The sequence below is a fragment of the Saimiri boliviensis genome, chromosome 7 (assembly GCF_048565385.1).
Source record: "Saimiri boliviensis isolate mSaiBol1 chromosome 7, mSaiBol1.pri, whole genome shotgun sequence".
Classification (NCBI taxonomy): domain Eukaryota; kingdom Metazoa; phylum Chordata; class Mammalia; order Primates; family Cebidae; genus Saimiri; species Saimiri boliviensis.
Genome location: NC_133455.1, coordinates 61950075 through 62022163, shown reverse-complemented (window position 1 = coordinate 62022163; position 72089 = coordinate 61950075). Strand labels below are relative to the sequence as shown.

Sequence of the window (72089 nt, the reverse complement as noted above, 5' to 3'; positions counted from 1 at the left end):
TAGTCCAGCATGGGCAAGCAGGAAGCAATTTTTCTTTGCTGAGATTCAGAGACAGTGCTGTTCTCTGTCTCCTTTCACATGCTTTGTCTGGTTTCTGCTAAGGAAACAATTTGGTGAAGCTGTTCCCTGAAACTCAGAAGGATCAACCTTGACAAGGGGGTGCAAGCTATGGTTAATAACTGGCTTTATGGAAGGCAAAGAAGCTCTGATGTGTAGTGTTGGCTGATTTCCAGGTTTTGAATACTTCCAGCATGGCTAAATTGAAAGCTTACCAATAACATGACATCAACTGGCTTGACAAATTCTTGTAACTTTGACTGTTGATTCTTATGAGCCCTGTCAGCCAGCTCCAGCAGATCTTGTGACCTCCGCTGATCACCTCACCACTGCTTTCCTCCCTGGAGTTCTCTTGGCAATGTCTGTGCTATGTGGGGGCACTATAATTGGTTATTGAGTCACCAAGGAGGTGGGTGTGACTTAAACTTCTGTGAGGTGTATATCTCAGAACATAGGTTATTCAGAAACAACATATTCTGAACAGAAACCTGAGAGATTTAACACAGAGGAAAGCTGACACATGTGGGGAGAGACAGTGCTGTGAACAAAGAAGTCTGAGCGATAGGAAAAGATCTGGTACATGCAGTTTTTTATTGGCGAATGCCACGGACCCTACAAATTTATCCATCTTATTCTTGTCTCCCTGATGCTGGTTCTTTTCTGAATGTGGCCAAGGGAGTGAGCCGTGAGGATATTACAACGGAGAGCACCCAGGCTGGGAGGAGGGTAAATGCAAGGGTCCTGAGCAATTGCTTCTTACCTCACCCTCTCCTCTGTGCTTCCTGTGAGCCCTGATCTTTCAACTCTGGCTTTGGTTTGGGGAAGTATTAGGTTGATCACACAGTGATTAGACAGCCCTAGAGGCTAGAATTCTCTTATGTGTCTTCACATCTCCACATCTTCACATGCTACTTATAATGTGTAATAAACAGGACAAAACTCCTTCACGATTAGCGTAACTCCCTTACCATGTCTCCTTGGAGTGTACTTTCTACCAATTTGTTTAGGGATTCTGAAAAAGAATCTTGTCTCCATGAAGCCAGCATTTCCAGTGTCCCACGGGAAATGCAGCCCACATTCTCCTCCTCTTCATTCTTATGTGTTTTCCTCTTCACATATGCTGGAGAGAGGGTTAAACGTTAAAACAGAGAAGTGCAGAATGGATTTTTAAACAAGTGTTGCCAGCCTGGTGCACAGAGCTTAGAAAAGAACTGACTGGCTAGGCGTAGTCATGCCTGCAGTCCCAGCTACTTGGGAGACCGAGGCAAGAGAATTACTTAAATCTGGGAAGCTAAGGTTATAGTGAGCTGACATCTAACCACTGCGTTCCAGGCTGGGTGACAGAGGGAGACTCTGTCTCAAAACATAAAATAATAAAATAAAATGAAGAAGAGGGCTGACTGATTTTCCATGATCAGATCAAGCCAGAGGAGGGAATGAGGAAAAAGAGATGGATTATAGTTCCTCTGATTTCATCAGTGTGTGAAAATTAAAGAAAATTAACCTTGGTCACTGAAAACCTTCTGAAGAGTGCTCATTTAATCTTCTTTTCTTTCTTCTTCAAATAAATTGCCAGTCTCACACTCATTCCTCTCTCTTCCCCCTTTCTCTCTCTTCCGTCAATTCACTTTTTTCTTTCCCTGTCCATGACTTAATATAGAGCCAGGTAGTCCTGAATCTGCATGACGTAAAGTCAATTTCAGGCTGTTTTCCCAAGGCGATCTGGGTGGTGCAGGGCCAGCCATATTAAGAATCTGTTTTGGTCAGGAGGCTGAGGCGGAAGAATCGCTTGAACCCGGGAGGCGGGAGGTTGCAGTGAGCCAAGATCACGCCTCTGCACTCCAGCCTGGGTGACAGAGCACAACTCCGTTTCAATAAAAAAAAAAAATCTATTTTGGACAGAAAACACATTGACTCATAAGGTGTTATTTTTGCATTCCTTGTTTTTCTGGTGTAACTATACTCCAGAAACATATTTGGATTGAAGCTTAGGCATGACGCATAAAAGCCCACATTGTTCTGAACACAGTATAATTTTAAGTTAGACCACCGGTCACGCTAACAGGCAAGGAAACATTCCACTATGAGTTCCCATTCTTTCTCAGTTTGAGTGGAAAGCAAACTTCGGATTGGCCTTTGGTTTGTATGCTCGGTTATTTTGCTCGGAAAGCTGGAAATCTTTGCTAGGTGAGAGAGGTAAGCACTTGGATAAAACTGGCAAACCGAACTAAATAAAAGACTTATTTTTTGAGGCCAATTTCCAATTATTGGCTTCCTCGATGACCCCTGAATAAGGGTCCATACAGAGCCAAGAAATTCTTTTCTTCTTTACCTTTCCGAGTGTGTGTGTGTGTGTGTGTGCGCGCGCGTGCACACGTGTACATTTGTGATGTTGATACCACAGAGTGAGGGATAAAGAATGCCTATAGGCCTATAGTTTCATCAAAGGGTTATCTTACATTTGCCATGGTTCAATGTAAATATTGTATTACATCAACTCTAAGACACATATATTTTTCACATTTAACATCTGCAGTATCAGGATGAGCCTCACACTCTAACATGCTAGAGTTTAACGGCAGTGATTTTTTGTTTTTTTGGTGATACACAAAATTAATGGTGTATATGACAATCAGTGGTGTCCCAAATTCAATGACAGGCACTATCTGACTTGGGTAGTTTCTACGTGCCTGCAGCTGGAAAGGCAGAGCGTAACTGCCAAAGTCTTCACAAGTCAAACGTCAAGGTATTGCTCTCTGAAAGCCCATCTGTGCCACCTCTAGTATTACTGTCTAAATGTTCTTCAGTGTGACCACATATTATATAGCTAATATTTTTTTGTATTTTTACTATAGCCAGGCAATATTCTAAGCACTTTACACATCTATCTTCACAAACCTGTGAAGTCAGTGTTATTATCCACTTCCAGTCTGGGTCCAGTCAGGAGACAGAAGCCATATTAGTTATTTAAACAGAGAATATTGAATAGAAAGAATTATTAACTAGGCATAAAGTTGATGACTAGGTCATAAAAGGGTGAAAAGAATTATTTAAACAGAGAACATTGAATCGAAAGAATTACTAACCTTGTGGTATCACAGAGATAACAACTATACTAAGCAGCTTCCGTCTGTAGGCCTAGGGGAACAAAAAGAAGCCGGAGTTACTAAAACTTAGAGATGTGGAGGAGGCGGAGCTCCGAAGGCGCAGCTGCAGGTGTAGCTCCAGAGCTCCGCTGCGCACCATGGGTGTCTCTGAGGGGGCATAGGGAAGCTGGCGCTGCAGGCGTTGGAAAAACTGCGAATAGGGCTCTGTTGCTGCTGTAGAAAGAATTGCTGCTGCTGCGGTGAAGAAGCTTTTCAGAAATGATGCTCTCAGGAACAGGAAGGGGAGAAACAGATGGGGAGAAACAAGTCCCTTCTTCTTAGCCCCTCCAGTCTCCCTCTACTCCCTTCTATTAGCTGGGCTATGGCAAAGCCAAAGTGTGGTCTATATAGTTTCAGCCCCGGCATCATAAACCAGAGTATAAAAAGGTGATTTGGAGATAAGAGAAAATGAACTAAATACCTAGAACACATCCTTATTTTTTACATATGAAGAAATTAAGACACAAAACCAGTAAAAGCAGTGAGTACATTACCCAGTCTCATGTGGACCTGAGGATAAAAAGCCAAGGTCTGAACCCAGGTCTGCCTGATTCCATATTTTATACACTTAATGACTACACAGACTTCTTTCCTACCTGTTGTCTTTCACGTGTTTCTTTATTTCTCGTTTTCATTGATTCACCCAACAGCTGTTTCTTGACTGTCTATGTCAGGTCCTGTGCTTGCTCTGGGGAGAAGAGCAGCAAACAAAATGGACATTCTGTCCTCATGGAACTGAAAATCCATTTCTATCTATTTCTGTTCGTATTCTATTTTATTGTGGCCCACTCCTCTCTCCTTTGAATGTTTTTCCCTTTTTGTCAGTGTATCTCATCTGAAATTATGCATTTCTGTCTTTTTCAGTTGTTTCATGTCTGCCCTTCTCTTCCTTGCTATCCTGGTTTTTATAGCTCTGAATCTGGTCTTGGTCCTTTTCTCTTCTCATGTTACCTCCTTTTTCCTTCTTCGTAATTCTATCCTTATTAATTGGCCAAAATGTGAACCCACGTCTACCTTCTGTTTGTGGGTTTGTATTTTTTGGGTGGGGGACAAGTTTTGCAAGCTCTGTTCTTAAAATCTTATAAGCGAATGAGTGAAACTACCTTAAAACGCAGACAAACGCTCTGTGTAAGACAGACAAATGAAACCTAACTCAGTAGCCTTTTGCTTATTGACCTTTCACTTTCTTAGGTGGCTAGCTTCTCCAAAAGAATCAATCATTGAAAGACTAAAGCAATCAATGGAAGGAAACGTATCACTTATAATTGTTCTTACAAACAGAATTTCTGACACACCGGTCATGATCAGCAAATTATATTCTGTTGAAAGAATGACAGCGTGTGTAGTGGTTAAGGCTGGGGATCCAGACCACCTTGAATTGGAACTCCAGATCTTCCATTTTCCAGCTGTGTAGTATCATGCAAGTTGCTCAGTCCCTCTATGCCTTGGTTTTCCTCATCTGCCAAGTGGGAACAATAATATTGGCACCTACCTTACTGGTTTGGAGGAAGTATTAAGTGAATTAATATATAAAGAAATTCAGAGGAATATCTTGTTTACAATAGTTATAACCAACTTACTGTTATTTATAACACAAATTATATAATGGCAATAATGGTTTTCAATCTTCACAGTCCTTTCATTCTGTTTCCTTAGCCTCTAGATTACTGGTCTCTGGACTTTTTGAGTCATGAGCTCTCCTTTCTGTGGATCTGCTCACATAAGTGCTGAGGAAACATACAATGTAAAATAACTACTGAGTTTGTCAGTTCTTCCCGGTTCTATGTAATGGAAAACCAGCTCAATTCAGCTTAACCAAAATGGGCTATGTAATTGGGAAGTCCAAGTGTAGAACTGGCAGCCATGAGTAGCTCCAGAGCCTCATCAGGAAGCTGAGCCCTATGTCAGTCTCTCTCTTTGGTTTTTAGTCCATTGTCTTCATCTCTTCCTACTGCCGTTAAGCCTTCTTCTGGTGGTGATCGTGGTGTCCTCTGGCAAACTGTGATTTTCACCTTTACAGCTACCTAGGGAGTCACACTTATAAGCACTCCTCTTACTGAGAGTCTGTGAGTGTCTCAAGCTGAGGCCTCTCCCAGGGAAGTCTCTGTCCTCCTGCATAACTCTCTATCCTTGGAAACTGGGGTGGCCTTGGTCTCTTCTGTTTATTTGGAATGTTAATTTCAGCATCACCAGGGCCACAAGAGCAACTCGATTGTCCCCTTCACCATTTTTTTCAGGTGAGCTTGGGTGCCATGATATGTATAAGACTCTTGGTGGCCAGTTTTGGTAATCCAGGATTCCCAGGATAAGCCTGCATATTATGCCCATGACCCAAGGACACAGCACTGATACTGCACCTGCCTAATGACGGATTGCATTTTGAAGAGGCTTTCATGTGATAGCACTAGTCAGGAAGGAAGTGTAGGAAGGTAAGAAGCTACTAGGCATTGGGCATTCTTTGCTAATTCAAATTTTAGTGTCAGAAACATCGTATCTCATTTCTGCCCATTTCTTCTCTTTCCTTATATCTGCCATCCTGCTTTTTCTTTTTCCAGGTAAGCAGACACTGGACCTCTAATGAACATATTTTTCAAAAATCCAGTCTAATCTCTGAACCTCTTTAGTCACTGAGTTAAGCGACATAAACAATTCAATTCCCTAAATTTTAAAAACTGTACAGACTTGTGGTGTCCTTAAATTGTGTCAGTTGTTTATATAGAAAGTAGTTATTAACAGGCAAGGATTAGGACATAAGTATCTAGTCACACAGTTCTTAGTTCTCAAAAACATCCAGAGAAGTTAATGAACAGGTCCGACAGTGTTTCTAATTCTAAGGAGCTGCTTGGAGGGGTGTCTCCCTGTCTCCATGTTAGGATCTCCTCTTCTCTTTTCTTATTAGGGTCTTCCTTGACACAGTCTGTTCTCAGGGGCTGAGCAGGTCCCTCAGCCACTGAACATGGGTGCTCTGGCAAAGGAGAGGCTGTGGATTTGCTGGGAAGGATAGAGGTGAGTTCCTCAGAGTGGGGCCAAGCACTGAGACACCAGGAAGAGCCTAACGAGCTTGTCAGCCCCCTAGATCCTTAGTGGGGCTTTGAGAACTAAGGGGAGAGATAGTGAATGAAGGAGCAGAGGCGGCTGCAAAGCAGCAGCGCCTGGTGTTTGACAGGCTGGAAGCCTTGGACGCCAGAGGCAGGGAGTTCTGTTCAGGATCCTAGCCAAAGGAATTAGGAACTGGGTGGCCAGGGCGGCTGTTTCTGAGCTCTGAAAAGTTAAGCATGGCCAAGGATTCGTGGTGTGCTGCTCTGGAAATCCAGTCAGAGGCTCCCATCGACAGCCTCTGGGAAGCTGTTTGGATAAACTGCTGTGGGTCATGCATTGGTTTTCCACATCTGCTCCCCTAGTGACGTCCCAGTGTTAATTTCTGGTGAAGGAGGAAGAAGACCACCTGTGCCCAGAATATCACCCTTCAGAAGGTGGGCAGGTGGGAGCAAGCGGTGTGGGAAGAGGGCCGAGGAGTCTAGGGCCCTGCGTTCTACCTTACCTCCGCCTCGCAGCCTGTGTGGAGCGTGTTGCCAGTGGCTCTGCGGCAGAGGAGGGAACCAGAGGCAGGAGGAGCCCCGCCCTCTTCACTCTTCACTTCTCCGGAGGTCTTGAAGATGCCCGAGGAAAGTCATATTTTATTTCTGACAAAAATTTGGTTGAGGGCCAGGAAAGAAATTCATTTTATTTTTGGTGGGATCTTTTAGGAAGGGAGGAATACAAAATGTTCTAACTCATCTGCTTTAAAATTTAAAGCAGGGACTATTAAAGCAAAATGTTGAGCAAAACCAATAATCAGTGAAAAACTCATGTAGCAGTTTCTCATCTTTTGAACTCTGGACAGGGATGACATGCCCCAGAAAACAAATTTTAATGTCCCATAACCTTTTTCTTTTTACACTTAAAAACATTATGTAGTTTACTGCCTTCTCAACCAGATTATATGGAGTACAATCTAATCTTCTTTTGGTGAATCAGCATTGTATGTATACATCAATTATGGTAAATATCTTCAGATTCTTATGCTTTTTCTAATTTTCTTTCTGTCATCTCTGCTAGGCTTTCTCTTATTGCTACTATATATGTTCTCTTCTAGAAGCAGACTGCATTCTCTCCTTTTTTGTTCTAACTGGTTTGTTCATACCATAGACAGGAAAATAGATGAGCTTATTAGAATTCTAGAAGAAAGGGTGAACCAGATGGCTACTGGAGCCCTCAAACCCTGCCTTTTAGATATAGGCACAGAGGCACATCAGCACATATGGACTATTTTTTTTTTTTTCTAAAAACGGGGTTTAGATTAATACATTAAATATTTTTGAACCTCCCTCTATATGCCAGGAACTTGGCTAGATGCTGGCAAACAAATGGAAATAATTCCAGTATCTTTCCTTGAAACATAGACAGTTCATGGGGCATGATGGTTTGTAATAATCAGATGCCACATCATGGTCCTTGAAAGGAAGTGCTACTGACTACTAAAGAGGGCCTTAGACAGATCAGAGCGTTAGGAGGGCCTCAAGGAAGAGTCCTCCTTCAGATGGAGTCCCAAGAGATTACATTTAGACTTAAATCTCAAAGTAAATTAAGATCTGTCAAACAAATACCATAAAGCCATTAAAATGTTGGCTAAAAAAAGAATTGTGCAAAAAAATTACCCACAATATGAATCCATTCATGTAAATTCTAAAAACACACCAGCAATACTATATATATATGTTTTGGAGCATATAAATGAAGCAAAGGTATTGATAAATGGGAAGGAGACAAAGCAACTTTAGGAGAATGATGACCTCTGGGAAGGAAGCAGGGGAATAGAATTAGGGAGAAGCAACCAAGGGCCTACCACTCTGCCTGTAATCTTGATCTCCTTATTAAGAACAGAAATGGCTGGGCACAGTGGCTCACACCTGTAATCCCAGCACTTTGGGAGGCCAAGGCAGGTGGATCACTTAAGGCCAGGAGTTTCAGACCAGCCTGGCAAACATGGCAAAACCCCACCTCTTCTAAAATTACAAAAATTAACCAGGAATGGTGGTGCAGACCTGTAATCCTAGCTACTTGGGAGGCTGAGGCGGGAGAATTGCTTGAACCTGGGATACGGAGGTTACAGGGAGCTGAGATGGTGCCACCGTACTCCAGCCTGGGCGATAAAGCCAGTATCTGTGTCAAAAATAAAATAACAGAAATAAAGTAGATGTGCCATGCCAAAATGTTTATTCACTGGATTCAGGTGGTGTAAATAGAGTATTGTTATCTATACCTTTCGAAAATATTTTCTAGTATATATTCATTTTCCAATAAACAGAAAACTGAGAGGAAAAAAAACCTTCAAGGCTTTTCTATTGAAATATAAAACGGTTCTCTTTCTAATACCAGGGACCTGGAACCTGTCCGCATATTTTACTCAGCTGACCTATTGCTGTGATGCGGGAAGCATTGTTATTTACATGCATCTGCTTTGCCATGGGCTTATTTATGCCTAGATCTCCTCTTCTCTCCCATTGAATGTAAACCCTTCAAAAGCAGGCAGCAGAACCATTGCACGCACACTGAACTGGCTGGTTTAAGATTCCCTTTGTGCCCCTAGAATTAGCAGTTTCTTGCTTGCAATTGGAATTTGGTAAAGATATTTTGGGTGAGTGAGTTTAAGCTGACTTTCCTTGAGCTCCACTATTGCAGGCTCCAGGATGAGAGCTGCCCTCAGGGAGCTCACATGCTAGAAGGAAGACAAACAACACCTATGCGACTGGACAAAACAGTGACCTAGTGTGATGGGTACACAGCTCAGGTGATTAATTCTGACCACGGTGGCTGGGAAGGGCACACTGTGGTTAAGTTTCCCACCTATTGGTGTCCTTCTTTGCAGTAAGAGATTGCTTGTCCCAAGGACTTGGTTAGAATATGAATCTCTTGACACTTGAAATAGATCACCTAAGAGAGAACACTGGAATTTAACAGGAAAGTTACAGGAAACACGTAAGGCAAGGAGGGAGAGGGAAGTGAGGCTGGCTGCTAGGCTGGAACTGGCTGGGAGCCTGGAGAGGTGCCCTCATGTGGAGAAAGGGTAGTGAGAGACCCCCCGCTGCCCCTGAGAAGTCCACATTGCGACTACTCCTACAATCCTAGCCACTGGAGAGCCCCTCAACCCTTGTAATATAGGGAACTTCACAGAGTCTGTGTGACTGCATTGCTTTGGAGGAGCTCACGGTGGGTCTCACACACCCCATGAGTCCTAAGAAGCTACAGAACGGCACCATTTTGCGACCCTCGTTCCCACCAGACTGCATACTGCCCTTGGGCCCAAGAGCCTCTGCATCCCTGGAGCCCCACTGACAATCTCTTCCTGGAGCTGCTTCCACTTCTAGCTGCTGCTGCCAGGGCTGAAGCAGGAACCATTGGTAGCAACCCTACTGCCCCCAGCCATGAGGGGCTGTGCGTTTTCACATGCCTTTAGGACAGTCTCCTCTACCTGCAGCCACTGTCACTGCTGGCTGCTGCTGCTGGACTGAAACATGAACCACTGGCAAGCGATCCTGCTGCCCCCAGCAGTGAGACCACTGTGCGTTTGCAAATACCCCCAAACAGGCTCCTGTGTTGGCAGCCACCTCGGGATGAGGTGCACACTCCCCAGCTGTCTGCCTGTGGCCACTGCTACTGAAAGCAATCCTGCTCTCCTAAGCAGGAGAGCCACAGCATAGCTACTGCTACTCCCATCTGAGCATTACACTGGGGGTCGAGGGATTGTCCTGCCCTGCCTACCACAGGAAACACTCACATGCACTATGGGGGCCCTGAAGACAGGTTTGCCTAGCCTAGTTCTCTCTGCCCCCTCATGCCCAAGCATGCCATCCAAGGGCCTGAGGATTGCCCTACCCCATCCACCACCATAGGCACCTAAGCACTTCTCCCAGAAGCCTGAGGATGGCCCACCCAACCGGCTGCTACCATCACGGCTGGCACCCACCTACAGATACCATCTGTGGGTCTGGGGACTGGCCCACTCAACTTGTCACAACCACCATCAACACCAGTGTGAACCATTTAGGAGTCAGAAGTTGTCCTACAGCTGCTATTGCCATCACCCATGCCATACCCATATCCCCAAAACCCAAGGGCACAGCCACCCTCCTGCCTACTGCTGACAATGCTGGCACACAAGAAAGCCACCTCGGAGGCCCATGAATCAGGCCATCTGGACATGATAATACAGGTTCCAACATATACCACCCTGGGGCCCAAGGGTGAGTATTTGGCCAGTCACTGTCTACCACTGGGGCCTGAGGACTGGCCTACCTGGCATCTCTATATCCAGGAAAACTTCACCACAGCCTCCACTAACAACTGCACTCTAATCCACTGGGAAAAACTACAGACATTATCAACACTATTTACAGCTGAAGAAATAATATGGAGACTACACTACCATGCACACCCAGAATCAAAGCCCAAGTGCCCTATTCAACCAACACCACAGAAACATCTTCTGGAATAAGTCCTCATTGTTTAAAACAAATCCAAAAAATTGGAAGAAGGAACTGTCACACCAGATATACAGATACCAATGTAAAGACACAAGAAACATGAAAAGGCAGGGAAATATGACACTCCAAAGGAACACAATAATTCTCCTGCAAAATAACTCAATGAAAAAGAAGTTTATGATTCCCAGAAAAAGAATTCAAAAGAATCATATTAAAGAAGCTCAGTGAGATACACAAGAACACAGATAAATAATACAAGTAAATTAGAGGAATAATTCAGAATATGAATGAGAAATTTATCGAAGAGATAGGTATCATAAAAGCTAAACAGAAATCCTGAAACTCAAAAATTCATTGAATGAAATTTTAAAAATCTAAAAGCTTCAACAATAGATCCAGCAGAAGAAACAATTTAGAACTTGAAGATGGGTCTTTGTAAATTACCCATTAGATCAAAAATTTTAAAAAGAATTAAAAAGAATGAAGAAAGCCTCTGTGACATGTGGAACACCATAAAGCAACCAAATATTTAAATATTCAGTGTCCAGGAAGGCAAGGGGAAAGCCAAAGGAATAGAAAAACTATTTAACAAAATAATAGCTGAAAACTTCTCCACTCTTGTAAGAGGTTTAGACATCCAGATATCGGAAGCTCAAAGATTCCCAAATAGATACGATTTGAGAAGGTCTTCTCTGTGGCACCTGCTGTAGTTTAGCTTGTTTGACTCCTCCAAATTTTATGTTGAAATTTGATCCCCAATGTTGGAGGTAGGCCTTTGGGAGGTGTTTGAGTCATAAGGCTGGATTCTTCATAAATGGCTTTGTACCATGCTCATGGTAAAAATTGAGTTCTCATTTTATTTTTTCCTATGAGAGCTGGTCTATTAAAAGTCTGGTACCTCCTCCCCTCTTTCTCTTGCCTCTTCTCTCATCAACTGATATCTGCACATGCCAACTTTAGTGGAAGCAGCCTGAAACCATCATCAGAAGCAGTTCCTGGAACCATGTTTTTTGTTCAGCCTGCAGAACCATGAGCCAAATAAATATCTTTGCTTTATAAATCATCACTAAGCCTCAGGTATTCCTTTGTAGCAACATACAAATGGACATAGACAGCACACTATAATCAAACTGTCAAAAGTCAAAGAGTATTCTAAAAATAGCAAGAGGCCAGGCGTGGTGGCTCACACTTGTAATCCCACACTTTGGGAGGCTGAGGCGGGTGGATCACTTGAGGTCAGGAGTTCAAGACCAGACTGGCCACCATGGTGAAACCCCGTCTCTACTAAAAATATAAAAATTAGCCGGGTGCAGTGGCTTGTGCCTAAAATCCCAGCTACTCAGGACGCTGAGGCAGAAGAATCATTTGAACCTGGGAGGTGGAGGTTGTAGTGAGTACTGAGCCAAGATCATGCCACTGCACTCTAGCCTGGGTGACACAGTAAGACTCCATCTCAAAAAAAAAAAAAAAAAAAAAAAACAAGAGAAAAGTGTCTAGTCATTTATAAGAGAATCTCCATCAGACTAGCAACAGATTTCTCAGCAGAAACATTATAAGCCAAAAGGGAATGGGAAAATATATTCAAAGTGCTGAAAGAAAAAGAAAAACTCCTTCATTCTATAACCGTGATACCAAAACCAGACAAAGATGCAAGCAAATCATAAAACTTCAGGCCAATATCTCTGATGAACCTAGAAAAATCCATAACTAAATTCTAGTAAACCAAGTCCGAGAGTACATTTGAAAGATAACACAATACTATCAAGTGATTTATCTTAGGGATACAAAGATTTATCAACATAGGCAAATCAGTAAGTGTGACATATCACAACAACAAAATGAAGGAAAAAAATCATGATTATTTCAATACATGCAGAAGAAACATTTAATAAAATTCAACATTTCAGGCCGGGTGCGGTGGCTCAAGCTTGTAACAGCACTTTGGGAGGCCGAGGCGGGTGGATCACAAGGTTGAGAGATCGAGACCATCTTGGTCAACATGGTGAAACCCCATCTCTACTAAAAATACAAAAAATTAGCTGGGCATGGTGGCACGTGCCTGTAATCCCAGCTACTCAGGAGGCTGAGGCAGGAGAATTGCCTGAACCCAGGAGGCGGAGGTTGCGGTGAGCTGAGATCGTGCCATTGCACTCCAGCCTGGGTAACGAGAGTGAAAACTCCATCTCAAAAAAAATAAAATAAAATAAAATTCAACATTTCTTCATGATAAAAATTCTCAACAAACTAGCCATAGAAGAAATATATCTCCACAAATAAAGGCCATATATGACAAACACAGAGCTAACATACCGAATGGTGAAAAGCTGAAAGCCTTTCTTCTAAATACTGAAACAAGATAAGGATGCCCACTTTCACTACTTCCATTCAACATAATACTGGAAATTCCAGCCAGAGCAATTATGCAAAAGATAGAAGTCAAAAGCATCCAAATTGGAAAAGAGGAAGTCAAATTGTTCCTCTTTTCAGATCAATTGATCTTAAATCTTAAGAAACCTAAACACTCTACCAAAAAACTCTTGGATCTGATAAATATACTCAATAAAGTTTCAAAATAAAAAATCAACATACAAAAATCAGTAGCATTTATATACACAAATAATGAATTAACTGAGAATTAAGTCAAGAAGGCAATCTCAGCTGGGCATATTGGCTCACACCTGCAATCCCAGCTAGTAAGAAAGTTGAGGCGGCAGGATTGCTTGAGGCCAGGAGTTCAAGATCAGCCTGAGCAACATAGTAAGACCCTCATGTATTTAAAAAAAAAAAAAATTGGAAAAACTAAAAATAAATTAAAATTTTAAAAGAATGCAATCATATTTACAATAGCTATAAAAAACTAACTGGGAATATATTTAACCAAGGAGGTGAAAGATGTCTACAAAACACCAATGAAAAACATTGAAGAGGATGCAAACAAATGAAAAACCATCCCAAGCTCACTGATAAGAAAATAATATTGTTTGATGACCGTACTACCCAAAGCAATACACAGATTCAATGCAATCTCTATCAAAATAACTATCGTTTTTAATAGAAAAAACAATCCTAAAATGTATATGGAACCAAATAAAAGCTTGAATGGCCAAAGCAATTCTTGGCAAAAAGAACAAAATTGGAGGCATCACATTAGCTGTCTTCAAAATACATTAAAAGGCTATCATAATGAAAACAACATGGCATTGGTATAAAACCAAAGCAGCTGGCATTAGTATAAAAACAAATATATAGACCAATGAAACAAAATAGAGAACACAGAAATAAATCCACATATACAGCCAACTGATTTTTGACAGAGGTGCCAAGAATACACTTTGGGGAAAAGACACCCTCTTCAACAAATGGTGCTGGGAAAATGGGATATCCATATGCAGAAAAATAAAAATGGACCCATATCTCTCACCATATACAAAAACCAACTCAAGATAGATTAAGAGTTAAATTTAAGACCCAAAACTAAAAATACCAGACAAAAACATAGGAGAAACACTTCAGGACATTGGTCTAGGCAAAGATTTTATGACTAAGACTTCAAAAGCCCCAGCAAGAGAAACAAAGGTAGATGAAATGAACTATATTAAACTAAAAGGCTTCTGCACAGCAAAGGAAACAACCAGTAGAGTGAAGAGGCAACCTGTTGAATGGGAGGAAATATTTGCAAACTATTCATGTGACAGACTAATATCCAGAAAACAGAAACTCAAGCAAATTGCTACTTAAAAACCAAACAATCCCATTAAAAAGTGGGCAAAGGACATGCATAGACATTTATCAAAAGAAGACATACAAATAGCCAGTAGGCATATGGAAAAAATAATAAAGATGTGGAATCAACCTAAGTGTCCATCAATGGAGAAAAGGATAAAGAAAAAATGTGTGTGTGTGTGTGTGTGTGTGTGTGTGTGTGTGTGTGTGTGTGTACACACAGTGAAATACTGTTTGGAATGAAAAAGAATGAAATCCTGTCATTTGCTGTAATATGGATGGAACTGGAGGTCATTATGTTAAGTGAAACAAGCCAGGCACAGAAAGACAAATATTGCATGTTCTCATTCATATGTGGAGGCTAAACAAGTTGATCTCATTAAGGCAGAGAGTAGAATGACAGGTATCAGTGTCTGAGAAGCGTCAAGTAGGGAAATGAAGAGAGATTGCTTAATGGGTAGAAATATATGGGAGAGAAGAAATGAGCTCCAATGTTTGGTAGCAGAGTCAGGTGACTATAACTAACAGCAATGTATCATATATTTCAAAATAGTAAGGAGGATTTGAAATGCTCTCAACACACAGAAATAATAAATACTTGAGTGATGGATACCCTAAATATCCTGACTTGATCATTAAACATTCTATGCATGTAACAAAAAATATATGTACCCATAAATGTACAAATATTATGTATCAATAAAAAATAAAATATGAATCCCTTACCTAGAGAGAATAACTCATCAGCAGGTTAGGAGGATCCTTCCTGGGGCTCCCCACAAAAACTCTCTGTGTTGCTCTCCTGCCACTTAGACCATTTCATGGTCTTTATCTGTTTGTGTATCTGCTTATCTAGTGCATGGAGAGTGGTGGGGTCCTTTCTTATTCATCTTCATGTATGCTATTTTCAGCACACAGGTGGTACTTATAACATTAATTGAATAGAATCAAGCTGAAAGTGACCTGGCAACTCCTGTTCTCTGTCTGCTACACTCTAGCCTGCTGTTTGTTCTGTTTATTTTGTTCTTACATAGTCAATATTTGAAAGCATTCTCCTTATAAAAATTCAAGCAAAAATATAAAGAGTAAAAGGCACAAGTTCGGGTGTGTTTCTCCCTTTCCGCCCGATAATCCCACTCCCCTGCCACAAGTTATCAGTTAAGTTTGTTTTCTGTCAGAGGTTCTCTTTGCATTTACAAATATATATGTGTATATACGAATTTATATATGTGTGTGTTTATAAGTATACACACACGAAGAAATATGTCATTTTGTTTTTGCTTTTGTGTCATTCTGCATTTTGCTTTTATCACAATGTTTGGACATTCCATGTCAGTGCATATAACCTATTAATGTTTTTAACTGTTAAAGCAGTTCATAGAAACTAGGTAGGAAACTGAGATTGGTTTAAATTTTTTAAAAGAAACATATTAAAGGATATTAGCCAGTTTGCAGAATCTGTGGCAAGGCAGAGCTAGAGCCAGAAGCCACCACACAGCCAGGAACAACAGCCAACCCCAATATGGAAACAGGAAACCTTCCATTGTCCTCCCTGCAGGGTGAGTGATGTGGGAATGGCTCACTTCTTCAGTGCCTTACTGCTCAAAACCCAAGAGAACTTGGGCTCTAACCCTAAGGTAGCATCTAGGGGTGAATGTTTACAGCTCCTAAAGCCCCTGTGGGCGTGTGTGTTACAGTGTGTTATTTTAGTTTTGCGTCTGTTGGCGACTTGTGTTAATGAGCTCGGTTAGACACACCATCTTATCACAAGGACAGAGGGCTATCTCAATCTCGGGGCTCTTGCCTTGGTGTTCTGGAAAAATTGGATCACAATTTTTCCAGAACAAGTGGGCTTGAGAATAAGTGCAAGTTGTATTGAATGGTGGAAGTAGCTCTCAGCAGATGGATGGGGAGTCAGAAAGGGTATGGAGTGGGAAGGTGGCTTTCCCCTGGAGTCAGGCTGCTCAGCCGCTGGACTCTCCTCTGACCACCACGGCCCAACTCCCATTGGTGTTCACATTGTCCTTCCAGTTGATGGCCTGCTGGTGCCTGTTGGTGTGCTCTTCCACTCCTCTGTTCCTCTTGACCTCCAGCTGCCTGTGCATTCTTCTGCCGGTGTGTTCCTATTGATGTACTGCTGCTTACACGTGTGCCTGCTAGGGTCTCGGGGTTTTTATATGCACAGGATGGGGGTGCGGTGGGCCAGGGTGGTTTGGGAAAATGCAACACTTGGGCATGAAAACGGGAGTGCCTGTCCTCACCTAAGTCTGTGGGCACAGGCCCAAGGGTGGAGTCCTTGCCAGGAACCTTGCCTTTCACTACCCAGCACTTCTCTACCCCAGTCCTATATCAGTTAGTGTATGTGTGTTTGGGGTGGGATTAGGGAGGTGGGAGGGATTTCTGTAGCAAAGGCCCACTGTCACTACTTTCCAGTCCCAGTGGTGCTGAATTCCCAGAGCTTCTCCACTGTCACACTGAAGAATGCAGATGTCTCTGCCCCACATTTGCTAGAAAATTGTTTTCCTCCCTGCAGTCTTCTCCTCTGGCTTTACTCTTGCCATCATGGTCACTTTCCACCGTCAAGGGACCAAAACAAGAAAGTGGGCTTTGGGAGAATCTCAAATCAAAGGTCACCAAAATAAGTCATGGAAATGTAGTGGCATATAGTAGCAATAACCAGTTAACCCCTTAAATAGAAGAGATCCCTTCACAATGGCAACAAAAACTGTGAAATAAATAGGAACAGATCACTCAATTAGAATTCTAGATTCCGGTGTTCAGGTTCCATATGGTGGCAAAGAGGGGCTAGAGTCAGTGGAGTTTGTCTTCCCTTGTTGTTGTACCAGGGAAGGTGAAATGCAATTCCATTCAGTATCTCTCACAGGCACTAAAGTTTACTGACAGAATCGTAATTAAAATGACAGGTGTGCTCTTGAATTAATTAAGTGTTCACTTTTCTAGAAGATATATTACAACACAGAGCTTATTTTACTAACTACTCATACTGAATATCCCTCTACTAATCTCCGCTCCACTGGAACACACATACACACCCCAACATACACACACAAATTGCTCTTCCAATGTGACAGTATGAATAACAGCTCAGTTTTAAGAAACATTTTTCAATGATTTCACATTGGCATATTACATTTACAACAATTTTCTGAATCCAAACTTGCATGCTCTAAGTCAAAAACATTGAGGAGTTTTTCTTGGTTTCTCTGGCTTTCCTCTCCCACCACCTTGAGTTCAGTAATTGGGTGAGGATGTTTTGTTTTGAGTGTATTTTGCTATGATATACATGCTGTTAAGTCATGTTCACTTAAAAAACACCTGCTGCAATCTAGCGTAGACCTTTGGCAAGTACTTGGAATCTCCTAGTCTCTTGGAGACTAAGAAAATGTGAAAAGAAATTGGGAGGGAATGGGGAGAATAAGAGAGTTGAGTGAGTTAATATATGAGACAACATTTTTGGGGAAGAGTAAACTAAGCTCTCCAAATACATATTAATTCTCTTTAAGCTGAGCTCCTGGAGGTCTGGAAAACTGTTTTGTTGTTACTGTATCCAGTGGTCTCTTCATTGCTAGCCCAGCACCTGGTACAGAGGCACATCTGAATACTGTCACAGCAGCAAATGATATTTATCACAAACTGTTGTATGTGGCACTGGGCTAGGTATATGCACGATCTCACTTTAATCCTAAAATTCCTTTTTGTGTAGGTGTTATTGTAATGTGTATTTTATAGATGAAGAAAATGATGGCTTATTTATTAAATTAAAATTCCAAACACACAGAAACACAAAACAAACTCTTCCAAAGAGAATCTCTCTCTTTACTGGTGCTTGAAATTGCACAATTAGAGAGTGCTTGATTCGACATGAAACTTCGTTGCTTCTTAAAATGCAAAAACTTTGGGAAGGGAATGGCACGGCTGTGTCTCCTGAGTGCAAGCGGCCTTACCAGATCTTGTGAACGCCAGCTTTGATAAGAGGGAGGACAGAGACTGTACGAGACTAAAGAGTCCCTCGGAGTGGGGAAGAGAGTTTGCCTCAGGAAATTTTGACGTTGATAAAGAAGTGGATTCTTCTTAAAGCTCCTTGATCAAATAACCAGAAACACTAGCAGAAATAAGATGAAAGAATTGGAAGGGGCCCAGAAAGTGGGCTGGGCTGGGCAGAGAGGCGAGCTGTTGAGATGCCCTGTGGGAGAGAGATAAAATGCAGAAGAGACAACAAGAAAGAGACACAGACAGCTGCCGTGCAAGCCAACAGACTCATCGCGCGCCCCTAGTTACACATCCATCTCTGAGCCACGGACATCAGAGGCCTCATTCCCTCAGCTTGTTAGATACCTAGGCACTTGGTTCCAGCTCACAGGAAAAATTTCCCTTTCCTCTGATTCCTGCTACCTTCCTACTCTCTGTCACATAGCCAGCCTGAAAACAGGTTTGAGGTGGTAGGCCAAGTTCCATATAGGAGTTTATTTACTCACATGCTAGGCCACCCTCAGGCAACTGATCTCCCTAATGAGAGAAGCACACAGTTAAAACAAGTTCCTGCATGAGTAACAGTGAGGAGGAGCGCACCTTGTTGAGCACATTACCTGTGAGGCTAGTCTGGTGGGAGGGGTTCCTCTCTGGCCAAAGCTTCCCGAGGAAAAGGCCTACAAATCCTATTACGGTTACATATTTAATCCGAAGGCTACACTGTCAGGTCTCAAAGAAGAGAATACTCATCATATATCAATACTTTAAACTGAGAAAGCGACATCTCGGGTATTTGTTTTTTAAAAAAGAAAACCTAGAAGTTTCTTGCAAAGAATACGATTACGTTGTCCCTGTTTTGATGTTAAAATTGTTCATTTGTTCCATGTAAATAATTAAAATGTGCCACACTATTAAAAATCTTGTTTTGGCATTTTCTCACTTCTTATACACACAGCCTCTTTGAGAAGCCCAACACATACTTTGGCTGACTTCACTTTCCATTTTAAAATTAAGGAAACAAAGGCGCTGGCGATGTGTCTGTTTACGATTCTTAGCACGTTATGTTTGCTATCACTTCTTTTTTCAAGTTCAACAATTATTTTAATGTTTTTCCTTTCCTATAGCTGTTCCAGGCCATTTCCACATCCCACTTGGGCTAGCCGTGTTCTCACTCAATAACTAGAGTGTATACATTTCACTAACTTTTATAATGTTCCCCAAACCTTTTTGGGGTTTAGAGCTTTTCAGGGGCCTTTGGCCTGTCTCGCTCTAAGTCCTTACTCCATAGACAATCTGGATTTCTGATTTTCTCTCTCCTTGCCTCGTTTCTTAAAGCTCCACTGGCATTCCTTCTCTAGAGCCTAGAGCCTGGGTATAGATGAGAAAGTTATTGAACTTTTGATTTGTTTTGCCAATTGAATAACCTTACAATGCTCAAAAGTAGAAGTTTTGTCCAATACTTAGAAGCCATTATATCACTCTTCGGGAGGAACAACCTGAATAAGTTGATAGATAGCAGCTGTTGCTAAATTGAGTGTGAAAATACACAGCCCCTCTGGAAGGCAGTTTAGGAACCCTGCAGGAAAAATGGTAGAGCTATGGAAAAGAAGGAATTGAGAGTTGGAACCTCAGACTGTCTCCAGAGCGAGTGCTTCAGGTGAGAGAGCCTCAAAGCTGCAAGACTTTACATCTCACAGAGATCTGTGGGACTATAAAAAAAAGGTAAATATGTGGATTCAAATTAGCTGCTCAGAATATAGTTGGGCTAGGTGACAGAGAAAAATGGACTGGATGAGCCCTCAGTGGGAGAAGATAAATAAAATATTTGTAGATCTTGAAAGAAGAGATGTTAAAAGTTAAATGAGAAGTAAACCAACACGTGGTAGTTCTCTCTGCTTTCCTAATTTTAAAATGAACAGTGAAGTTAGCCAAAGTCTATGGGGCATCTCAGAGAGGCTCTCTGAATAGAAAAGTGAAACAATGCTAAAACAAGATTTCAAAAAGTATAGTTTACTGTATTTTCTACATTTAAAAAATGCAAACCTAAACAGCATGACTGCCTTCAAAAAAGATTAAGGAGGAAATAGTCTCATAACATTAAATCCAAAATGTCAGGGTATAATCAAAATAATTCATTATACAAATAACCAAAAAAATCTCAACTTGAATTAGAAAAGACAATCAAAAAATGCCAACAAGAAAGTACAGAGAGATTGGAATTATCTGACATGATTTTAAAGAAATTATTTTTTAAATGCTTTAACAAGCAATTGTGAATATACCTGAAATGCATTAAAAGATAGAAAGTCTCAGAAAAGAAACAGAAGATGCAAAGAATAAAATGGAGACTTTAGAACTGAAAAAATACAGTTAAAAAAAACTCTCACTGGATGAACTCAATAGCAGAATGAATAGAACATAGAAAAAAAAAATCAGAGAACTTGAACTTAGAAAGATAGAAATCACCCAATCTAAACAATGGAAAGGAAATTGAATGCGAAAAAAAAAAAAAAATGAACAGAGCTGTAGTGACCTTGAACACAGTAATGACAGGTTTAACATTCATACAATAGGATTTTTGGAAAGAGAGGAGAAAGAGTCTGGGGAAGAAAAAGCACACAAATAACGGCTAAAAACTCCCCAGATTTGGTGAAAGACATAAAACTATAGATTTAAGAAGGTAAGTGAACCTTCTTAAACCTCAAAATTTCATGCCTAGACACACTGTGATCACATTTGAGGCAACTGATCACATTTGAGACCAAAACCACAACAACCATCACCAACCAAACAGAAAAACCACCTTGAAAGTAGCTGGAGAGAAGTGAAGCACTGCTTGCGGAAAAGCAGGGATTCAAATGACAGTACGTTTCTTGTCAGAAACCACGAAGGCCAGAAAGAAATGATACACATTTTCAAGTACTAAAAGAAATTACTGTTAACCCAGAATCTTCTACCAAGTGAAAATATCCTTCGGGAAAATACAGAGGAAATCAAATGACATTCCCAGATGAAGGAAAACTAAGAGATTTTTGTTCTCAGTAGACCTACCCTAAATTTTTTAAAAAAGTTTTTCAAATGTAACGGAGATAAAGAAAATTAGAACATCAAGAATGAAGAAACAGCAATGTGAAGAATAAACATGTCGGTAAATATAACAGCCTTGAAACAAAACTTTAACATTACCTGATGTGGTTCTCAGTGTATATGAAAGAATATTTAAAATAATTATAAAGGGGCAAGAGTAAAGAGACCTAAGTAGAGGCAATGTTTCTACACTTTCCTCAAACTGGCAAAATGTTGACACCAAAAGACTGTGATAAGTTACATATGTATAATGTAATACCTAGAGCAACCTTTAAAATCTCTATATAAAAAGATACACTCAAAAACTCCACAGATAAAATAGGATTCGAAAAAAACTTCTAGTAGCCTGCAGCGAGATAAGAAACATAAAACAGAGCAATAAAGAACAGGGAACAAACAAAAAACAATAAAATGACATACTTAAGCCCTAACCAATTAATATTTACATTAAATATAATTATTTGGCCTACATATAGGAATTAAAATACAATGATTGGCAGATAAAATGGACAAAAACCAACCGAACAAAAACTGTGACCCAACTGTATGCTATTTATAAGAAATTCACTTCAAGTATAATGATACAGATAGATTGAAAGTAAATGAATGGGAAGGATATACTGTGCAAATATTAATCTAGACAAAGCAAGAAGGGCTATGTTAGTTCAGATTAAGTAAACTTTAGAGAAAAGAAAATTAGCAGTGACAAAGAGAGACATAATAATAAAAGGGTCAATCCATCAAGAATACATAGCAAGCCTACATATATATGCAACAAGCAACAGAGCTTCAAAACACATTAAGGAGAAACTAATCAATCTGAAAGGAGAAATAGGTAAATCCACAATTATAGTTGAAGATACCACACCCCTTCCTCAACAATTGATACAACTACTATACAGAAATTCAGCAAAGACACAGAAGAACTTAACAACATCATCAACAAAGAAGACTTAATTGTCTAATTGGCACCTACAGAACACTCCACTGAACAACAATAGAATAGGTATTGCTTTCAAGGACTCATGAAACACTCACCAAGATAGGCCATACCTTAGGCCATAAAACAAATGTTAACAAATATAATAGAACTGAATCATACAAGATGTGTTCTTAAATGGAATCAAACTTTACAAACTAAATCAATAATGGAAAGATAAGCAGATTTCCAAAGGTGGAAATAAAACAACATACTTGTAAATAATTCATGAGTCAAAGGGTAAGTCTCAAGGGAACAAAAAAAAATACACAGAATTGGATGAAAACGAAAATACAATATATCACAATTTGTGGAACACATCTAAAGCAGTAATGAAAAAGAAACTCACATCCTCAAATGACTACATTAGAAAAGAGGAAAGGTTTCACACCAATAATCTATGACCTCATCCTAAGAAACTAGGAGAAAAAATTTACCCAAAGCAAGCAGAAAGAAAGAAATAATAAAAATAAGAACATAAAGCAATGAAACAGAAAACAGAAAAATAATAATAACGAAACAAAGCTTGTTCTTTGAAAAGATAAAATGGACAAAGATCTAGTTAAACTGACAAAGAAAAAAGGAGAAAAAAATACTATGTGGAATAAAAGTACAATGATATAGCCAAATTTATGCTAACAAGACATTTAATGTCTTAATCATTTACAGTATCAAGAAAGAATGAAAACAACTAAGTACTCAATTTCAAAAGTTATAAAAGTCAAAAATATTATAATTGATTAATAAGTAGAATATATATTCTATCATAGGCTTCGCCACTCTCTATTGTATTATAGCCAGCCAGATCCATCCATTCATGTTATCAGCCTCATCACTGTAGGAATTTTATTATTTTTTTCAAAAGGTAGTTATTTAATTAAATTCTTATGACATTTAGAACACCAATTTGTGAGGATAAATTCCATTTGTCAGGGCAAACACAGACCACAGGTAGCCCAGGAGCTGAGGAATAGCTTTGATTTTTGATAAAATTTGTTAGTCCACAGCTTGCAAGTGTTAAAAGAACTGTTAACCCAGAACTGTTAACCCAGCGTAACCAGATTATGCTGCTCTGTAATCTCCTATTTCTCTTTCTGTATTGAAGATCTCACCTTCCTGGTGTCTGGGCTTCTGCAGCTGCTGCTTCTTGAAGTAAGCATCAGTAAAATGTTTTGGGATTTCTACATTGCTGATACCAGTTTTGGTTGAGGTGGCAATAACAAATTTCTGGTGTGTTCTGCATAGAGGAACTGGGTTGACGACCACAGGTCTAGTCATAAGTAAGCCACTAACCAGCTGTTTCAGGAAAACCACTCTCTTGCCCTGTGGCGTCCAGAGAGGATGATCAGAATGGTCCCCATCAGGGGCAATGCTGGTTCACAGTTTTCTCACATGCTGACTGAAGGGTTTTCTGCTGTGGCTCAACAGCTTTCGAGGCACATCTTCAGCAGGATAATACCGAGGCATTTTGCGAAGTTTAACCACCCGAGTACCGCCGTTCTTGTCACCACCAACTGGTTTTTTAACAGTTGCCAGAACCTTCTCCTTTTTCTTTTCAACCTTGGATTTAGCGGCTGAGTAATTCCTCTTGTACACGGCCTTCCTGGAATACATGGTAGATCAGGAATACCTGCCAATTCCTCTGACAAACACTGGATTGAGGCTGCAATGGGGCTTTCCTTTCTCGGGCTTTTAGCCTTGGGGTTACCCTTTCTCACCTTGCCACCAGCATCAGCCTTCTTGGCTTTGGGTTTCTTCTCTTTAGTATCGATCTTCTCAACTTTTTACCTGCCATCTTGGAAGATGAGAAAGCAGAATTTTCTTTCTTTTTCTTTTTCTTTCTTTCTTTTTTTTTTTTCACCACTGCATGGATCTAGGGCATTCTTTTATATCATAATATGTAGTAAGTGTTCCATAACTGTTATATGAACTAATTAACTGACCACTATTTTCAACTAGCCGTAGCTCACCAATAATTCTGCTACTAAGTAGGCAAGTTAACCTTGGAGTTCTGGAAAAAAACTAGTTTCTAAACCAGATTATTTTATTACCAAAAAGTAAGTAATTTCTACCTTCTCTTTCTCTGTGATCTTTTCCAAGTCACATTTGTGAGGACCAAACTTTATACTAAATGACATAAAATACAGTGCTACTGCTGTTCTCTTGTTTTTTGGTAACTCTTTTTATTCATTATGTTTATCATGATACTTAAACACATTTAACATGATCAAAGTCTTATACAAATCTTTACTAGTGTATCTGTTCATATCATTGCCCTTTGGTCAAAATATAATTGACATGAATATTTAATTATGAGATTGCTAAGCTCAGGATGATCCAGCCATTTCCAGCAATTTTTGGAAACCTTTCCAGGCTCCTCTGGGTGAAGAAAATCACTCCCGTCTTCTCTGCTTCCCAAGCAATTTGCACATGTCTTTATACAACTTATATTATGCTATAATACTTGGAATTATTTTCTATGTCAACCTACTCCATAATGACCTTTTTAAATTTCTTAAGTATATAGCATGGTGCTTGATCATAACAAGAACACAATATCTGCATAAATGCACAAATGAATGAATTAAATGGATGACTAAAAAGAATATTTTTTGGCCTGAGAAAAATGTTTTTTCCATTTTATGATCTGTTCATGTAGTGTATCTGCAAGGGCTGGGACTATTGACGTATTTGTTATAGGGGGAAGTCTGTCAAACCAAAAAGGTAATGGAGTCATAAACTCTTTTAACAAACATGAGATTTTAAAAGGCTGGTTCACCTGAATCCTATTTGGATTAATAGCAGGGACTCAGCTATTATTTTAGAGATATGTGACTGCCATGCAAGTGCATTGAGGTAAATGTCTTCATTAAACTGAATCCTGTGGGAATTCATCACAAAGAGCGAGAACCTCTTCAGATGTTCTCTATGTTGTTAATGAAAAAGGTCACTTCTCGCTTTGACAGGATGCCCTCAACAAGGCTGTGAGAATACACCGGCAAATGTAAGGTTCACTATTTTCAGTTGCTGCTGGGAAAAAGATGTGGTAGTTTTACAAATGATATGGGCATTTGGTTTCAAAATCAGTGAGAAAAGGAAAACCAAGCAGTATCAGAATTGCTCTTGAATTCCTTAAACTACCCATGGTCTTTTTGTAAATAATCCTCTACCATTACACACATACACACACATGCACACATATAAATGCATGCTATGTGTAGTAACATACATGCTGGGATTTTAGAGGGTTTTTTTTACATTTCATGATTTCAGAGCCAATTTAAGATAGACATAAAAGTCACATGGAAATCAAACATTATCTTTATTACTGAACAGATAATAATCACAGGGTGTGTGATTATAATGAAGTTTCTAATATGTTTCCATGAACTAAACAATGTACAGAGCTAGTCACAGGCAGGATAGACAACTGTAGGCCTTCCCCAAAGAAACAAGCTCCTAAACATATGAAGGAAATAAAATTAGAATACAAACCTCTTGTGGATAGGCTGAATGCAAATAGAGATGTCAGAATGTACAAAGCTGAGCATGTTCAGTTTCTTCTCATAAAATTTGCCAATCACATAATCAATTTTCCTCCTAAGAGAGTAAGTAAAAAGAGAGGCCAGGATAATTAGCAAATGTTTTACACATGGAAAAATTAGGCCAGCTGGGCACGGTGGCTCCAGCCTGTAATCCCAGCACTTTGGGAGGCCGAGGCGGGTGGATCACAAGGTCGAGAGATCAAGACCAACCTGGTCAACATGGTGAAACCCCGTCTCTACTAAAAATACAAAAAATTAGCTGGGCATGGTGGTGCGTGCCTATAATCCCAGCTACTCAGGAGGCTGAGGCAGGAGAATTGCCTGAACCCAGGAGGCAGAGGTTGCGGTGAGCCAAGATCGTGCCATTGCCCTCCAGCCTGGGTAACAAGAGCGAAACTCCATTTCAAAAAAAAAAAATTAGGCAAGGAGAGAGTTGGTTAACTCCTAATATCATAGTATATAATTCCACAGGTGGATTCATTTCAAAAATTAAATATTCAAAACAGTTGAAGTTTGGGCCACTTCAGGAAATTACTAATATTTTAATTTACTGATTTACCTAGTCATAGTCATAATTGTTGTCTATGAAATTTAATCAGTCCTCTAACTTGTCTTCAGTCTATGTTCTTCTACAGCATTCCACTAATTCATTTTTAAAAATCAATTCTTTAAATGTCTTGCTATAAAAATACGGTATAGAAAAACAAAATACAAGAACGTTTCCCAGGACTGAAGTAACTGGAGTTTCCAGATTGAAAGGTCCAACTAAACATCCAGTGCAAGAAATGTAAAAAGACACCCAGCGACATGCATCCTTAGGAAAAGATGAAACTAGAAGACAGCAGAACCATGTCTTAAAATTACTGATGAAAGTTATTTCCAAGCTAGAATTCTATATTCAATCGGGTGTGAGGGTAAAACAAGGCATTTTCAGACAGCAAACCTTCAGTATTTACCTTCCATGCATCATTTTGCAGGAGGTTGATCATACAGGCCCAACTGTTACTGCTGCTTTCTGGAGCATAGCTTTAGATTAGCTAGAGATACCAGTGAGGAGAAAACACTGTCCACTTAAGACAACGCCCCTAGTAGTTAGGAAGTAAGAGTTCAGGTTCTGAGGTTCTGGTGAAAGTATATGCTGCTTCTCAGAGTTATCACCTGACAGGTTTAGAACTCTGGCTTCAGCAGCACAGGAAAGTCTTGGGTCCTGGAATGCACATTTAAGGAACCAGGAAAGTATACACGGAGAGAGATCAGACATCCACTGCAACCCGGTGAAAAAAACTCATGAATGTAAGGTAATCTATGGGAAAAAAGAATAATCCTTGCTGTCCTAAACCCAAGGACAGTGGGAAATATTTATATTCATAGAACAAAAGAAAATCAATGTAGTCAAAAACATAAAAGGTCACTTTGTAAATACAGATTAAATGAGAAATGAATTGGAAAAGCACATTTTAAACTTGAAGTATTAGAAATTTCCTGAGATTATCCTTAATTTCATGTAATTTACTCTTTGAGAAAAGTGATATATTGAAAGTCCAATAAAATGATTTCATTTGTATGTTTCTATGAGAAAAATCATATAAATAAATTCACAAATTTGGGGGAAATCCTTTTTTAGACTAAGGACTAGAAGTTAGGTGAAATTGTGACTCTGAGTTGCTTCTTTTAGCAGCCAGAACACAAAGAAACAAGAAGAAATTTTCATAGCCTCTGTATCCAATAATGTGAATCCCTTTAGCATTAATGCTTTCATAAAGTGGGTGGGCTGGCACTGGTGGCTTGAGTTGGAAAGTGGACAAGTGAAACAGGAGGCAAAAGTGCCAGAGAGGAAAGGTCTGTGCAACAAGAGAAGGATGCATGAAGCACTTGGGACCAAGAATCACCTCGATAGCCAGTGCTGTGCTGGCTGAAATGCAGAAAGTCCAAGCCCTGCTTCTAGAAAGCTCTTCTTTCAGATGAATTTTGGGATAACTTCACATTTTTCACAGGGATAAACTGTGAATCAGCTTCAGAGCTCTGCAATCTCCCAAATTAGGTCAGTTGAAGGAACACATATTGTGAGAACTTATTATTTTTAAAAGGAAGTATATTAAAAATGTGTTTTTGTGATCTTTAATCCGAAAAATGCCATTTGGATTCCTAATGCTTGAGTAACATGATTTTTCAATATTAAAAACTGTATGGATATAATTGATACAATTTACTCTGTTAAATGGTTAAAAGAGAAATGACAACTCATTTTTCATTAGATTTTGAAAGGTTTTTGAGCAAATCTACATGTTCTCAATCCAGGTTTTATAATATAACATATATACATATAAAATATTACATAATATCTTTCAAAAATCTCTATCTCAAATCAGCAGCTGACATATACGTAACACTGAAACTATAAATATTCCTGGTATTTGGAGGAGCAGTTTAGTATCATCACTATTATTTTTTGTATTCTTACTAAGAACAATTAGGCAGAGAAATAATAGTAAGTATAAAAATATATCAAGAACCTCCCATGTATCTGGTACTCCAGTAAGTCCTTGTTATGGGTTATCTCATATAATCTTCATAACTGTATGAGTAGATACTATTGTAACACCAGTTTACTGATGAAAAAGAAAACTCAGGCTAGGGAAATTAACTCAGAGATGTGGTAACACATCCAATAAGTAGTAAAGCCAGGATTCAAACCCAGATAATGACTACAGACCTAGGCTGTTAATTATTACTCTATATTAATTTAATTGACACATTTATATTGAGTGTTTACCATGTGTCAGGCCTATGAGTATCAGGGATACATCAGTGCACAAAAGAGACAAAAATCACTGCCCTAACGAAATTTACAATATGGAAATAAAAATTTAAAAGATTGATTTTGGGGGCAGGTGCAGGGGTGGCTCATGCCTGTAATCCCAGCACTCTGGGAGGCCAAGGTGGGTGGGTCTGGAATTGGAGACCAGCTGGAATGACATGCTGAAGCCCTGTCTCTACTTTAAAAAAAAAAAAAAAAAAAAACCTAGCTGGGAAGAAGTTCTATCAGGGAGAAGAGTGAGAACAACTATACCAAATGCTCCTGAGAGTTAACCTCTGAATTAGTGATGTAAAAGTTACTGGTGAAGTTGATCAGAGCAGTTTCAGTGGAATTATAGGGGCAAAACCCTGACTACCGTGAGTTATTCAAGACACAAGGAGAGAAGGGGAGTTGCCGGGAGCAAGCATAGACAACACTTTTGAGGACTTTTGCTGCTGAAAGTGGCAAAGAAATGAAACAGCTGCAGGAAGAACTGGAACTAAAAAAAATTGTTGTTGCTGTTGTTTTGTTCTGAGACAGAGTCTTGCTCTGTCACCCAGACTAGAGTGCATCTCAGCTCATTGCAACCTTCACTTCCCGGTTTCAAGTGATTCTCCTGCCTCAGCCTCCCAAGTAGCTGGGACTACAGGCATGTGTCACCATACCCAGCTCTTTTTTTTTTTTTTTTTTTTTTTTTTTGTATTTTTTAGTAGAGATAGGGTTTCACCATGTTGGTCAGGCTGGTCTCGAACTCCTGACCTCAAATCATTGGCCTGCCTCAGTCTCCCAAAGTGCTGGGATTACAGGCATGAGCCACCACACCTGGCCAAAATTTGTTTTTAATGAGAGAAATAATACATTGTTTAGGGGCTTACGGGAAAAAAAAGTAAGGAAAAAAAATGGTGCTTTAGGAGAAGGAGAAAAAAAATTACTAGAGTGATGTCCTATGTGCAAAAAGGATTGGGTTCAATACATACATGGAGATATTGCCTTAGATAGGTGCGTGGATTGTCATCTCTAGTAAGAGGCAGGAAAGCAGTGGATACAGTGCAGATGCCGCTATATCCAGGTATAGTGAGGGGCTAAAGAAGTACTCTTCTGAGTGCTTCAATTTTCTTAAGGGAGAAGGAACGAAGGAAGCAAGAAGGAAGGATGGCTGTTATCTGAGAGCAAGGAAGGAGAAAAAGTTTTCCTGCGGTTTTGAGGAGAGAGAAGAAGGTGGAAAATATTTGTTTAGGAAAATAGAACCATAAATGGACCAGATAAAGTATAGTGAGATTGCCAGGCAAGCAGTCAGGTCATTTGATATTTATAGTCACAAATTTAAAGTAGGACTTATCAGTGGGAACTGTGCTTTCTTTCAGCCAGATGCTGTGCAGAGGAGGCAGAGAGTTAGATTTAAACAGGGTTGTTTTTGCCAAGTTAATACAAAGTGAGAGAAAGGCAAGGGAGTCAAGGGTCCATGCGCAGAAGTGATGATAATCCTTGTCACAGATATTAAACTGGGAAAGAAAAGAACAGAAAGGGACGTGAGGGAAAAGGGAAAGGTGCTATAATCAATGGACTAGAAGTCCTGATAAGGTCAGATGATTATTGAAGTTGAACATTAAATAGAAAAGACAGATGAGAGAGTGAAATGGAGATAGTGAAGGGGTAGCAATTATTGATCATAAGTAATGAGATTGCAATATGTTGATAGGAATGAGTGGCTGAGGGAGGATGAAGGAAAAAATCCTTAGAGGAATGGAATTTAAAGTAACTGAAAGATAAGGCTATTGAGAGAATCGTATCTGCATATAAAGATATTGCCAAGATTTAAGACAGGAGATGGGTTGGAGAAAATGGCTCTGAGTTATGAAATGAAGACTTTTGATTGATACTTTTGATCAGTGGGCTAACCATACAAATACAACAGGCCAAGACAAATACGTTGGCAAAGACATAGACACATTTTGACCAGATACTCTCAATTTTAGCTGGTCCTCACAGGTCTTTAAGTTTACACTGCAGTGAGAAGTAAAGGTTAATTGATCTGACACTAACTCCTGGCAGTTCTCCCAGAGTGAGAGTTGGCTTCCTGCAGGGCGGGACTATCTGGCAAACGTCCTGGGAGAACACTGAGGTAGAGGAACAAGGCTGGAGGCCAAGGTCCCATGTAACATACACCTCAAACTGCAAGATCTCTACCTGAGCGCCCGTTCACAGCAGGGAGGATCTGTGACTGGGAGGAATGCTGGGATGGCAGAAGAAGGGGAGTCCAGCAAGGCTGGGGACCCAGGTCCTCATACCAGAGGAGACCCTGGCGCTTCCCTAAACATCCAGCTTGTTAACCCACAGAGCTTGGACTGTAAACTCTGCTAGATCATTTTGCACTGTCCCAGAGAGTGACAGGCAAAGGAGGAACTGTACACTGCTTCTCTTCCTGCCTCTGTAAGCGTCTACGGATAAATACGGTTCCAGGTCTAGCGTGTGTGGTGTCAGGCTACTCATCCTGTGTGTGTTCCATCAGCAGACATGATCGAACGCCCCTGTTTTCTTCTATTTTATATTTTCAAGAACAAAAAGAAAATAAGAATTTTTTTGGCTAACCATACATTTGGCATGGTGTATTATAATGACTTGTCCTGTAAGGGTTTGAGGAATTGTCCTGGGAAGTCCAGTAAAAGAAAGAAACTTACAGCATGTTTTGCAATACCAGCAATGGGTTGCTAAGGCAGGGAAGGCAAGAATAAAGCTCCTCATGTGTCCATTGTACTCCCAACGTCAGGGAAAACATCAAAGCACTCTTTTCTGCTGACTCACTCCCCAAGAAGATTTTTGCACAGCACTCCAGAAAAGCACTGCAGTTAGTTGGAGTTAGCACCAGATGCTCTCACGCCTGCTTTCTGAGATTAAGACGACATTGATTGATACATGGGTCGTGTAACTCAAAGAGGAGGCATCATCAGCATCCACCACTGACCCGCACCCAGTGCAACGCATCTAGAATTTGTATTTAAAAAGCAACAACAATTTAAAAAATTGAAGATTTATTTCATTTCCCCACTAAATGCAGACACCAATAGGATCTAGCAGCCTTTTTGTTTCTACCTTATTGCCACCAGTCACATATTAGCAGTCTTGGCCCAAATACTAAACATACTTAAAGCTGAATATAATTCAAACCATAGTTTTGTAATATTTAATTCCACCATGAAACTGAGCTATTATGAGATTACTGACAAAGAAGAGACACTATAGTATAGTACTGTGTTGTGGATTTTAGAGTCAGACAGATGTGAATTTGTATCCATTTACCATCTCTTTGATCTTAAATAAGTTTCATAATATCCCAAGCCTCAGTTGCTCCTCTACAGAATGGAGACAATAATACTAACATTACCAAAGGTAATTCTGATCTACCATGACAATTTAATATTATATGTCAAGTATTTAGTACAGAGGCTGGGATAGAATTAGTGCCTAGTTAATGGTAGCTATTACTATAACTATGTAAGAATTGTACACTCAACTGACTGTAGATCATGTGCAACTTTCATATGCCTGGGGCAGACTTCCCCACTCACTATCATTCACCACACACACAAAAATTCAGGCAGCTGCATCCATGTGGATTTCTGATCACGTGAGTCACTGTTAAAAACCTTGGCTGCCCTGACCAAAACTTTGATAGTTTTGCAAGCTGTTCCAGAAATGGGTCACAGAGTTTTTTTTTAAAATGTTTCTCTGTTAGTGAGAAAATAAAAGGATGGGGCTTTTATGTGTGAGTGTTTTGTTAGCTTCTCTGTTCCTTATCAATTTATGACCTTTTAGAAAGAAACAGACCAGGTCAGTTGTAACCACAATCACATCCCTGTGATATACAGAGGTGTCATTAAACTGTAAGGATCATGTCCCCAGTCCTGCCAGTTCCTTCTATTGGCCAAACATAGCAGAGCCACTTGACAAGATGGCCTGACTCACCCTACAGGAGTCAGGCCCTATAATACCAACCTACCAGGCGCAGGGGTGGGCAGGACAGGATCTGGGGCCAACAGGAAAACAGCTGATAAGTAGGCCTTCCTTTCAGTTCCTTGAAAAGACCAAGCTCTTTCCAATGTCAGGATATTCACATATTCCATGTCCCTTGCCTGTAATTCTTTCCCCACCATTATTCACCTCTTATCATTCTTCAGATCCCAGTTTAAATATTACTTCCTCAAAAAGACCTTCCTTGACTACCTATGTAAAGTAGATCTCCTCTGCTGTTTTCTTTAAAACCCTCTCTTCTTGCTAACCTTTATAATTTTATACATATATCTTCGAATTATCTGTTTAATGTCTACCTATCCAGGGGCTAGGAATATCTGTTTTGCTTTCTAGAGCATTGCCAGAATCTAGCACAGGGTTTAGTATATAGTGAGTGCTTAGCACTTAGCAAATACTGACTATAATTATTACTATCTTTTATTTTTAATAATAGTACCACAATTGGATAATCAGTGAGAAATGTCAGCCCATTCTGAAATATATGCTAATTTCTTTCTAATGCTGTTTTTTTTCCTAATATTCAGTAAGCGCAAATGGAATGTTTCAGCTCCATGAACACTTTTTAGACATTACCTAGAATACCAAATTTCTATATCTTGAGGCTTCAAAGACCATTAGGGACAAATCGATACATTCCTTGAACTGTCAAAACAAAACCTATGTTGGCAAACTTTGAATAAACAAATTCTTTTCATCAAATAATCTGTAACTGAAAAGAGAAAAATGTGTACAGTAGAGCAATTTATCATCTGCAAAATCCCTTTATGCTTCACACATTCTGGTTTGGATCTTTTGATTTTTTGTTCTTTTAATCTACTGAATGATAAATTTTCCTTGACATTTCCTGGGAGATCATCATTGTTTTTCTCCTACAATCAATTTATTTTTTTCTCAATACAATTCAGCTCCCTTTTCTTTCTTGGCATTTTAACCTCTGCTTCATGTGGAGTAAAGAAATGCCTCATCTTTCGTAGATAAAATAAATCTCCACATAAACAGCAACTGTTTTGTCTTTAGAGACTTTGTCTCCAAAATGTCCTACATGTGCCATAATCTCCTTATGTTACCATACAGAGAACAATTCCTGCAATCCTGTGAAGTGAGGAGTTTGGAGGGCAACAGGTTGGCAAGGGGATGACTGAGGTGACTGTCTTGAGCAATCACCATGTATGGAGCTAAAGAGTCTGCTTCCAGGTTCGTTTTTGCCATTAGTCTAAGATTCATTTATTCATCAAACATTTAGCACATGGCTGCTCTGTGTTAGACGCTGTGCTTGGGCAAGAGATGCATTTATGGACAAGCTGTGGTTCCTGTTCTCAGGGAGCTTATTGTGCCATATAGGGGGAAAACAGCAACAAAGATTTACAGTTTATTGTTTCTAATGCTTTAGGGAAAGTAACACAAAGGACTATGGGAAAATATGGAAGATGCCTAACCCAATTTCAGGCAGGTGTGAGGGTGAGGATGGTACAGCAAAGGTTTCCTGGAGAAAACGATGCTTGAACTGTAAGATGTGTAGGAATCTCCCAGACAATCAGTAGAATAATGTTCAAAAAAAAACACACAAAAAGTACTTGCAAAAGTTCACAGCAATGTGTTATTGGGGGAATTGTAAGTAATTTAGGGCCAGGTTCAGGGCAGGGAAGGGAGTGAATAACGAACTGAAAAAATGAGCAGGGGCCTAGATGTTGAGAGGTTTTGTATCAGGTAAGAATCCATTCTTTATCATTAGGCCCTTCTGAAGTAACCCAGGTGAAAGGATTGATGACAGACAGTGAAAAGAAGAACTTTTTGGAGTCAGGTAACGTGGATTTGAAAGTTGGTCTTGCCACAGTTTGTAACCTTCGTCAAAATTTCTTGGCCTAAGCCCTAGTTGCTTTAGCAATACAAAAGGTAATAATCTGCTCTAAAGTATTATCATCAGCTTTAGATAATATATGTAGTATCAGCACATTTGCATGGTGCCATGTTAAATCTCGACTATTATAAAACAAATAAGTTGCTGTAATCAAGAATATCCACACAGAGCTTTGAATGACATACCTAAGTGAACACAAACTAGAGTCTTGTTACCAGAGAGACATTCATCTGCCTGAACCTGCTTAGATCCTTTTGTTTCATTTCTTCGGCACTGTGTTTTTAATGGTAACGTGTATTTCACAACTTGGTGCTATATCACTGCCTAATAAATGAGCTATCTAGAGTGAATTAGTATGTCTTCAGATTTAATCATGCTTCATTTCCTTCATGCCGTAGAGTTTTTGAGCCGAAAGAGGTTACAGAACTCACCTCTGGAAGCTGGGGAAAGAGCCCCATGTTGGAATAGAAATATATGCTAAGAGCAAACAAATTGATTGTCCATCAGGAGGGGAATGGTTAAATAAACTTACATTTATATACGATGAAATACTGTGCAGCAGCTATAAGGAGTGAGATTGCTCTCTGTGTACTAACTTAGCTAGAGCTCCCACGCCTATTGTTAAATAAAAAACAGGCTGCATAAAGGTATCTTCAGAACGACATCATCATTCTTGTAGAAAAATATACACATTCACATATAGAAGTAATATTACTTATGTATGTGTTTATATATGCTTTTTAGGTTACATGTATAGTACATAAACACAGAAAAACTTGAAGTCCATACACTAAAATTATAAGTGGCTATTTATTACCACTTGAGAAGGTTTGTTGGGGCAAAGGGGACAGTATTCCAAGGAGACGTTAGCCTTTCATAAACATTTAAAGTTTTTTTTTTACAGATAATATACTCTTGCTGTTTGTGTAATCCAACATGTGTTTTCAGAAAAGAAAAAGAGCAAGGGCTTTGAGGTTGGCTGAAATTGGCTCAAACCCTGGCCTCAGCAACTCGTTAAGTCTATGACTTTTGGGAAAACGTGACCCCTGTGTCTCAGCTCCTTCATCAGCAAAATAAGGATGCCAGCACCTGCCTTGCGAGTTTGCGGCAGCAACTGAAAGGAAACCTCCTTGTACCTTATTAGCACGCCATGCGTTGGTTGTTTTTTCCCCATGTGCTGAGTCCAATGGCTTTTTTTTTTTTTTTGGTCTTTCTTTTTTAATTTTTCTTTCTTTCTTTCTTTCTTTTTTTTTTAACCTAATTAGGAAACCAAATACAAAGTGCTTAAGTCACTTCCACAAAGCCACACCGCAGGTTAACGTGGGAGCAAGGGCTACAATCCATGTGTCCAACATTCCAATACAGTCAGCATTACACCCTATGGGGCGTTGGATTATGATGCATATGTGACTGTTTGCAGTAGTAGTTCCACAGCTCAGATTCCATGTGGCAGGTTTATTTGCAGATTTGTCATGCAGAGCACCATATTCTGGGCTTGGGAAACTGTTGAATAAAATAAACCAAGAAAGGCCAGGTGAGACGTGTTGGGTAGACCTTCAAGATTATAACTGGCATGATTGTTCTTTTGACCTTGCTGTCAAGGAAATCTAGTAGTAGATATCAGGGGCCTCACTACAAGAAAAACATTGGTATCAGGCAGTAAATTAGTTAGCATGAAAGGATGTGGGGTCAAAAATGGACATCTGGCATTCTTCGTGGCCACCTAGAATCTGAGCCCTTTCCTATGTTTCAGTAGCTTTTCAACTTTTTGAGGTAGAGATTGACACTGACTATATTAGTTAAAATGACAGCTAATTTTCCAGCTGTCCTTATGGTGAGGCTACAGTCAGATGGCTTAGGCTCTAGCAATCAGAAATACCTTCCTTTCAGGGTCCACTTTCCTTAGAATAACAGGGATTATTTGCAGGCCTATGGTGAGTTACCCACCAAGGACTTTTATTAGTAATTTGAACTGAAGCCCTAAATTTTAATTTTAACCGTATTTTAATCTTAAACTATCTCATTGAGTCCAAAACAAAGGGGACTTTGCTTTCCGACGCCATTGCATAGGAGCAAGATACTCTATCAGACTCTAGGTTGGGGAGCTACGCAATGGCCTTCTTTGTCATTCTGCGCAGTTCAATTATCTTAACCCAGATGAAACCACACCAGAGCTGGTTACGCCTCCTGCTCCATGCAAGAGGGTGTATTTCCTGGGAACCTCTAAGAACTGGTTGAACCTCCTAGTTAACTTTCTTGGAAGAATGAATGACTAAGTGAACATTTTCATATTTCTCCCCTTTTTGTGCTTTGTAACTGCTGCTTGTCCAAAGTGCCTGAATACTCTGCTTTCTGGACAAGGGCATGAGCATTTACTTCAGTGCCTGTGTAGGACTGCGAGCTGGCCTTCTGCATCTTAGCCGTTAATAGGCATCCCAACTACTTGTAACATTCTAGAACTGAGTGGCTTCTTTCTGCCCTGCAAAGAAGGACACATATGTCTGACAGCTCTGAGGCAACACTCCAGATCCTCAGCCTCACCCATCTCTTGTCTCAATGTCACTAACGCCATCAGTTCTATGTTGGCTCCCACTGGCTTCACATAGGTATATTCCGATAGTGTCTCACCTCAGTCCACACAGTATGCCTCTCACCTCTTACCCCGGGGAGGTGTTAGTGCTGAGATATGGAAGCCACAGACGCTGCTCGTGGTCCCACATGGGAAACCCCGAAGTGCAGGGACTTAGTATTCCATGAGGTAAACTTTTGATATTAAAAAGTCAGCTGGTACGTAAGTTCTTCCCGTTTTCTCCCTCTAGATGGACTTTTTTGAGATGCCGTTTATGTGACTTCTTGGTGGATGATCCTGTGATTTTTTTTCAGTGAGTCTCAGCAGTTTCAAACTTGATCATGTGGTCTCATATTGGCTTTCCCTTTCCTCCCTCTCTCCTCTTGCTTCTCATACCTGGAATTGCATCTCCTAATAAAGTAGAAGTATTATACCATAAGCTCATTGCCTCAGGCTCTGTTTTCTGGGTAACCCATGCTAAGGCAAAACCACAGAATTCTGTAAACAAAATTATGCTAGTTTCACCATCTTTGGGAGTTTTTCCTCACTTCTCTGAGTTTGCAATCAGTTACACCCTAAATGTGTGACTTTGGGAAGGTTGCCTGAGCTCTCTGACCCTCATATTCTTCAAGATAACATAATAATGATGCTTGTTTCATGAAAGAAGGGATTAAAAGGAAAAAAAATGACTGAAGATCACTTAGTACAGTGCCTGACATGTAGCAAATGCTCAATAAATGTTAGTTATTATTATTATAATAATAAAATCAATTATATGTACAACTTGATGAAGCCCTGGGTGAGATGAAGAAAGGGGGCTCATTGGCAGACAATTTAAGCGGCTTGGAAAGATATGTTGGTGTCCTGTGAGCACGTATGATAATGTTGCATAATCATTCCTCTAAGTTCCATTCTATTGTCAAAAAAATTGTTTCAGAAATGGAGCTACAACTTATTCCAGAGTTAGACTTTTCTGGCCACGGTGAACATGATTCCTTTAAACAGAGAGCAGGCCGGGGTAAGTTTAAACTGCATTAGTTCTCAGTTCTCCCAAGGTTTTGACCTTATCATGTCATCTGTCACTTCCCTCTCAAAGGGCTGGCAAAGGCCAGGATGGTTCAGGATTCTCTCATCTGAAGTTCTGTCCATCGCTTCTGAGGGGAGCCTGGGCTCCTGACAGTAGATGGCCTGCCTCTCACATCTCACTATCCTTTGATCTCACAGTTACAATTGTATTGCTCTTGGTTTTTACTTGCCGATGAATAGATTTATGTGGATTTAATTTTCTTCTGTCTCTGACTGCCAGAGACTTTGGTGTTTGTATTATTCACGGGGAGCTGAATCAGCTACAATCTTTTTTTTTTCTTCGCTGGATATAGTTTTTCACGGTAGCGGGAAGCCAGAATGATTTGTACATAACTAAATCTTGGGCTTTGTTTAACATGTAATTCTTAATGACCAGTGAGGACAAGTAAGGTCCTAATATTTCAGAACTTCTCATAAGAAGTTAGTCAGAATGAAAAACGATACTGTTCACCACCCGAACCTACCAGTTGCATAATGAACATTCTCATCAAAACACAATCTTGACCCCTCCTTGAATCTCATTTTTGTCCTCTGAGTCTGGAATTCTGGTTAAATTAACTTTGGGTACTCGTTTTTCTTTGGTAAGGTGGCAAGTGCAAAATGTTCCTCGTCCTACATACAAAACTGCAAAGCAGATGTAGTTTCCTTGAGTATCTCTTAATTGATGTTCTCTCCCTGATCATCCCTTTGTCTGCTGGATAACAGAAAATTAAATATTAAGTTTTAGGCTGAGTGTGGAACCTTGGTCTGGACCATTAATTTAAAATCTATTTAGGCAATTCAATCTCTGGCCAGTAACTCAGGTAAGTGCTAAATGTTTCGGTGTTCTTTTTTACTTCTCTCCAAGATGATGTCTAGGGATGGGGAGTAATATAGGTAGAGTTATGTGGCAAGATGGGGGTCCCCAAATCTATGTAGGGCTCTTACCTCATAGCCTCAGATGTACAGTGGCTGGAACAGTGGCAGGGCAACCCTCATCTGGTGACCGAGGAAGGTGGGGTGTAAAGGCTTGGCCAATTCAGCAGACTGCAACACAATACTGACGGATCATTCTTACTCCAGAACTTATCTTCAGGTTAGTTGAGACTTTGTTGGGTTGCATCACAGTTCAGCTTCACTTCCTGACCAATCCTGCTTCGCCCCTCTTTTTTTCACAGGTGTTCCACCCCAAACCCTGTCTCAAAAGAGCCAACTCACAAAACTCATCAATTCACCTGTCTTCTGCTACTGCCTTCATACCATCCCTACACATCGTGAGGAGCTAACTTTGAAGTCTGTTACCAAAGGTTCCCAATCTTCCTGTGTTCAAAGGCTGTATGGCACTATTCCCAATGCTCTTGATATCCTGTTCTCATTTGGGTACTTTTAAAAAGCAGTCCCTAATCTCTCCTCAGAACCTGGCATTGCAGGAAGACAGGACAAGGTCCCTGGCCTGTCACCTCCTTGATTTCTGCCTCTCTCTCTTTCTTATTATTCTCCAAATCCCTCACATCAGAAAGGAGTTGTCTTTCCGTTTCTCTTCATCTTTTTCCTCTTCTTCATCCTGGACATAGAGTAAAATTCTCTGATCCAATTGACAAGTCTGTCTCTTGGCATAATACAATTATGTGTTAAGTTTCAGAAATCTTTTGGTTTCTCAACAAAGTCTGACTTCCAAGTCTGTTATCTTCTTGCTTATTCAAAAAGCCTATTCTGAATGTCAGAAACTGCATAGTCACTGTTTCTGTCTCTGCATTTCTGTGTGACAATCTTAGCCCCTTAATCTTTCTCATAGTTACGTGGTCCTGCTCTAAAGACAACTTTGTGTTTTAATTTTAGCCAGGATTGAAACAAGCTCTTGCTGTAAATACATGTTACACACTTATTTCTAATTATCCCACACAGGCCCTTACATGAGGCAAGATGTGCAAAAGAACTCTACCTCATTATCTCCTATTTCTTGTCTGTTCTATCCCAGCAAACCCAACCCATCAAGTAGCAGGAGAAGATACACTGCGTTTTGATATAATCCAATAATGTCAGTCTGATCTATGATCTCTACAATTTCTGCCTGAATGCCTCAGGTAAATTTTCTGTCTTTCTGAGTTCTGCTCTTTTTCTCTGCTCCTGAAGGGAAGAAAAGCTCTACACGTTTCCCTTTAGGTACGGGAAAAGATCGTTGTCAGATCCTTGGTGATCTCTGCTATGCAGTTGCCGATTTGGATTTCTCTGTGGCCCGATGTAAGCCTAAGATGTAGCCAGAATGGTCACAGGTTGTGGGAAGACGTATCAGCACTAATTACAGGATCTGTGTTTCCTATTACAAGTTTCTGGGGTGGTGGTCTCTGCTCTTTGTTCTACCCTAGGCTTCTGCTGCCCTCTGGCTTTTGCAGTACCTCTGCTTGCTTTTCTGAATGGCTTCAGCCACCCATATGCTCCAGGAGACCAGGAGCACGCTAAGGATGATGGACCTGGCCTTCTCCTACCAGCACGCCCTTGCTCTCACACCATGTGGATGTAGCAATTAGCCCCAAACTAGGCTTTTCCCAGACGCCTGCAGCTTCCCCATTTTGTGCGCAGGCCAGGGAAGCTGATCACTAACCCTGATGTTTTGGGGTATTTTCTACCTCTTTGGGTGCTTCTGAAAGTTCTTCCTTCAACCTGCTCTCTGGAGGTGCTTCCTAGTGCTCCCAATCTTGAGGAGAAAGGGCTACTATAAGTGTTCTGCCATCTGACTTCAATCTCTTTCAGCTCCTCTAACCCCTGCTTCCTGTATGTAATGTCCTCATTGTAGTCTAGACAGAAAACCAGCCAAGAGAGATTCAGAAGAGTGTCTTCCCTACTCAAAGGAAGAAACTGACATTTCAAACATTCAGACCTAATTCTCTGCATGCTAATAGAAGCTAAAAGAAATTTCTTTCTTAGCAAAACTTGGCTTTTGAGCTTATTGTCTTACTTTAATCTCAAACAAAAAGATAAGCAACTATCTTCTTGTCCTAACAGGTAGTTATCCTCCTGAAGCACTTGAACCTCCTCTTTGTGTGTGTGTGTGAGAGACAGTCTCTCTCTGCTGTCCAGACTGTAGCACAGTGGCACAATTTCAATTCAGTGCAACCTCCACCTCCCCAGTTCAAGCGATTCTCCTCAGCCTCCTGAGTAGCCGGGACTATAGGCACATGCCATCACACCTGGCTAATTTTTGTTATTTTTCAGTAGAGATGGGTTTTCACTATGTTGGCCAGGCTGGTCTCGAACTCCTGACTCAGGTAGTCCTCTCGCCTTGGCCACTCAAAGTGCTGGGAATATAGACGTGGGTCACCATGCCTGACCCTTCTTTCTTTCTAGAATGAAAAGTTGCCAGGTAGCAAGATGTACATAAGTCATGACAACGTATCTGAATGTAACTCAAAAGAATCTTATATCACTTCTGAAGTAATAACTTTTATAGCAATTTTTCTATACACTTGTGATTGTGCTTTGCATTTAACTTTCATAACAACCCTGTGGGATAAGTATTATTTTACCCTAATTTTTAAAGTGACAAATGAGGCTCAAGAAGCCTCAACAACTTGCCCGAGTTCAGGTAGTTAATCAGGGGTGGATCCGTGATTCAAGTTCAGGTCCATGTGGCTCTCAACCCCTAGTGCTGACCAGTATAATTCCTGCATTTGAAAAAGTTGACTACAAAACATAATTTTGGTCACACAGAATTCCCCTTTAGTAGTTTAACTTTTCTATCCGGTGAAAGATGGCTCAACATAGTGTTTGAGAATGCCTTTGAGAGTGGGCTATGTTTCTCTGCTTCGTTATCTGTAAAATGGAGATAATACTACCCTGAACTCACAGGATCGTTGTGAGGTTTAAATGAGTTAATGCAGGACAAGCATTTGGTACAGTGCCTGGCACATAGAAGGCTGCAATAACTGTTAGCTACTGCTGTTGTAAAAGTCTCAGGGCGATATTATCTTGATCGTCAGGCTAAAGGTTTCAAAATCAAATGTTGAAAAACAGGTTTTTAATTTCTGGCATTCATAAACATTTAAATTGTGTTGTTTCTTTTTACCCCTTTATCTTTTAGAAATTAACCTCTATTCAACTGTAGGAAGGAAAATCCTGCTGTGAATGTTTAGGCAGAATTGAAACTTTGAGTCAGATATGTCACGGATTGTTTTAATCTGTTCGTTGTTTTTGCTAGAAGAAGAAATTGCTTCAGTAAAATATTTCTATGAATTATTGTCATTAGTACCATCATTATTATTAATAATTTGTCTTTGCAGAGCAGTAAAGAGAGTGCCTAGGGGAAAGTGCCTGGGCTTTGTGGCCAGGCATATGTACATCTGAATCCAGTTTCTAATTGATCCTTGGAAAGTAACTTAATCACTATGAATCTCAGTTTTAGTTATTTGTGCCTATCTCCTTGACACAATACGTTTCAAAGGCCTAAATGCTGACTGACACATTACAAGAGTTCAGTGAAAATTCTTTGTCCTTCTTACCTCTGCCTCCTATTTGTCTTTTTAAATTACCTTTATATTAGAAGGGTGGCCATAAGTGTGTGGGTACGAGGTGAATGTTGGGGGCTGAATGTGTATTCTTTTTTTTTTTTTTTTGGGACGGAGTTTCGCTCTTGTTACCCAGGCTGGAGTGCGATGGCGTGATCTCGGCTCACCACAACCTCCGCCTCTTGGGTTCAGGTAATTCTCCTGCCTCAGCCTCCTGAGTAGCTGGCATTACAGGCATGTGTTGCCATGCCCAGCTAATTTTTTGTATTTTTAGTAGAGACGGGGTTTCACCGTGTTGACTAGGATGGTCTCAATCTCTCGACCTCGTGATCCACCCGCCTCGGCCTCCCAAAGTGCTGGGATTACAGGCTTGAGCCACCGCGCCTGGCCTGAATGTGTATTCTTGAGATCTGTCTACTATATAGTAAACTTTATTAGTTAAATTTACTTGTTGAAGTCCTTACACTCAGTACCGCAGAATGTGGCCTTATTTGGAAATAGAATTTCTGCAGATGTAAAAATTAGTCAAGCCTGGTTTAGACTGAAGAAGGTTGGGCCAATAACTCAGTATGTCTTATGTCTTTATGAAATGGGAAAATCCAGACACAGAAATACACATAGGGAAAACACAATGTGACGATAGATGCAGAGATTAGAGTGATACTTCTACAAGCCCAAAATGCCAAGGATCGCCAGCAAACCACCAGAAGCTAGATGAAGCATGCGGAACAGGTGCTCTCTTACAGGCCTCAGAAAGAATCAGTCTTACTGACAGCTTGATTTTAGATTTCCAGTTTCCAGAGCTGTGAGACAATAAATTTCTGTTGCTTAAGTCACTCAGTTTGCAGTATTTTGCTTTGGTAGCCCTAGCAAACCAATACGGTAAATGATGAGAACCAAAGCTTTCTCTGAAATGTTTAGCTTGGAGGTTCTAAATTTTATACTTAATAAGTTTTAGTCATTTAAGAAATTATATTTTGCAATTAAAATCAAAGGAGGTAAACACTTTATCCAGAGAAAAAATTACCAAAAATAAAGAATGTAAATGACATTCAAATCCCTCAAGGATTTTATACAATACTGCCATAAAAAAATTAATAAAATTTTCAAATGACTTATGTAGCTTTTACCAATTCCCTATTGAAATAATTAGATAAAATCCAGAAAAAGAGGAATGCTGGGAAGATGGCCGCCTAAGAACAGCTCAGGACTTCAGCTCCCAGTGAAAGTGCAGAGGGTGAGTGAACGCCGCATTTACAGACGAACTCTTATTGCCCACAGACCAGGAGACACCCAGGCAGAGGGGTCGCCAGTGTCGCAGTCCCAGCCGGTGTGGCTGTTTTGGCCCCTGTGGGGCTGATTCCGCCCGCGCGGCTGCTGTGACCACTCCCTGTTGCTGCGGTTCTCCGTACAAAAGCCACTGGTCTGGGAGCCCTCTTAGCTGGCGAGCAGAGCCTTGAGACGGCAGAATAGCCCATTCATCTGAAATAGCGAGTCAGGCCAGGAGATTCCTAGGCAAAAAATCCGCCAGGAGCTGGCGCCACAGTTCGAGCCAACTCCGTGAGTCGCAGTACGGGAGATCCCGGCACTTTTCAACAAGCGACCGGAACTCGGGGTCGTTCAACTTAAAAGAAAAGACTCTGAGTCAGGGAGCCAGGTGATCAGGCTCGGTTGGTCCCAGCCTTCCACCCCCAACAACAACGAAAACAAAAACAGTAATTGGAAACCCTCTGGGTTGAGCCCTTCAAACCAAGCACAGCGGAACCTGAACGGCCCAGCTCGGTGGGGGAAGGGGCTTCCGCCATTACTGAGACTCTCCACCACTACAGAGGCAACCTCCCACAACAGAGAGAGTCCCCCATAACAGAGGCGGGGCCACCATTGCCCAGACAGTTCTAACTACGCCCATATAAAAAGGACTACAGGGAAGAGCTCAGGGCAGCTGGGCAGAGCCCACAGCAGCTCAGCAAAGCCCCCGCGGGCAGGCAGAGGCTAGGCGTGCTGCTAGCTGGGCGGGTCAGACCTGAAAGAAAACTCAAAAAAGGCAGTAGTGCAACGGAAACTCATAAAGCTCCAACTCCCTGGGACAGAGACAGACAACAGGTGGATAAACCCACAAAAATGGGAAGAAACCAGCGTAAAAAGGATGAAAACTCCCGAAACCAGAACACCTCTCCTCCTAAAAGGGATCACAACTCCTCACCAGCAAGGGAACCAGACTGGATGGAGAAGGAGAGTGATGAAATGACAGAATCAGACTTCAGAAGGTGGGTAGTAAGAAACTACAATGAGCTAAAAGAACATGTTCTAACCGCACACAAAGAAAATAGGAACCTTGAAAAAAGATTGGACGAACTGCTGACGAGAATGGACAGCATAGAGAGGAGTATAAGTGAATTGATGGAGCTGAAAAACGCAACGCGAGAACTTCGTGAAGCATGCACAAGCTTCAACAGCCGAATTGACCAAGCAGAAGAAAGGATATCAGAGGTCGAAGATCAACTCAATGAAATAAAAAGAGAAGGCAAGAACAGAGAAAAAAGCGCAAAAAGGAATGAACAAAATCTTCAAGAAATGTGGGACTATGTGAAAAGACCTAATCTACATCTGATAGGTGTACCTGAATGTGATGAAGAGAATGAATCCAAGCTGGAAAATACTCTTCAGGATATTATCCAGGAAAACTTCCCCAACCTAGCAAGACAGACCAATATTCAAATCCAGGAAATACAGAGAACACCGCAAAGATATTCCGCAAGAAGAGCAACCCCAAGGCACATAATCGTCAGATTCACCAAGGTTGAAATGAAAGAGAAAATGCTAAGGGCAGCCAGAGAGAAAGGTCGGGTTACCCACAAAGGGAAGCCCATTAGACTCACAGCAGATCTCTCAGCAGAAACCCTACAAGCCAGAAGAGATTGGGGGCCAATATTCAACATCCTTAAAGAAAAGAACTTTCAACCCAGAATCTCCTATCCAGCCAAACTAAGCTTTATAAGCGAAGGAAAAATAAAATCCTTTGTGAACAAGCAAGCGCTCAGAGATTTCATCACCACCAAACCTGCTCTACAAGAACTCCTGAAAGAGGCTCTACACTTATAAAGGAACAACCAGTACCAGCCACTCCAAAAACACACCAAACGGTAAAAGAGCATCAACACAATCAAGAAGCTGCATCAACTAACCAACAAAACAGCCAGGTAGCATCAAAATGACAGTATCAAATTCACACATAACAATACTATCCCTAAATGTCAATGGACTAAATGACCCAATCAAAAGACACAGACTGGCAAACTGGATAAAAAGCCAAAACCCATCAGTGTGCTGTATCCAGGAAACCCATCTTACATGCAAGGATACACAAAGGCTCAAAATAAAGGGATGGAGGAAGATCTACCAAGCAAATGGAGAGCAAAAAAAGGCAGGAGTTGCAATTCTCATCTCTGATAAAATAGACTTTAAAGCAACAAAGATCAAAAGAGACAAAGAAGGACATTACATAATGGTAAAAGGATCACTGCAACAAGAAGAGCTAACGATCCTAAATATATACGCACCCAATACAGGAGCACCCAGATACATAAGGCAAGTTCTTAATGACCTACAAAGAGACTTAGACTCCCACACAATAATAGTGGGAGACTTTAACACCCCATTGTCAATATTAGACAGATCATCCAGACAGAAAATCAACAAGGATATCCAGGACCTGAATACAGACCTGGAACAAGCAAACCTAATAGACATTTACAGAACTCTCCACCCCAAATCCACAGAATATACATTCTTCTCAGCACCACATCACACCTACTCTAAAATTGACCACATAATTGGCAATAAATCACTCCTCAGCAAATGCAAAAGAACAGAAATCATAACAAACAGTCTTTCAGACCACAGTGCAATCGAGTTAGAACTCAGAATGCAGAACTAACTCAGAATCACACAGCTTCATGGAAACTGAACAACTTGCTCCTGAATGTTGACTGGATAAACAATGAAATGAAGGCAGAAATAAAGATGTTCTTAGAAACGAATGAGAATGAAGACACAACATACCAGAATCTCTGGGACACATTCAAAGCAGTCTCTAGAGGAAAATATATAGCAATGAGTGCCCACATGAGAAGAAAGGAGAGGTCGAAAATTGACACCCTATCATCAAAATTGAAAGAGCTAGAGGAGCAAGATCAAAAAAACTCAAAACCTAGCAGAAGACAGGAAATATCTAAGATCAGAGCAGAACTGAAGGAAATAAAGACACAAAAAACTCTTCAAAAAATCAATAAATCCAGGAGCTGGTTTTTTGAAAAGATCAACAAAATAGACAGACCACTAGCCAGATTAATAAAAAAGAAAAGAGAGATTAACCAAATTGATGCAATAAAAAACGATAAAGGGGATATCACCACAGATTCCACAGAAATCCAAACCATCATCAGAGATTATTACAAACAACTCTATGCACATAACTTAGTAAACCTGGAAGAAATGGATAAATTCCTGGACACCTGCATCCTCCCAAGCCTAAACCTGGAAGAAGCCGAAACCCTGAATAGACCAAAAACATGGTCTGAAGTCGAGGCAGCAATAAAGAGCCTACAACCCAAAAAAAGCCCAGGTCCAGATGGGTTCACAGCGGAATTCTACCAGACATACAAAGAGGAGCTGATACCATTCCTTCTGAAACTATTCCAGACAATCCAAAAAGAGGGAATCCTTCCCAAATCATTTTACGAGACAAACATCATCCTGATACCAAAACCCGGCAGAGACTCAACAAGAAAAGAAAATTTCAGGCCAATATCCATGATGAACATAGATGCAAAAATCTTCAATAAAATACTGCCAAACCGATTGCAACAGCATATCAAAAAGCTCATCCACCATGATCAAGTAGGATTCTTCCCGGGGATGCAAGGCTGGTTCAACATACGCAAGTCCATAAACGTAATTCACCGCATAAACAGAACCAAAGACAAAAACCACATGATTATCTCGATTGATGCAGAGAAGGCTTTTGACAAAATTCAACAACCCTTTATGCTAAAAACCCTCAATTAACTAGGTATTGATGGAACGTATCTCAAAACAATAAAAGCTATTTACGACAAACCAACAGCCAATATCATACTGAATGGGCAAAAACTGGAAGCATTCCCTTTGAAATCTGGCACTAGACAAGGATGCCCTCTCTCACCACTCCTATTCAATATAGTACTGGAAGTTCTAGCCAGAGCAATCAGGCAAGAAAAAGAAATAAAGGGTATTCAAATTGGAAAGGAGGAAATCAAATTGTCTCTATTTGCAGATGACATGATTGTATATTTGGAAGACCCCATCATCTCAGCCCAAAATCTCCTGAAACTGATAAACAACTTCAGCAAAGTCTCAGGATACAAAATCAACGTGCAAAAATCACAAGCATTCCTGTACACCAGTAATAGACTTCAAGAGAGCCAAATCAAGAACGAACTGCCATTCACAATTGCTACAAAGAGAATAAAGTACCTAGGAATACAACTAACAAGGAACGTAAAGGACCTCTTCAAGGAGAACTACAAGCCATTGCTCAATGAAATAAGAGAGGATACAAACAGATGGAGAAACATTCCATGTTCATGGTTAGGAAGAATCAACATCATGAAAATGGCCATACTGCCCAAAGTAATTTACAGATTCAACGCTATTCCCATCAAGCTACCAATGACCTTCTTCACAGAACTGGGAAAAAACACCTTAAACTTCATATGGAACCAAAAGAGAGCCCGCATAGCCAAGTCAATTCTAAGCAAAAAGAACAAAGCAGGAGGCATCACACTACCGGACTTCAAACTATACTACAAGGCTACAGTAATCAAAACAGCATGGTACTGGTACCAAAACAGAGATATAGACCAATGGAACAGAACAGAGGCCTCACAGGAAATACAACATACCCACAACCATCTGATTTTCGACAAACCTGACAAAAACAAGCAATGGGGAAAGGACTCCCTGTTTAATAAATGGTGTTGGGAAAACTGGCTAGCCATGTGCAGAAAGCAGAAACAGGACCCCTTCCTGACACCTTACACCAAAATTAACTCCAGATGGATTAAAGACTTAAACATCAGACCTAACACCATAAAAACCTTAGAGGAAAATCTAGGCAAAACCATTCAGGACATAGGTGTAGGCAAGGACTTCATGACCAAAACGCCAAAAGCAATGGCAACAAAAGCCAAAATAGACAAATGGGACCTAATCAACCTCCACAGCTTCTGCACGGCAAAAGAAACAGTCAGTAGATTGAATCGGCAACCAACAGAATGGGAAAAAATTTTTGCAGCCTACCCATCTGACAAGGGGCTGATATCCAGAATTTACAAAGAACTAAAGCAGATCTACAGGAAAAAAAACAAACAAGCCCATTCAAAAATGGGCAAAGGACATGAACAGATACTTTACAAAAGAAGACATACAGGAGGCCAACAAACATATGAAAAAATGCTCATCATCACTGGTCATCAGAGAAATGCAAATCAAAACCACACTGAGATACCATCTCACACCAGTTAGAATGGCGATCATTAAAAAATCGGGAAACAACAGATGCTGGAGAGGATGTGGAGAAATAGGAACACTTCTACACTGTTGGTGGGAATGTAAATTAGTTCAACCATTGTGGAAGACAGTGTGGCGATTCCTCAAGGACCTAAAAATAGAAATCCCATTTGACCCAGCAATCCCATTACTGGGTATATATCCAAAGGATTATAAATCATTCTACTACAAGGACACGTGCACACGAATGTTCATTGCAGCACTGTTTACAATAGCAAAGACCTGGAACCAACCCAAATGCCCAACGATGATAGACTGGATAGGGAAAATGTGGTACATATACACCATGGAATATTACGCAGCCATCAAAAATGATGAGTTCACGTCCTTTGTAGGAACATGGATGAACCTGGAAACCATCATTCTCAGCAAACTGACACAAGAGCAGAAAATCAAACACCGTATATTCTCACTCATAGGCGGGTGTTGAACAATGAGAACACAAGGACACAGGGAGGGGAGCACTACACGCTGGGGTCCGTTGGGGGAAATGGGGGAGGGGCGGGGGGTGGGGACGTGGGAAGAGATAGCATGGGGAGAAATGACAGATACAGGTGAGGGGACGGAAGGCAGCAAACCACACTGCCAAGTGTGTACCTATGCAACAATCTTGCATGTTCATCACATGTACCCTGAAACCTAAAATGCAATAAAATAAAATAAAATAAAATAAAATAAAAATCCAGAAAAAAATGTGACAATCATAATAATACTAAAAACTAAGACTGATAATCAAATTTTTGCCAAAATCTAATACACATATAAATCACAAATTGATAAAATTGGATTTTAAAAACATTTCCAATGACCTATATATGTGTTTCTTTCTGAAACAGAGGAACTGTTGGCCTGAATGGAGGTGAGAAGATACTTCATCTCTTCCCCTCTGCCTGTCTCCAGGCTACTCTGTTCAGAATTTACACCCATAGGAAAAGTACACAGTCACAGGTTTCAGTTTACAAAGTGTCCATATTATGATTCACCACCCTCCCATCCCTGTTAGTGTCTAACTTTCCACATTGATTCAGAAATTGAATTTCTTTAATGTAATGGGAAAAATTAGGTGAAAAAACAGTAATGATGTTTGCATACTTAAAGGCAGGTTTTTCATAAATACAGTGTTTATGAAAGTCATAGGGCTATTGACAGATACTCTGGTTCCTTCCTCCTAGGCACGTGATACAACTGCATTTTCCCACCCTCTTTGGAGGGCAGCTTTCTTGGTCAAAGAGATGCAAGCAGAGGTGATGTGTGTCATTTCTGGGTAGAAGCTGTAAAACCAGTTCATAATTTACCATGCTCTCTTTCCTATGCCAGGGTATATTTTCAGTGCTACATGCCAGGGGTTGCTGTCACTCCCTATTTCCATAGAATTAATTAGGCCTGTGAACTCTACCTCCAGGGAAGCTTTCTTGTAATCCTCATATTTGTTTAAGTGCTGTCTTTTTCCTATAACCTAATCCTTCAATCAGTTGGCCCTGCTTACTAAGACTCCTGTGACCTGCCAGCATCTTCTCTGCTCAGCTGAACCTTCATGTTAAGGCTGGTGTTGTATAGTTGAAAGTCAAGCAGCCAAGCCACTCAGCCTCTTTTGCGATAAATGCAGCAAAGTATTAATATGTCCTCTATATAAAGAAATAGTTAATAATCAGTGGACTTTTATTTTCAAATTAATGTGTTAATTTATTGGTTAAAAAAATCCATGACATCTCTAAAATTAGGCAGATAAGGTAGGAAGAAAATTGAAAGAACAAATGAAAATGGCTAGTAAGCCACATCAAAAAGTTAGAAAAGTCTCAAGTTAACGATTTAGCACCATACCTAGAAGAACTAGAAAAACAAAAGCAAATCAACCCCAAAGTTAGCAGAAGAAAAGAAATAACTAAAATCAGAGCTGAAATGAATGAAATGGAGATAAGAAAAAACACACAAAAGATCATCGAAACTAAAAGTTTGTTATTTGAAAGAATAAATAAGATTGATGGACCACTAGCTAGATAATAAAGAAAAAAAGAGATGATTCAAATAAACGGAATCAGAAATGACAAGGGAGATATATCCACTGACCCTACAGAAATACAAACAACCCTCAAAGGCTTTTTGAGGTTTTTATTATGAACACCTCTATGCACACAAACTAGAAAACCTAGGAGAAATGGAAAAATTTCTGAAAACATACAACCTCTAAAGATTGAACCAGGAAAAACAAAAACTCTGAACAAACTAATAATGAGTTCTAAAATTGAATCAGTAATTAAAAAACAAACAAAAACCAGAAAAAGCTCTAGACCAGAAGGATTCACAGCTGAAATCTACTAGATGCATAAATAAGAGTTCAGTATAAATCCTACTGAAACTATTCCAAAAAATCGGGAAGGAGGGACTCCTCCCTAATTCATTCTATGAGCACCATTCTGATACCAAAACCTGGTATCAGAAAATCTTAATATAATACATTATATTAAGATTGAACTTTTTATATGCTTACTAGCCATTATTTTTTGTTCCAACTTTTATTTTAGGTTCAAGGGGTACATTTGCAGGTTTGTTACATGAGTAACTTGTGTGTCATGTGGGTTTGATGTACAGATCGTTTTGTCACCAGGTAATCAGCATAATATCTAATAGGTAGTTTTTTTAATACTCACCCTTCTCCCACCCTCTACCCTCAAGTAGGCCTTGGTGTCTATTGTTATCTTCTTTGTGTTCATGTGTACTCAATATTTAGCTCCTACTTGTAACTGGTAACATGCAATATTTGGTTTTCTGTTCCTGCATTAAGGTGCTCTGTTCACCGCAACCTATGCCTCCTGGGTTAGAGCAATTCTCCTGCCTCAACCTCCTGAGTAGCTGGGATTACAGGCACGCACCACCATGCACAGCTAATGTTTTGTATTTTTAGTAGAGATGGGGTTTCACCATGTTGACCAGGATGGTCTCAATCTCTTGACCTCGTGATCCACCCGCCTCAGCCTCCCAAAGTGTTGGGATTACAGGCGTGAGCCACCACGCCTGGCCAAAACCTTATGTTTTTTTAAACAATGTTTAACTTTTAGGAAAGTAACAGGAGTACACAGAACACCCATAAACCATTTACCCACACTTAAATGTTTTAGCATTTTGTCTTTATTATTCTGTGTGTGCATAAAATATGGTTTTTTTCCCACCAGAATCATTTGAGAATAGGTTGCATTTATCATGCCTCATCACCCCTTAATACTCCAGGGCATCTTTCCTAAGACCAGAAACATTCTCTTATGTGACCACAGTATAGTTATCAAATTCCTGAAATTTAACATTGGTTCAATACTTTTATTGAATCTACAGTCCATGTTTCAATGTCAATTGTCTCAATAATGTCCCTCAGAGCAGGTTCTCCACCCCCATCTCCGACCCCCCAGTCATTAGTCCAATCTGTAATATTTAGCAACATGCCTCTCTAGACTTGTTAATTTGGAAGAGTTCTTCAGCCTTTCTTTGTCTTTTACAGCATAATATATCTGAAGAATACAGTACATTATTTTATTGAATCTTATTTAATTTGTATTTATCCAGTGTTTCCTTATGATTAAATTCAGATTATGCATTTTTGGCTGAAATATTACATAAGTGATGGTATATTCTCAGGAGAACTTTTATTATTACTCATATTAATTTTGATTATTTGGTTAAAGAGTTGTCTAGTTTCTCTACCATAGCTACTTTCTTTCTTTATGAAGTTAAATAATTTGCAATGAGATATTTTGAAATGCTCTAAGTACCCTATTTATCATCAAATCTTTATGCTTAGATTTAGGATCTATTGATGCTTGCCTGGATCACTTTTTACTCCCATAGATGCAAATTGTGATTTTTCTAACTTCATCATTCTTTCTATATTTATTAGTTAGCCTTTACGTATAATAAATGTATTTCATTTTTTATCTATTCTCTCATTCTCTTTCTCTCTGTGTCTTTCTCTCTTTGTCTCTCTTCAGTTAGGACTCATAGATTCTGATTTTTTTCAATGGATTATAATCTATCAGTTTATTTATGTATGTATTTATTTATTTTGAGACAACATCTTTCTCTGTTGTCCAGGCTGGGCTGCAGTGGTGCAATCTTAGCTTACTACAACCCTCACCTCCTGGGTTTAAGCAATTCTCCTGCCTCTGCCTCCAGTAGTAGCTGGGATTACAAGCATGCGCCGTAACACCTGGCTAATTTTTGTACTTTTAGTAGACAGAAATTCATCATGTTGTCCAGGCTGGTCTCAAACTCCCTACCTCAGGTGATCCACCCTCTTCAGCCTCCCAGAGTGCTGGGATTACAGGCCTGAGTTACTGCATCCAGCCTATTTTGATGCTTAAGGTGACTCTTGTGTCTTCTTGATATGCCCTGTCAATGTCAACTGTTTTCAGTATTTTCTTAATTTACGGTACAACTAGATGTTCCAGGTTTATTTTATACCTTCTCTGTGCCAACCCCAGAATTGGCCATTTCTCCATGGAGCCCTGTGGAAGGTAAGGATCCAGGGCTCCATGGAAAAATGGCCAATTCTAGGGTTGGCACATAGAAGGTATAAGATTTCTTAATACAATAATTTCTTGTATTTAGAAATCAAGATCTGGGTGCTAAATATACTCATCACTGTTTGGTTAGCATTGCTTCTAAGCTTTTTCAACAAGCAGAAAAATATTAGATGTCTTATATTTTTCATATGTTGGAAATCTCAGCTCTAATGTCTATATTTTAGAAACCAAGAGTTGTTAGTAAAATCTTCTACTCCTTTTAGTCCCAAAATGTTGTCTATGCCCTTCCCCAATCCATACTTGTATCTCTCTTCTTCTATGGCTAGAGCTTTGGCTTCCAACATCAATCCATTTATTCATTTGCTCAAATATACAATACATGCAAAAGTCTGAGATTCATCACCCATATGATGATGAAAAACAAACCTACTAAAAAGAATTTAACATTAAATCATTCTTTTTTCTTCTTCATACTGAGCGTATATATACCAGTTTTCTAATGCTACATGACAAATTATGACACACTTAGCAACGAAAAACATCCATTTATTGCCTCACAGTTCTCCAGGCTAGAAGTCTGAGCACAAAGCATCTGGGTTCTCTCTCATGATCTTGCAAGGTTGAAATCAAGATGTTATCCATGTTGTGCTCTCACGTGGAGTTTGGGGTCCTCTTCCAAGCACATTCAGGCTGTTGGCTGAATTCGATTCCATGCAGTTGTAGGCACAAAGACCTACTTTCTTGATGGTTGTCAACTGAGGGCTATTTTCCATTACCTTAAAAGCCACCTGCTAGTCCCTGCCAGGTTGTCAGTTTGCTCTTTCAAGCTCAGGAGAATCCTGCAGTGGGTAGTCTGTGGGTAATCTGCTCCGAGGAAATTTTAAGCAACGTAACATCATGATGGGAATGAGTATACCCTCACTTTGCTCACATGGAGCAACTATCCCATCATATTCATAGATTCCTACAATACTTTAAGGGAGGGATTTTATAGGGTTTTTACACCAGGGTGTGGGAATCTTGGGAGCTGCCATGGTTTGACTGTTCCTTCCAAAACTCATGTTGAAATGTAATTCCCAGTGCAACAGTGTTAGGAGATAGGGCTGAATGGGAGATATTTAGGTCCTAGGGCTCTACCTCATGAACTGACTAATTTCAGTATCACAGCAGTAGGTTGGTTATTTCAGGGTGGGTTGTTATAAATCAGGTGCAGTGCCTTGTGCTTTTCTCTTTTGCATGTACCCCACTCTTCTTCCAGCCTAAAAGCCCTCGCCATATGCCAGGCCCTTGATATTGGACTTCCCAGTCTCCAAAACCATGAAATACATAAATTTCTGTTTATCATAAGTTACCTAGTCTGCAGTATTCTGTTATGGCTACAGAAGTTGGACTAAGAGAGAAAGTTGCTGTTGAGAAGTGGGATTGTTTCTGTAACAGATACCTAAAATGTGGAAGCAGCTTTAGAACTGGATAATGGATAGAGGTTAAGAGAGTTTGAAGGAACAGGCTAGAAAAAGCCTGTATTGCCAAAAAATTGAGCATTAAAGTTGATTCTAGTGAGGGTTAAGAAGAAGAGACTATGGAAAGTCTGGAACTTCTTAGAGATTAATCAATGGTCACAACTAGAACGTTCACAGGAATATAGACAGTAAAGGCCATTCTGAGAAGGTCTCAAATGAAAATGAGGAGCAAAGTATTGAAAATGGGACTAAAGGCCATTCTGGTTATAAAGTAGCAAATAACATGATTAAACTGTGTCCATGTCTGAGGGCTTTATGGAAGGCAGAATTTAAGAGGGACAAACTAGGATATCTAACAGAATATCGAAGCAGCAAAGCATTCAGATTACTGCACGGCTGCGAGATGCTAGAGGAGAGAAATTATTTAAGATAAAATTTATAATTAAAAGAAAAGAAAGCAGAAAGACTTGGAAAATTTGCCGCCTGGTCATGTAAAGAATGAAAAAGCATGTAAGGGTGCAGCCAAGCCAGCCTTTAACAAAAAGATTAGCATGGGTTGAAGGAAGCCAGAAGCTATGATTCATCAGGATGATGAAAGCAAGTCCTCCAAGACATTTCAGAGATCTTTGAGGCTGCCCCTCCTGTAAGTCCGGAGCTCCAGGAGGGCAGAATAGTTCTGGGAGACTGGCCTAAAGCATCCTCTGTGGGCCCACTGCCAGGACTCCCTCAGGTCTCTGCTTTCTGCATTCCACCTCAGTGCTCCTCTGCTATACCGGTCGTGGCTCAACCTGCTGCTCTGGAAGGTGCAAGTGATAAATCTTGGTGGATGGATGTGTTAAGTCTGTAGACATGCAGAATGCAATGGCTGTGGGGATGTGGTCCCCCCTCGCCCCCTATCCCCCCTCCCCCCACTGCTTAGATTTTGAAGGATGCTGCTGACAATGAAAATGAGGGATCAGAGCTATAGCTGCCACAGAGAGCCCCCACTAGGGCAGTGCTTGATGGAGCCCAGAGACTGGGACCACCACCAAGACCCCAGAACATAAGGTTACCAGCATTCAACTCCAGCCGAAGAGAGCTGCAGGAATAAGACTCCAAGCCATGAAAGCTGCTGGCGTCCTTGCCCCAGTGTGCACAGGATGTAGGACATGGAGATAAAGATGACTCTGAAACTTTAAAACTTAAATGATGTTTTCCCTGTTGGGTTTTGAACCTCTACTTAGAGCCTGTTACTCCTTTCTTTGTCCCTGTTTCTCCTTTTTGATATGGGAACGGCAGTCCCAGGCCTGTCTCACCATTGTATTTTGGAAGTCTATAATTTGTTTTGATTTCACAGGCTTATAGCAGGAAATAAATTTGCCTCAAGGTGAATCATGCCTTGAGTCTCACCCATATCTAATTCAGATGAGACTTCAGACTTTGGATCTTTGAGGTGATGCTGGAATACGTTAAGAGGTGGGGCTGAATGGGAGGTGTGAAGGGCAGGAGGGCTGTGCTCTCTTGAATAGATTAATGTCGTTATCTCAGAGGTAGGTTAGTTATCCTGAGAAGTGGTTGTCACAAAGCAAGCAGGCTCTTCAGTTCCTTGAGGTTTTCTCTTTTCTATGCCATTGCTTGTCCTGAAACCCAAAGGTCTTTACCAGATACCATTCCATGGATATTGGACTTCCCAGCCTCCACATTGTGAGCTAAATAAGTTTCTATATATTATAAATTACCCTGCCTGTGGTTCTGTTACAGCAACAGAAAACAAACTCAGCCAGGAACCATCCTAGAATTCTGCCTATTACAGTACATGTCAAAATATGTAGTTCAAAAGCAACTTTTATTAGTTCTATTTTCATCAACAATCCTTTGAGTTTGGTTATGTTATTCATTTGAAATACAGTGGATTCCATTGTTTATGTTTGCAATCCATTTTATAAATTCTTCCCCATCTTTGTTTGATTTATTTTAAAAAACATACAGAACATTAGCATGCTTTCAAAATAAAAACTATACAAAACCATATACACAATGAAGTGTTACTTTCTCTTCAATCTCTTCCATTGCATTTCCTCTACCCCAAAGGGCAAACAATTTTATTTAGCTTCTCATTTATCATTCCTGTTATTTTTGCAAAACTAATTTCAAAAATAAATAATATTTTCTAATTCCCTTCTGTTTCTTGCAAAAAGGTAGCATACTATAGATACTGTTTTGTACTTAACGTATCCTAGAAATCCATATAAGTCTACAGAGATATTCCTCTTTTTAAAAATATATAGATGCATGATACTACATTATATGCTTGGTTTGAACAGTTGGTCCCCTTTGAGTGACCCAAACTCAGTGAGTGGCACAAGAGAAGGTTATAGACTGTTTATACCTTTAGGTTACAGTTCACTGTGTACACAGAAACTTGTAGGCTGAACTTAAAATACGTAAGGAGGCAGCTTTAGGCTAAAGTTGATTTAACAGTACGATGAATTGATTAAATTTTATCTTTAACAGAATTTTCAATTACATGGAGAAATGCACCTAGTAATGATAATTCAGAAAGAGGAAGGTACAAAATTGTTCAATATGATGCCTATGTTGACCAAAAAAAAGTCAAACTCTGTAAAATGTTTTAAAATTTAAGAGTCTTATTGTGAGCCAAATATGAATGATCATGGCCTGAGGCAGTCTCAAAAGGTTCTAAGGACATGTGCCCAAGGTGGTTGGGTTGCAGCTTGGTTTTATACATCACTCAATGCACGTGAGGTATACATTGGCTTGGTCCGGAAAGGTCGGACAACTCAAAGTGGGAAGGGCCTAAGAGTTAAGTTTATCATCTAAAGACCTGGAATCAATAGAAAAGAGTGTCTGGGTTAAAATAATGGGTTGTGGAGACCAAAGTCCTTAAGAAGTCCACAGGTGGCCACCCTTAGAAATAATAGATGGCAAATGTTTCCTATTCACACCTGTAAAAGGGGCGAGAATCTCAGGTTAATCTTCAGGATTTCAAAGCCTGAAAAGATCTAAGTATGTGAATAGATACATTCTTTACAGATGCAGACCGTCCTCCACAAAAGATGGCTTTACAGAGCCATTTCAAAATATGGCAAAGAAATATATTTTGAGGTTTTTCAGTCTAGTTAAAAAAAATCTCGAGATAAAATATTTTGATTTCCATTTTAATCTATTATGTGATGTTATGCCAGAGTCAGATTGGAAAGGAAGCCACATTGTGTAGGGTTAAATAAAACCCATCCGGTGATATTTTTATGGTTTGCAGGGCGTGATTCTCCAGGCCCTTCGATAGGAATTTGGGCAAGAGAGAAAAAAGATCAGAATTTAGATCTCACCAACATGCATACATAGAAACATATTATCAATAGAAGGAAATGTACCGAATATCACAAATATTTATGTCTGGTTAATAATGTTATAGGGAATTTTTTTCTTCAATGTGCTTTTTGTATTTTCTATAATGAACATATATAAACAGAAAAAAGCAGTACACATACTTTAATTTTTTAAACAAAAATTAGACTTGGCCCTGCTTTTTTTTCTTTGTAGTCTGAGAAAGAGACTTAGAAAATACGTGTTTAGTTATAGTAAACCTGGAACAGGATCAATACATACTTTGTCTCCCTCTTCTCTTTGCATATCCTCTGTCTCTTCTCATGGTTTTTCTCTCCATCTTCTCATTCCCCATGTCTAACACAGCAGTAAAATGCATGCAGAAAATAAGCAAGCCTTCCACAGCATAATATTTTATTACTGCAAGAGCTACTCGGGGTTAATTTGTTCTTAAAACACCACTGTCAGTTATGACAAGAACTCAGAGACCACAATGCTAATGGACAATGTAAAGCCCTCTGGCATACCAAATACTCCTTCGCTCTTAGCTAACAGTCTTGAAACAAGCAACAGGAACCCTATTACAAGGCTTTCTCTGTGTTATCCTAGAGGGTATAAAATTCCAGGTCCCTTCATTTTAGCAGCTGAGTGGTCAGGAGAGAATTATTGCTTCCTTTATTTTATGGCCCTAGTGAGTCTCCAGGATGTGCAACTGAAAAATCAATACCAGATGGCTCAGTAGGAGACGGGTCTAATGGTTTTGTATTGTTCTCAATCTCCCCAGGAGGAAGGCTATACAGTGGGTTACTCAGGATTGTCATATCCAGTGGTTAATAACATTTGTTCAGTGTTCACAGTGTGCTGAGGTCTGTCTTACACACATTGTCTCATGAAATCATCACTGCAACCCTGTATGGTAGGTATGATTATTATGTCATATATATCATTCATGTCATAGCTGAGGCCTAAACAGCTTTCATTAAATCAGACACCCTGGAGGTGGCAGAATCAGAATTTGAACACACACTTTTTTGGACTCCAATGTCAGTGCTTTGAAGTCTATTTTGATGCCATTGGGTGAAATGTCAGTACCAAGAAACAACTTAACATCTCAGTGTATCAGTGAAATCTGTGATGTATCCAGATGGGGCAAAGGCTTCTTTGAATATGTTTTCTAGCAACTTTTCTCAATGGGAATTCGACAAGAAAATTAAACTCTACCAAAAACTGATTTGAATATTATCATCTCATTTTTTTCGCAAGGAGAATGGCACATAACTAATATTCTAGATGCAAATGAGAGACATTAATTCATTATATACAATAGATGCCTTAAGGCATCAGGGCTTATGTCTTTTTTCCTCCCTCCCTCCCTCTCTCTCTCTTTTTTTTCTCTCTCTCTCAAGTTTGCAAGGGTAACAAGGATACACTGCAATTATCAGCTGAATTCTCCCCAGTTCCATTAACAATGCTCGAAGGAGGTTTTTACTCAGGACTTTATATTGCTGTCAAAAGGATAAATGGTATATTGTATACTGTGACTCCACTACCAACCTAAGCAACCACTTACAACATACCAGACTACAGATAAGATATGGGGGGCTTCTGGTATTCACTTTAATCCTTCATTGTTAAGGGATTGGCAAATTAAATTCTGAGCTTGGAGGACCAGAAGAGAATTTCCTCATCTTACCCTTTGCCCTATGTAGATTTTTTTTTTTTTTTTGAAGGAGTGCAGTGGCCCCATCTTGAACACCTGGGCTCAAGTGATCTTCCCACCTCAGCCTCTCAAGTAGCTGTACCCACAGGCATATACCACCATGCTCAGCTAATTTTTATACTTTTGTAGAGATGGAGTTTCACCATATTGTCCAGGCTGGTCTCAAACTCTTGGGTTTAGATGGTCCTTCCACCTCAGCCTCCCACAATGTTGGGATTACAGTTGTGAGCCACCATGCACGCAATCCTCTTTTTTTAATTTGTCTTATCTTCGCTTGGTGATCCTTTTTGGAGTTCTGCTCTCCCTATTGGAGGGGGATTTACACATTACTAATTATATTAATACAATTACTCAGAGTTCAAACTTTAACTACAAAATCTTCATGGAAGCTAATTTATATCTCTAACAAGTGTTGCTTCTGACTTGCTAACAATGAAATAATGGCACTTGGAGTAGCGTGTTTGGATAGTGGTACCTACTCTGTAGTTTGTTTGGATAGTAATGCATGTTCCATAAATTCCAAGTAACTAGGACTTCCTTTTCAGTTTCTCTCCCTTTCTTTCTTACTGTCCCTTAATCTCGCTCTTTCATTTTTCAAAAGAGATCAATGATCAAGTGACGTGCGAGGTGAAAAAGTCTTTCCTTTTGATATGATGTTCCCATAACTTAATGAGTGCCATTGTTCATGGTTAGATGTGACAATTTGGTTGCTTCATGCTGGCTTTCATTTAAGCAAATCTATCATAGATAGCTGTCAATGATTGTTTGATGTTCCAGAAAATACGGTCATGCTAGATAGTTTGATGCCAAAGAATATCTTTTTTTCAGTAAATATGAAATGTTTCAATAATATTTGCTTTTTTCTGGAAAAGTAAAAAGTATGCATTTCATGAAGTGTTTTCAAGAAAGTTCATAGGATGTCATAGTCTATAACTTGGCTTGCAGGGTCTAAATCCCAGCAACATCACTGACAAAATGAAAAGTGTCACAGGGCATGCCAAGTTCTCTTGTTTTTCATCTTTGGATACCTCACAGAGTAGAATGATGCCAGAGTTCCTGAACTATTTCTTTGACTCACCCTCTATGAAACCTCCAGTCACATGGGGCTGGTGATTAAGAGCATGGGCTTTAGATTCAGAGCACTCAAGCACAGCTCCTCCATTCCTAGGTAATAATACTGAGGCAGAAGAATAGGGTCTGGAGGCAGGGAACCTAAAGACTTCCCAGAACTAAATCAAACAGAAAAACCTCACCTCTACACCCAAGTAAATAACTTTGAAACTTCACTTCAGCTATGGCAGGAAACATCCTCTTCATTTGCATAGGATGTACAACAAACAAATAATCTTGTAACTTCACTTCATCCTCTTCATTTACATAGGGTGTTCACCAAGTAACAAGTGGAAAACCTCTAGAGGGTAATAATATTTAAATCCTAGAAAATTTTGTAACTGGTGCTCTTGAGCCACTTGCTCTAGTCCACTCATACTCTGTGGAGTGTACTTTAGTTTCAATAAATCTGTGTTTTCCTTTCATTGCTTTGTGCATTTTGTCTAATTCTTTGTTCAAAACACCAAGAATCCGGAACCCCTTCGCCAGTAACAATACTACCATGCAGGTGTGCTGTGAGAATAAAGGAAACAAGGGATCAATTAGCACAGTATGTGACACAAAGGCATACTAATAATTATCCTAATTTTTTACAATGATTGATATTTATTGAGTACACAATGAATGCCAAACATGATGCTAATAACTTCTATGGATCATCTTATTTACTCCTCACACCCACCTATGAAGAAGATTCCATTCTATTTTCATTCCATAGGTGAGAAAACTTAAGATGAAGAAAAGTTAAGCTGTGTCCAAAGTCACACAGCCTGCGTGAAAGTCTGGATTCTAACTCAGGCAATCTGACTATACTGCTCTACACTGTTCTGCTAAATAAAAAACTCTTAGTAAAGAATGATAATACCTCTGTGATCCTTGCAAGTAACTTAAAGGACTGGACATTTAAGCACAAGGTCCTAATTTAAAGAACTAAACTCAGAAGCCTTTCAATGTTGCTGATTGTCAGAGTTAAGTGGGTAAAGCATCATCCATAATCAGTTGCCACTATTCTTGCGAAGGTAAAGCTTGACAAAAAATATTTTCCCACCAAGAACAATGAGCTCATTATCTTTGAGATTAGGAAGTGTAAACTGCTTAAATCTTCTTTTAAAGACTGTAATCTCTCTCCCAAATTTTCATCCTTCTTAGTGTGGTTGCAAGGGAATTTTATTCATCCTAATGGCACTGGGCACACAGGTCTGTGGTTCCATATGTGATCTTTTGTGCTTTGAAAGGTTGCTAGGATTTGTTTAATTAGGTATGGCAAGACTTGCAGCAGGAGAAAAGACCGTTATGAAGGAAGAAGTTTATACTCACCCTAGAAACAAAAGGTGTGGCACACCGTGCAAGGCCACATGGGAAGTACAAAAGTCGATCAGGGGGCAGAGGGAGCAAGAGGAAAGCATGGAAAAGAGCCTTTATTGTGGTTTTCACAGGAAGGAAATGGCGAGGCAGGGTAAACAGGTTTAAGACCGGCTAGTTTGAATAATCTGGCAGGCTCGCCAACATTGGGTCGGCTCCTAGTTAGCTGATACGTGCCCCTGGGATGAATGAGGCAGTGCTGCAGTGGCTTGGCCCAGTAGAAGAGGTGGTTCAATGTATGGGTCCTGGATTGGTCTATTTGCATGTGAAGAACAGACTCCTGGGCAAGTGTTTTCTGTCTCCAGGATGTAGCTGACCCTGGGAGGAGCAGACTCCTCAGTGAGCAGGGTCCCAACATGTCAACATAGCATAACATACAGAAAGGAAAAAACATAATTAATATACTCTGGTAAAAGTGTCTTATCCCATTTGTCTCGAGCATGGTCCTTGGTCCCTAACTGTTTCCACTCTTGAAGTGTCTGGAACCCATGCCACCATGCTTGATATGAGCAAGATGTTTGCTTCATGACAGTCCAGCTTTCTCCCTGACTGACTAGGCCCCAGTCTCTGCTATTCTTTATACTGATGATTCTTTCATTTTAACGGCAACTCCTGTGCAACCCAAGCTTATACAGGTGGTTAGCAAAGGGGTTGAGAGAGATGGCAATAGGAAAGCAGCTTGTGTCCATTTGGAATCACTGAGAAGGTTACGTTACAGAATGTCTTCATGCCAACAGCATTTAGTTGCAGTAGAGTCAAAATGGCAGCATGATGTGTTTAGGTAGAGAGAGGGGCTGGGCCAGCACCCCTAAATTTTCAGCAGCTCCTGTTTGACGTTGAAGAGATCCAGAGGTTTACAAGTGTCCACTATGAGGGTAAGAGAAAAGAATGTTACTTGGGGTAGAAAAGAAATATCAATGACTTTTTTTGCACATCAGAAATGCAGTCCATAAATTGCCAACTCCAATCTACAGAGACTATTTGTTAATAATAATTTTGAAAGTAATAACAAAATAGGTAAACTTCTAGGTAGGCTGATCAAAATCAAAAGTGACAAAATGGCAATGTAAGGAATTATAAATATAATAGTTTTCTAAAACTAATTAAAATTTATAAATAATTTTATTCCAATAAAATTTTAAAATTTCAGTGAAATGGTCAATTTTCTAGGAAAAAAAGTTATCGAATAACTCTTTAAATGTATCAGAAATATTCCTACCTCAGGGTTGTTTAACTTCTGTTTCCTCTGCCTGGCATATTCTTCACCCAGGCAGCTGAGGAACTAGGCTCCCTCACTTTCTGCAGGCTTGTTTCAAATTTCCATTTTTATGAAGACTTCTTTGGCCACTCAACTTAAATTTGAGCAACTTAAAATTGTTACGGAGTTTATATTTGAGTTCAAATTTGAGCAACTTAAATTAACAAGTTAAAATTGTTAAAGAGTTCATATTTCTTTTGTCTTATTCTCTTCTTTAACAATGATCACTGTCTAACATACTATAAATGTTACTTATTAGTCATAATTATTAGCCAATTCCTTCAATGTAATCTATGAATGCAAAGATTTCCTTAAAATTTGTTTTATTTACTGCTGTACTTCTATTGCCTGTCACATAAGAAGTACTGAATAAGTACTTGCTAAATGAATTAATTTAAAAGTCCCAAAATTGCCTTGTTGAATTAAATTTGTGTGTGACCAAATATATTCATGCTAGAAAGGCAAGGGTGATTTAAAAATCAGAAAATCCTATAAAATTAAATCATATTTACCATATTAAGAGATCAACAGAGAAATGTCATATGTTCCTCTCAATAAAGCAGAAAAACCAACTCAACAAATGTATACAGATGGCAACTTCACCTACATAATCAAGTGAATCTACTAAATACTGGCAGCAAATAGTAGTCAAAATGGTAAAACTTCAGAAGCATTTATATTAAAATAAGAAATAAAATAAGAATACTCACAATCATTTTACTCTCCAATATTGTACTAGCATTCCTAACCAAAGGAAAAAAGAGATATAAAGTATAAGGACTGAAAAAAAGAGAGAAAATTTTCATCAGTAGACTCTATAATTACCTTCCTAGAAGAAATCTAAAGAGCCTTCAGGTAACTTGTAAAATTAAAGGAATGCAGAAGATTACCCAATCTAAGATTGATTGACCAAAAACAACATTATACTTAACAGCAAAAATAATTAGAAAATGTAACTCAATTATTTAAAAAATTGGTCAAGACATTTATGGAGAATATTACAAAACTACATAAAAATACATAAAATAAACAGAGTACAAATACAAAAATATAATTAGGATATATACACTTGATGATGCTAAACTTTGGGAAAAGGGAAAAGAACGGGCCTGGTTAAGAAAACACACAGAATTTTAAAAAGAAAAGAAAATCTGAAGAAAATAAAAGTTAACATTTGTTCATTTTGGTGGTGAGCATTTGTCATAGATACTCATTACATTTTCTGTATTGTGGGGCCTCTCCAAATGTAAATAAATTTAGGGAGGGATCTCATTATTCTGAAAAAAGGATCTTGTGAAAAATATTAATTAATATCTTCACTGATTACTGAAACAATTACCATCTGCCTTGGCATGCCTAGGAAGATACCCCAAAACTTGTTTTCTCAACCTTCTGCTGACCTATCTGGCAAGACATTTTTGCCCAACATTAAAGAAAGTCTTCTACTGTAAATGACTCAGAATTCTATGGCACAGTCAGGCAATCTTACATGTTTTCAGAATCTTGAGTTCTTTTTCTATTTTGAATTATGGGAAATTCTAGTGTGTGGAGAGAGACTTTATGAGGTTGGTTTTATTTTACGTGATTGTTCCAGAGTTTATGCACTCTTCAGAATATGCTTTTTGAGTTACTTTATATGTTAATAACTAACACCCAAAGGACAAATGATATACAAATTATTAAACCAGTCCATCTGCAGTCCCATTTTTTTGGACAATTACTTTTTACAAATAATACCAATCAGACAACTATAATTAGTTCATGTCCTGCTAATAGAGATCTCATAGAGAGCTAGCAATCACAGAAATGATTATCTGAGGCTATAAGGAAGACTATTTCTTAGAATGTCTTATAGGCATAGCTTTTACTTAAATAACAAGAAAATTATCAGTTTACTTAACAAGAAGAATGTAAATGTTTTGATCTACTATGTCACCATTTTGGTTTACTTCTTATTCACTGATCTACTTTATAACAACTCTCAAAATGATACTGCTTCCATGTATATAGGAGTTGGGCAAACTCAGATGTGACCATTAAAAAAGAATATTCTGAACAGGTATCAAAGTGGGGAGGGGAATAAACACGGAGTCTTTTTCTCTAACCCTTTCTGAACGGTTTAGCTTTGAAACAGAGCCACTGTTCAGCAAAACTATGAGACAAACAAACCGATGTGAATTTGGTGCCCTTCCACCTCTTTTTGTGCCTCTCTCCTTTCTTCTCTTCCATTGTAATTCATACTCCCATGGTGTATAGCCCTGTCCTTCATTGTATTCCACAGACTTCAGCAGCACCCAGGGCATCAAAATGACACTTCCTACCTCCCCTCACATCAGAATCCTATTTCTGTAATACTGCACTCTGAGGCATTAGCTCTGGAATAAAGTAATTCCTTGCTAACTTGCTAATGACTAGTGATGATTCTATATGGACCTCTGCAGAGAACAACTCTGTAGGAACTGCCTAGAGTTCCTCTAATTGTTCTATGGGCCTAGTCACACATCCCATCTCTCCTGGTAATGCCAGCCCCATTCAGAGACCCAAAAGGCTGCAGGGTCATGGAGCAAACCGCGCGCTAGACTCAGCCATGTTGACTTTGTCTTCTCGAGTATTTCAGAGGACATGGAAATAAAACAGTCACAGATAAATTATAATACTGGAAAAATAATTTCTGTGACTCAAAGCCTAAAGAGCACTCTGGATGTCATAATAATTCTGTAAAGTCTACCGAGCCTTCAGAGGGGATTATCCTGGGATTTAGAGGAGGGTAACATAGTATAGTTAATGACAGTTCCAGGAAGTCACTCCTTTGCAAATAACATTAGACAAACCAATCTGATATCTTGTAAGCAGATAGCAGTCAGAAAGAATATAGAAAATAAAAAGTTTTAAAGTGGATTTTGAAAAATGAAATGGTTCTTGTTAAGTCTTAAAAACTTAGGGCGCATCTCCCTAGAATTCAGAATAAAGCCTAGATACCTAAAGTCTATTTGTTTTTTAAGCTTCAGTTAAAGACTTTAGAGCCTTTGATAATTAAATCCAGAAGAAGGATTATATGGTAAATATACAGATATTTGGAATGAGGGTGGATTTTTTTTTTGTCCTTAGAAATAATTATGTACATGAAAGAGGATTGACTAGTAAATGAACACAGACTGATTCTACTACTAAAAGTATCCAGGGTCAGGCACAGTGGCTCATGCCTGTAATTCCAGCACTTTGGGAGGCCAAGGCAGGTGCATCACCTGAGGTTGGGAGTTCAAGACCAGCCTGGCTAACCCCAACTCTACGAAAAATACAAAAATGAGCTGGGTGTGGTTATACACACCTGTAGTCCCAGCTACTAGGGTGACTGAGGCAGGAGAATCACTTGAACCCAGAGGCAGAGGTTGCAGTAAGCCAGGATCACACCACTGCATTTCAGCCTGGGTGACAGAGGGAGACTACATCTCAATAAATAAATAAATCTGAAATATTTTAGTTTCCTTCTGGGGTGTGTGTGTGTGTGTGTGTGTGTGTGTGTGTGTTTAATGAAAACTAATGAACTATAAAGTGAATAGGAATTTTTAAAAATCTAAGTGACTTTAGTTTCCTCTGTTAGAAAGTCACACCTACTTTGTACTGCAACCTTTCATTCTGTGATGTGAGTAAATAAATATTGAAAATAAACTACCATTAGGGAGCAATGTCTTCTACAGCTCCTTCTGAGAAAAGAGGAAATAGACTATGAAGAGGATCAGAACATGTCACCCCAAAATATAACACTTTGGCATGTTTATTATTTTGAACTGAAAGCCACTGAGAAACAGCAGTAGAAAGGACTGTCTTTCCCTTTTCTACCTTAAGGCAGAGCATACATATCCCATGAGAAAGGTGACCTCCCTATACCAGGAGGAGGAGAACATTCTTATCACTAAATGCAAGACTTACTATTAATAAAACATCCCTTATCATACAGTTGTTTCCCCATATATTTTCTAGTTACTTTCCCACACTTCCCCACCCTTAGCCCAATCCTCTTTTTCCTTTGCTTTGTCATGTCTCCATTATTTATTGCTCTTTGTTAGAATGATATATAAGACCCTGGTACTAACTGCTTCCTTAGAATTTTCCCTTCATTCTATTAAACCCCCTACACCACTTAAAAATACCAACATCAAATAAAATCTGCATGCTTTTTCTCCTATTAACCTGTCTTTTGACAGTCCAATTCATAGGCCACAGCAGCAGAACCTAAGACAATAGAGTAAAAGTCTTTCCTCCCTGACAGCTACAAATAGAAGAGATTTAGATGTGAGCTTCAAGTTATCTCAGGATATTTTTTCAAAGGGGACAAGTATTGACCCATATTTCTGTGCTCATGAAGTCCTTACCTTACTAAAAATTTTTAGCTTGTGAAGAAAACTAAAACCAACCAGCTTTAAAAAAAATTTTTGTTGTCTCATGTAATTGAAAAGCAAAGTTGGGTTTAGCCATAACTAGATCATGGGACTTAAAAACTGTCATTGGGACTTAATTTCTCTGTCTTTCCAACTCATGGTTCTATCTTTTTCTTTGTTGACTGTGCTTTTAGGCAGACTTTCCCCTTAAGATACCCAGATGGCTCTTCAGCCCCTCCAAACTCACATCTCTGCCAGCATGACAACCCTAGAGGAAAAAGCAATTTTATTTTTCTATTGTCCCTATAAAAACTACAGGATTCGGTCTCATTAAACCAACATGTAGCTAAAGATTAAGCACTATACCATCATGGAATTAGCATGGTGACCAAGAATGTACCAAGTGGGGTAACACTGAGTGGCTAAATCTAGCTATTTGTCATTCCTCGGAGCTGAGAGTGGGTCACCTCTACACTAACCACATAGTCTGAGGATAAGAGGAAAGTGGTTCCCCAAAGGAAAAGGAAAATGCTGCTATCAAAAGAACAAGCAAATGCTGAACAGATAAAAACAATGGAAGTTCACCACTTTCCCACATGCATTGTAATCCCAACTACCTTTTATAATCCAAAACAAATTTTTTTTCTTCACTAATACCCTGTCCCAAAATATCGCTGGACATACATATTTAGCAACTGCAATAATCAGTACTACCTGGGACATCTCAGTCATTGTTATCTTTTTTTTTTGGCGGGGGGGTTGGGGGGGACGGAGTTTCGCTCTTGTTACCCAGGCTGGAGTGCAATGACACGATCTTGGCTCACCACAACGTCCGCCTCCTGGGTTCAAGCAATTCTCCTGCCTCAGCCTCCAGAGTAGCTGGGATTACAGGCACGTGCCACCATGCCCAGCTAATTTTTTTTTTTGTATTTTTAGTAGAGAAGGGGTTTCACCATGTTGACCAGGATGGTCTTGATCTCTTGATCTCGTGATCCACCTGCCTCAGCCTCCCAAAGTGCTGGGATTACAGGCTTGAGCCACCGTGCCCAGCCACAGTCACTGTTATCTTATACCACAATGAAATACTGTCTCATACCAGTCAGAATGGTTATTATTTAAAAAGTCAAAAAAAGCTGAGTGGAGCAGCTTGCACCTGTAATCCCAGCATTTTGGGAGGCCAAGGTGGATGAATTGCTGGAGCCCAGGAGTTTGAGACCAGCCTGGGCAAAATAGGGAGACCCCATCTCTACAAGAAATTTAAAAAAAAATTAGTGAGGCACAGTGGCATGTGCCTGTAATCCCAGCTACTCGGGAAGCTGAGGTGGGAGGATCACTTGAGCCCAGATGTTCAGGCTACAATGAGGTGAGATCATGCCACTCCACTCCAGCCTGGGTGACAGAGTGAGACCCTGTCACCAAAATAAAAGTAAAAATATAACGAATGTTGGCAAAGTTGTGGAGAAAGGGGAATCCCTATATGCTGTTGGTGGGAATGTAAACTTATTCAGCTGCTTGGAAAGTAGTTTAGAGACAGCTCAAAGAACTGAAAATTACCATTAGACCCAGTAACCTCATTACTAAATATATACCCAAAGGAAAATAAATCATTTCTACCACAAAGACACCTGTACTCATATGCTTCCAGCTTTTCCACATTCAGTTGGCTATTGGTTTTTCATAGACAGCTTTTATTATTTTAAGGTATGTTCCTTCAATGTCTAGTTTATTGAGGGTTTTTAACACGAAAGATACTGAATTTTATCAAAAGTCTTTTCTGCATCTATTGAAATGACCTTGTGTTTTTTTTTCTTTTTCTAGTTCTGTTTATGTGGTAAATCACATTTATTTATTTGCTTTTCTTGACCCACCCTTGCATCCTAACAATAAAGCCTACTTGATGGCGGTGGCTTAGCTTTTTGACATGCTGCTGGATTTGGTTTGCTAGTATTTTGTTGAGGATTTTTGCATCAATGTTCATTAAAGATTTTAGCCTGAAGCTTTCTTTTTTGTTGTGTTTTTGCCAGGTTTTGGTATTAGAATGATGCTGGCCTCATAGAGTGAGTTACCGAGGAGTACCTCCTCCTCCCATTTTTGGAATAGTTTCACTGAGAATGGTACCAGATTTTCTTTATACATCTGGTAGAATTTGGCTATGAATCCATCTGATCCTGGGCTTTTTCTTATTTGTAGGCTTTTTATTACTGACTCAATTTTCGAACTCACTATTGATCTGTCCAGGAATTCAATTTCTTCCTGGTTCAATCTTGAAATTAGAGATGGCACAAACAGAAAAACATTCCATGCACATGGATAGAAAGAATCAATATTGTTAAAATGGTCACACTCCCCAAAGGAATTTACACATTCAATGCTGTTCCCATCAAACAACCAATAACATTTTTCATAGAATTAGAAAAAAAAACTATTTAAATATTCATATGGCACCAAAAAAAGAGACTGAATAGCCAAGGTAATCCTAAGCAAAAAGAATAAGACTGGAGGCCTTACATTATCCAACTTCAAACTATACAAGGCTACAGTAACCAAAACAGCATGATACTGGTACAAAACCAGACACATAGGCTGATGGAACAGAATAGAGAACCCAGAAATAAAGCTGCTCACCTACAACTATCTGATCTTTGATAAAGCTGACAATAACAAGCAATGGGGAAAGAACTCCCTACTCAGTAAATGATGCTGGGACAACGGAACAGTTATATGCAGAAGATTGAAACTGTACTCCATATTTACACCATATACAAACATCAACTCAAGATGTATTAAAGAATTAAATGTAAAAACTAAAACTACAAACACCATGGAAGATAGGAAATACTATTCTCAACATAGGACCTAGTAAAGATTTCATGATGAAGACTCCAAAAACAATTGCAACAAAGACAAAAATTGACAAATGGGACCTAATTAAACTAAAGAGCTTCTGCACAGCAAAAGAAACTATCAGCAGAGTATACAGGCAGCCTATAGAATGGGAGAAAATATTTGCCAACTATGCATCCTACAAAGATCTAATATCGAATTTATAAGGAAATTAAACAAATTAATAAGCAAAAAATAAAAAGACAAACCCATTAAAAAGTGGGCAAAGGATATAAATAGGTCATTTTCAAAGGAAGACATGCATGTGGCCAACAAGAATATGAAAAAATTCTTCCACATCACTTAATCATTAGAGAAATGCAAATCAAAGCCACAATGAGACACCATCTCACACCAGTAAGAATGACTATTACTAAAAAAAAAGTCAGAAAATACCAGATGTTGGTGAAGTTGTAGAGAAATGGGAACACTTACATATGGCTAGTGGGAATGTAAATTAGTTTAGCCATTGTGAAAGCAGTTTGGTGATTTCTCAAAGAACTTAGAATTACCATTTGACCCAGCAATTTCATTATTGGGTATATACCCATTCTACCATAAAGACACATGTATGTGTATGTTCATTACAGCACTATTCAC

At 39.6% G+C, this 72089-nt stretch overlaps 1 pseudogene; it reads right to left on the bottom strand.

Annotated features, from left to right (window-relative positions):
* Positions 1-23567: 23567 nt before the first annotated feature.
* Positions 23568-35192, bottom strand: LOC101035262 (large ribosomal subunit protein eL6 pseudogene; annotated as a pseudogene).
* Positions 35193-72089: the final 36897 nt, after the last annotated feature.